The 72,089-nt window shown below is 35.1% G+C and overlaps 1 protein-coding gene across 1 annotated transcript; it reads right to left on the bottom strand.

Moving 5' to 3' along the window:
* Window positions 1-36,134: 36,134 nt before the first annotated feature.
* LOC134264757 (collagen alpha-1(IX) chain-like) lies at window positions 36,135-48,771 on the bottom strand. The gene is made up of 13 exons (XM_062747040.1): window positions 48,757-48,771; window positions 46,890-46,944; window positions 46,380-46,469; window positions 46,118-46,225; window positions 45,643-45,732; window positions 45,368-45,448; window positions 43,492-43,563; window positions 42,513-42,539; window positions 41,506-41,571; window positions 41,324-41,380; window positions 40,866-40,892; window positions 37,701-37,815; window positions 36,135-36,721 (listed from the first exon to the last, which is right to left on the bottom strand). The coding sequence occupies exons 1-12, from the start codon at window positions 48,769-48,771 to the stop codon at window positions 37,712-37,714; spliced, it is 792 nt and encodes a 263-aa protein (XP_062603024.1). The 3' UTR covers window positions 36,135-36,721; window positions 37,701-37,711.
* Window positions 48,772-72,089: the final 23,318 nt, after the last annotated feature.

Genomic DNA, 72,089 nt, shown 5'->3' with positions numbered 1-72,089 from the left:
CCCCATATTCAAGTTCTGACATTGTAAAAGCTGCAGAACTGTAGCTCTCTGCTTGAGAAAATTCGGACAGATAAAGCATCTTCTCTGCTTTATCTGTCCGAATTTTCTCAAGCGGAGAGCTACAGTTCTGCAGCTAACATTGTAATTAACCCTACAAAATAATATCATCCTTATAACATTGGCTTAGCGACAGGAATAATTAGAAATTAATTTCCCCAGTGTAAAGGTTCTCTTTCTTCGCATCACATGAAGATTCCTAAATGACCTATTTATGGGTATTTTGTCCTCTAATTCGTTATATTGGATAGGTTTAACGATTTGAACAAAGCAAGAAATTTGCGTCTTGAGTGCAGTCTAATATATTATCTACAGTGTATATATAATCTATTTTAAAAGTTTATGATTCATTATATAATTATTCATCACCATCTTATCTACAAATTTGCTTTAAAATTTAAGCATTACATGTGGACTTTCAATTTACTTTTTATGCCCCCGTAAACGAAGTTTCGGGGGTATATAGTTTTTGTCGTGTCCGTCTGTCTGTCTCTCTCTCTGTCCGTCTCTCTGTTTGTCCGCAAAAACTTTAACCTTGTCCATAACATTTGATTTAGTGGAGCTGTGACTTTCATATTTCACATGTGTATTCCTTGTGACAAGACCTTTTATTGGGTACCACCAAATTTGACCTTTTGGCCTTGACCTTGGAATTTGACCCACTTTTAAACAAAAAAATTCAAATTTTTACTTTGGCCATAACTTTTGAACAGTAGATACCAGGACATTTATACTTCACATACATATTCTTTGTGGCAAGACCTTTCACTGGATACCACCAACCTTTACCTTGGAGATTTACGTACTAATGAAAAAACTTCAACCTTGGCAATAACTTTTAAACGGTAAAGGCTAGAGCTTTCATACTTCACATATGTAATCCTTGTAAGAAGACGCTTCATTGAATACCAAGAGCTTTGACCTTGACCTTGCAGTTTGACCTTCTTTCAAAAAATAAACCTTGACCATATCTTTTAAAGGGTAAGAGCTAGTGCTTTCAGACTTTACATATTTAATACTTGTGACAAGACCTTTCATTTGATATCGAGACCCTTGACCTTTTGACCTTGACCTTAGAGTTTGACCTATTTTTAAAAAATCTTTACCTTGGCCATAACATTTGGACAGATAGGACTAGAGCTTTCATACTTCACATATGTATTTTTTGTAGCAAGAGCATTGATTGGATACAAATTAACCTTGATCTTTTGACCTTGACCTTGGAGATTTCCGGACTTATGAAAAAACATTAACCTTGACGATAACTTTTGAAGAGAAAGGGCTAGGGCTTTCGTTCTTCACATATGTAATTCTTGTGACAAGACCTTTCATTCAGTACCAATAACCTTGACCTTGTGACCTTGATCTTGGAGTTTTATGTACTATAAAAATCTTTTAAACCTTGGCCATAACTTTTGAATGGTTAGGGCTAAGGCTTCCATACTTCAAACATCTAATCTTTGTGGAAAGACCTTTCATTGGACACCAATAACCTTGACCTTCTGACTTTGATCTTCAAGATTTATGTACTTATGAAAAAACTTTAGCCTGGCCATAACTTGGGAACAGATGGTGATAGTGTTTTCATGTTTTACAATTGTATTTTCAGTTAGGAGACCCTACCTTGGGTACCAATATATTAATTTTGCATCTAAAAAAAAGTTTAATCTTTACTATGTTGCCATACAGGGGCATCAGTGTTTCACAAACACATCTTGTTGGTTATGTGTTTGTCCTCCGCTTTCGCGAAAGCGAGGGGACAATAAATCTCATTCGTCTGTCCGTCTGTCACAAAAACTTGAACCTTGCACATAACTTTTGATTTAGTGGAGCTATGACTTTCATATTTCATATGTGTATTTCTTGTGACAAGACCTTTCTTGTATGTACCACCAAATTTGATCTTTTGTTCTTGACCTTGGAGTTTGACCTACTTTTACACAAAAAATCCCAAACTTTTACTTTGGCCATAACTTTTGAGTGGTAGGTACTAGGACTTTCATATTTCACATAATTATGTATTCTTTGTTTGTAAGACCTTTTATTGGAACTTTGACCTTGGCAACAACTTTTGAACAGTAAATACCAGGACTTTCATATTTCACAGATGTATTCTTTGTGACAAGACCTTTCATTTGATACTAATAACCTTGACTTTGGAGAGTTTTTGTACTTATGAGAAAACTTTAATCTTGACGATAACTTTTGAATGGTAAGGGCTAGTACTTTCATACTTCACATATGTAATCCTTCTGAGAAGACTTTTCATTGGATACTAAGAATGTTAACCCTTTGACATTGACAATGGAGTTCAGTGATAATTTCTAAATAGATGACTTATGATAGGGCGTTCATATTAGACACAAAATATCATTAAAAAAATGACATCTCACCCAAAAAGACACCGAAAGTAGGGGACCACAATTCTTTGAATTTGCTTGTTTAAATTTTATTTTTATTTTATGCTTCATGCATTATATACTTATTATTTTAGTTTGACACTCGCTTGGATTCTCTAGGCTTACACCGGAAGTCACAGTTGCAATACATGGGCCCCCGTTACTGGGACTGAGATGACTGGAGGCGGATGAAGGTGATAAATTCATGGCTTTATCTGCTTTTCCTGAACTTCGCTTATTAATCAGGAAAGACAGAATTATCTGGCCCGACGTCTTTCGGTATGTAATCACCAATCCTAGAAACAACACAATGTATGGCTACTTTCTCGCTTATCAATCCAATTATGGCGTCTGCAAATTAATAAGATACTTTATTGTTCATGATAAATTGGAACATTTTTTTTTCAGAGTGAGAACAGGAAGTTTTTTTCCACTCATCGACAATGGTAGCAAAAATTTGATGAAGTTTCTGTTATAAACAAATAAATGAATAATAAAAAGGATAAAAGTGACAGTGCAGTAATGTCTACAAACTTTTAAAACAAAAGCCTACAGAAACAAAGGTGGAATCAACTGCCTAGGGGGATAAAGCATTCTGACCAGTCAAAACTTATATGAACTGCTGCAAGTAGGGATATTAATTTCGGTCATTAGAGCCTTTGCACTGAAATTTACACAACTCTTCATGATTAGGGAAGATTCCTATTGAAGTAAAACGGCCAAGGTCATAAATCATAAAAATATCTGTGTGTTTTAACACTTTCTTTTCCGCGCGATATCTCGAGAAGCGTTTGAGCTTTTGAAATAAAAATTTATACCACAACTTCCTATGACCTAAGGAGGATCTCTTAGGCTATTCATTTTTATGTCAAAGGTCAAGGTCGTTAATTCGTATTTTCTGCCTGCGTAAGCCTTTCATTTCCAGGCAAAATCTCAAGCTGCTACCCCTGATGTCGACCCCTCAATCTTAGCATTCTCTTTTTGACCCCTGCTGAAAGTAATTGAAATTAAATAAGGTCTGTCTGTCCGTCCGTCTGTAGTTTTGTCTGTCTGTTACGCTTTAGTTTCCACGCGACATCTCTTATAAGCCTTTAAGGTTTTGCTATGAAATTTTACACAATAAACCCCTATGGCCTAAGGAAGACCCCTTCTTATTTTGAGGTCAAAGGTCATAAAATAATGTGTTTACATTTAAACATCTTTCCATTAACAATATTCTTCTTTGGAACAGGAAATTGCAACACAACACCCGACTTTCAAAGAATGTAGCAAAGAGAATCTTTTATTGTGCTCTGACAGCGTTTAGCAATAAATGGACGCTTTCCATGTTTCGTCATCCATACTTTATTATTAAACTTTCTATCAGGCTGGAAATAATGCACCCACGTTTCATCTCCTGTTACCATATTTGAAAATAGTCAATTTTTCCTCTTTCTTCCTCGAGGAAAAATCCTTCCTCGTTTGCATAAATTAATGATTTTTTTAAAGGACATGAAATACGGTTAGCTTTTCGTTCCTCAATGGGGTATCTATTTTGCAAAGATCTTTCTGTAACCAAAGTCTTTTCTAAGAATTTTATGAACTCCTCCCATTGATATCCCTGCTATGTGACATAAGTCCTCACCAACAGTGTATCTTCCATCTCTCTCTACTAAATCTTTTCAGCAAGTTCTAACCGTTTTTTGGTTTTCCAGATCGTACATCATCTTGCTTAATGAATGAAATATTTTTTCTGCAGAACTTTTGCCTTATGACTTGTTTCTAGATCAAGAATTTGTAAATTCAACAGCATATTTGTGACCTTCAGAACTTTCATGCGTTCTAAGTGCGGCATGTCCGAGGTTTGTTGAACCTACCACAAACGGTTATTTGCATATCGCTTTATTCTGTCGGATACGCTCTTTTTAACTGCTCATGCCAAGAAATCTCGTCCGATTTCGACAGCGATGTAGTCAATAAAAGTGTAATTTATGCAAATCACCCATATTCCCAAAACGCCAGCAAGACAATTTACGACAGTAGACTTCTGGGGGTGGATCCTAGGTTTTAAGCTTTCTTAGTTAAAGAAAAAATAAACTTCCACCCCAGGAAGTAGTACAAATACCCTAAAAAGTTACTGTCAAATATCTTTATTTACAAAATACGTAAAATGCCAGAGGCACTGGTACCAAAATTTATTTTTTAAAAAAATTGGACTAAAGAAAATAAGAAAAAAACAATCAAAAGAAAATATTCATTTTAAAATGAAAATATATACATAGCTAATCGGGTAACGTCTACCCATTCAGTACTCGTCTCCATCTTGTTCAACCAGGAAATGATGTAAACTTTCGGAAATTTGGTACTCTTTTATCTATATTTCGACGCGGTACTTCCACAACTACCCGATGTCAATTTATTTGTACTGAGAAAAAATATTCTGAAATTGTATTACGTAAAAAAAATTGAAAGGCAGCTTATTTTATTGAAGATGTTTCTTTACTATAATTAATTTCATTCCCCCCCGCCCCCCCCCCACCCACCCGAAAAAGACAATGGGGGGGGGGGGGGGGGGAAGGCTTTATAAATAACTAGTATTCTACCTATGATTTTAACCGAGTAAATTTTAAGATCCCTCCCTCAAAACTGCAGACATTAATTGCTTCCGCACGTCTCCCAGGGGAAGAATCACAGATTAATGTTAATTCGGCTTTTATTGAGTTTGCTATACGTACAGAATGCTAAGGTTTTCTTGGCATGTTATGGTCCATAGCCCCCCCCCCCCCCCCCCTCGGACATTTATGACAAAAGAGCTTCATCATGGGCTTTATCACTAATAAACTACTTGAATTCTTCCTTTCTACCAGGAACTATTGTTCTACGTCTATTGTTTTGGTCATATGCTTTGTTTTTTTCCTTAGCGTCAAGCAAGGGACGCTTTTCTGGAGTTGACAGCCCCAAAAACATACGCATCGCTTCATTTGTAATATTGCCGACATAAATTGTATTGCGCACACTGGTTGGGAATAGATTACAATTTACATCTTACCTAATTCACAACGATACCGATAGTCTGCAGATGTTTGTTTGTTAATGAGGTAAACGACGTAATTATAGAAATTCTCGGTTTAAGGTTCATAAACCCTCTGCTCATTCATATGAAAATTTTCTTTCACTTTTAAGATTTTCCAAAGGATTTGTCTATGCTGAATAAAATACAAACAATTATTGTCAAAATTTGACAAAAAGGCACTTGGAACTTGAAATTTATAAAGGTATAATAGGCATTTGTGACATTAAGAGTTATTTCTCTTATCCGAGTATCAATGTACCTTAAAAATACCGTATAGCGGGTTTTCTTGGCGGGTGTAAAATTTGGCGTTTTGTCTGCTTACAGGTATGCCAATAATTTTGGCGTAATTTATTTTAGCGGACACAGAGTTTCAGCTCTTTGCAAATGAATACTTGGAAGGTTACTGAATATTTTTAGCGATTAAAATTTTAGCGGACTTCCATCAAAACGCTAAAATAAGCCAAAATTAGCACCCCGCTAAAATAACCCGCTATACGGTAGTACCTAACTATTGAAATTAGCCCGACCACAGGGCTGTCATCTAAAGTTTTGTACACGCCAACCTGAGAAACAAACCGTATCGGGCGGTCGGGCGGGCTGTAATTTTCCAACCCTGAATTTTATATTAAAGTCAAAAATAATTATTTTTAGAGTCCAGAAATGGCAGTTAACTAACAACATAGCGCACCATCGTCTTAGTATATTCCGTGGATGATTTGGTTATATTAAATGCAATCACAGCTCTAAAATTCAGATAATGTGGAAAAAGTTTTTTTTCTATCACAAATTATGAAAAATTTCAAAACAATTATAATCAAAATCTAAAAACATGAGTTTGCTACTGATTCAAATTGAGAAGAGTTTAAAGAAGGATATATTATCAAATAGTTAAAAAATAAACGGTGGCAAGCCCTTTTACGAGTTTGCTCTGCTCCAATTTTGTATTGTTTAATAGAGTTTTGAATTTAAGTGTCGTTCTCTCCACACATTTCATAGCATTTAGTATATATATGACCAGTGTCATCAGGATCTTGGTAGCCGTCATAAAATATTAAATATTTTGTCACAAACAGAACAAAATGTTGAGTCCAATTTACCAAATCAAAGAAATAATACCTATTTATCGATAACCATCCACGAAAATCGATATGCTAAAATTCAGAGCAATTTGAATTAGCTTTCACTATTCACGCCCTGGACTATCGCATGTTGAGAAGCACCTGAAATGTGTACATGTAAGTAGGAACTATATATGTCAACAGACAGGGTATCGTGTTAGCAAGAGAATTCAAGCAATAATGCTTTCTAATAACAACCGGATATAAAGTTTTAAATTTCACATAATGTTTAAGAAAATATCGTTATGCTCTCAGACAATGCTATTTTACAAATGCCTCTGAGATACAAATTAGGCTTAGGGAAGTTTATTCTGCACAAACGTCAAGTTAGTTCGTTAATTCGTTAATGAACAATGTCGCTCGTGTCAAGTTTCATTCCCCCTAATTGATTCATCAGTGCAGTTCACCGAAATAGAAAGACATTTTACCAAATCCATCAAATAACCATTCTGGGAATGGGAGGGGGACGATAACATGTATAAATGTATCAAACTATCGTACTCTTTAATTAATTAGGCGGCCACTAAGTGACCGATCCGACGATTCAGCGAACGGCCGCCTACACTGTAAATGTTGATTTTGTTATCTAGAATGCCGTTATGAAAATGTAACTCGGCTTGGTGTAAAATTCTGAGGCTGGAGTTTCCAAAATGGAGTGTCAGATAGGGCTAGGGGTGGAGCCTCCTATGTCAATTTTAATAAACTTTGTTTATTTTATTTTTCATTCAGTTTACTACTCTAAAACCTAATGAAATCTGTCAAGACTTCATGAGTAACTGCATTTCATAAAATAAAATAAGCAAAGTTTATTAAAAATGACCAAGGAGGCTCCACCGCTTGCACTGTGTTATACTGGTATTCCATTTTGGAGACTCCATCCTAAGCATTTTACACCAAGACTGTAACGTCACCAATATGAATGTGCTTTAGATCACCTGATTACTAGACCTATTGCTATCTGTTTTTGTCTGTCGTTGTAACATGTTCGTAATTTTTTTTCAGCCTCTGTTCATTAACCGCTGAACCAGTTTCAATCAATTTTAGAATTAAGCATCTGTGGGTGAAGTGGAACAAAATTTTCCCCTGCCCCCCTAAGTAATGGGGCTTACAATGTAAACAACTTCAGTTATTGCAATGTTTAAAACCCTCCTTTTTTCTTGAAAAAATCTAGAATGTGACGTTAAACATACAATCAATCAATCAATTAATTTACCTCTGGACATGAAGCAGTCAAACTGTTGACTTGATTGTATAGAGGGCATGCCCTCTACCAAAATCAAGGTATTCATTGCTCCAGGGTCAAGGATGTGCCAGGACCGGGCTAATAGTTAAAATACTTGAAAGGCATAGACACGAGAAGTTCCTCACTGAACATAGCTCTGCAACAACCAAAAAAAGTCGCCTACGTAAAGAAGTAAGGAGTTGATCCTTGCGTCGCGGGTTCTAATTTCGCAGTGGGACGTGGAGACTGGTCCTTTGGCTGAGAACCTATAAACCAAGGTCCCGTGTCGCAGTAGGTGCTTGTTTGAAAGAAAGATCCCTCACTGCTCAATGGCCCCAAAATTCAAGCATAGGACAAAATAACCAGCTCTTCATACTCTGATACGAGATATAATTCTTAATGACATAAATGTATATTATTCCTTTACAGATTTTCCAAGTTGAAGTGTCTTTTTTGTCCAATTTTGCCCCGCAAGTTATGCTTCAATTGTTTGTATTTTACTTATAAAATAAATTTCATTTGGAAAATCATTAAGGTTCAAGCAACATTTTATATGAGTGAGCAGAGGGTTTATCTTAAACCCTCTGCTCACTCATATAAAATGTTGCTTGAACCTTAAACAAATAACAATTAACCAAAAGAATTGGGGAGTTGAGAGTCACATAACGTAAAAGTAAGTAGCTCTGACTTTATTCTGATAATATCTTCTGGCTTAAATTGAATTCAAATTATGTTCAAATATTAATTAGTTGTCTTAAGGGTATCTTCTTTAACCGCAGTCTGAACCATTATTTTGTATTATTACTTGCCACATTTTGTTAATGTTCGTAATGAGCTTTGGTTCGTGTAACACTGATGCACCAGCCAACATGTTTACTTTTACTCTCAGTCCCTTCCGTGTATTTGCTCCTACTCACATTCGCTTCCGTGTTACTTCTATGTTCATTTACAATATTGACCCAAATGCACTGTACCGCTAGGAGTGTCTTCTATATTTGTTTTAAGTTGGAGAACTCTATAGCAAGGACCATTTTGATATCACATATCTGAATGGAAAGATACTATAGATTCATCGTATCAATCCAACCCCGTTAAGAGGAAAAACATAGCATTCGACTTTACTTTGTGAAAGTCAGATTGCAAGTTGAGCACAAAGCATGATTATTAACAGAAGCCATGACGAAAAAAGATTGAGCACAAAGCATGATTATTAACAGAACTTTTCATGACAAAAAAGATATCGTTTTTTTTGGGTAAAGGGGGGGTTCAAATGAAGGGCCACGCCCTTTTCCAAGGGGAACATGAGAAAAATTAATGGCATTTTAAAAAAATCTCTTCTCATATTTTAAAATCAATTTTAGAGAAATCAAATTTTTAAAATTTTGATAAAAAATAAAAAAGACATTAAGTTGACTTCAGAATGTAAGAATTGACTACTAGCATTTTTACATAGGAATATATAGTCTTTAAAAATCTTCTTCTCAGATATGGTTTTAGTGTAGATTCAGCTTTGTTCAAATCATGACTCCCGGTAGGGTGGGGCCAGAATGGCCGACCAAAGTTTTACATAGAATATATAGCTTAAAAATCTTCGATGGTAAAAGATGCTCATGTGGAATCGTCCGTCTGTAATGTCTGTCCGTCTGTAAACAATTTTTACAACGTCTCTAACAGTTTTTGGTCTGATTTCAGTATAACTTGGCACACAAGTAGACTACACTAAGATTCATAATTCTGTTTATCGGTTTTTGTTTTCGATCAACGGTGTTGTCGTTGTTACTAAAAATAGATTTTTTTGTAAAAAGTCATTCAAAATGCTACTCCTCCTACAGTTTTGGTCAGATTTCAATATAACTTGGCACACAAGTAGACTACACTAAGATACATAATTCTGTATATCGGTTTTTGATTTCGATGAATGGTGTTGCCGTTGTTACTAAAAATAGAAAACTGTGAAAATCATTCTCTCAAATGCTACTCCTCCTACAGTTTTAATCTGATTTCAATATAACTTGGCACACAAGTAGACTACACAAAGATACATAATTCTGTATATCGGTTTTTGATTTCGATGAATGATGTTACCGTTGTTACTAAAAATAGAAAAATTTGTGCAAATCATTCAAAATGCTACTCCTCCTACAGTTTTAATCTGATTTCAATATAACTTGGCACACAAGTAGACTACACAAAGATACATAATTCTATTTATCGGTTTTTGATTTCGATGAACGGTGTTGCCATTGTTACTAAAAATATAATTAAAAAAAAAATACTTTCAAAATTCTACTCCTCCTACAGTTTTGGTCTGATTTTATCATAACTTGGCACACAAGTAGACTACACTAAGATACATAATTCTGTGTATTGGTTTTTGATTTCAAAGAACGGTGTTGCCGTTGTTGAAAATATAAATTTCTGTGAAAAACATTCAAAATGCTACTCCTCCTACAGTTTTGGTCTGATTTCATTATAACTTGGCACACAAGTAAACTACACTAAGATACATAATTCTGTGTATAGGTTTTTGTTTCAATGAACGGTGTTGCTGTTGTTACTTAAAACAAGAGGCCCATGGGCCACATCGCTCACCTGAGCACTGTGGCTAGGAAAAAGAAATTGGTTTATTATTGAAAAGTTTAAATCCAAAAGTAGTCCCATGACCAATCATGGCTTTGCTATTCTTGAGAAAAAGATTTGGATGCTTCCATATAAATATGATCAATTATAGCTTTGTTATTCTTGAGAAGAAGATTTTTAAAGATTTTTCCTATATATTTCTATGTAAAACTTTGGTCGGCCATTGTGGCCCCGCCCTACCCCCGGGGTCATGATTTGAAGAAACCTAAATCTACACTACCTGAGGATGTTTACCTATAAGTTTCATCTTTCCTGGCACAGTGGTTCTGAAGAAGAAGATTTTTAAAACATACCACCAAATTTTCATTAATTCCCAATTATCTCCCCTTGAATGAGGGCGTGGCCCTTTATTTGAACAATCTTGAATCCCCTTTACCCAAGGATGCTTTGTGGCAAGTTTGGTTAAAATTGGCCCAGTGGTTCTTGAGAAGAAATAGAAAATGTGAAAAGTTTATAGACGGACAGACAGACGGACGCCGGGCAAAATGTGATCAGAAAAGCTCACTTGAGCCTTCGGCTCAGGTGAGCTAAAAAAGAAATTTCTTTGAAATACATTTAAAAAGCTACTCCTCCTACAGTTTTGGTCTGATTTCAATATTACTCGGCACAAAAGTAGACAACACTAATTAGTTACATAATTCTGTGTATTGGTTTTTGTCCTTATTCTATTTATTGCTTTTGTACAGTTTTTTATCCCAACTGCTACTTTTCTCTTTCTTTATCATAAATACAAACCAGTAGAGCTTCAGTCTCGACAGAGATTTCTAGTTTTGATATTATAATTTAAAAAATTATTAAAGTAAACGGCCAAAAAACCCCCAACAATCTTATTATTTCAATAAAACGATATTTGATTTAGTAGAATAAGGTGTAAACGTCATAGAATTCCGCCGAGTCAGTACATCGCTGCAAGCTTTGCTGTTCTGCATGCATTAGACGGGATCATCAGTGTCATTGCACTTTGTAAATTTATATTACGCAAATAAAATGCAGGTTTTTATTCCAATCAAAACCTGATTAATTTGCTGATGAAAGTGTGTGTATTTAATGTTTTGTCAAACAAGACACATTTCATACATTGTTTTAGATGAAATATTACAAATCACAGTTTTGATATGTTTTACTGCACCTTGGGGATTACAAATAGATAGAGGAACACTATTAAAACATGTCCATGAATTTAATTACAGGGTACATTTTGTACAATTATTTCCCGCGGCCTTTTTTCACGGATATAAACATATATTTTTGCATCATGTATTTGTAGTGAATAACATGTACATCGATAAATTAGAAAATCAACTTGAGTTTTAAGTCAAAATACTAATTATCGTATAATTTCAGTTTGATATGAAAGTGTCATCAGTGATTTCCAGAGGCGTGCTAATCAGCGAGAGATCTGATTTGTTTTTTTTTAAGTGTGTCTAGTTGTCGTAGATTGGCTCAATCAGAACAGACAAACAGCCCAAACTGAAAACATTACTTTCTGCCTCTTTCAGGTTGATTGACATTTCTCGAGGAATATGGGCTTATTTCTCAAGCTCAATCCATTTCCTTAAATAAATTCTTGCAAAAAGTCCTTTCTCCATTTTGTTTATCTCGAGGAGAGAGCCCCACCTTTTTTCTTCTTGCAATCCGGGGAAACATTAGTTAATGAAGAAATAGTGTATACATTTATATGCTTAATGGCCATTACAGTAAAATTCTTTCAAATGGTATGACAGGATTAAGCGATTCAGATCCGTGTGATTATGGAAGCAAAGAGTTCTTGGGATTTGTCATGTCTAGCAATAAAGTATATTGCTTATAAAACTGAGTCATGATTTATCGTTCCCATGATACTTTCTTTAATTTGCACATTCCGAATAAATTTGATCAAGGCATTTCCCTTGAAAACGATTTCGGTTATAGAATGATGAATGAAGAGACATATATCGTTACATCATGGCATAATATATTATAAATTATGATTTTAATTATTTTTTTAATCAGGAGAATACGCCACTAGCAATTTTTTTAAAGAATGAAAAAGAACACATATTCCCTGGAGTGTAATAATTTAATTGGTTCTTCTGTGTTTCGAAAAGAGGTGTGTTCTTGTGTGTGTGAGAAAAAGAGCAGTGTCGCAGATAAATGCTGAAATCGTCAGATTTATAACCTTAAAAATTTGAATGAATAAGGAAAAAGATTCTAAAAATAGGGAACCCCGATTCTCCAACTGGCGTCTGCATTTCATAAATATTATGGATTCTGTTGAAGATTAAGCCAGACGATGGGACAGATATGAAAAAGAGGACGTTGGCACTTTGTCAGAATGGATTAAATGTATCAGATCCATGTTACAATCATCGCGTATTAATAGATTGAAGGGGAATATGAAAACCATCTATCCTTCTGTACTCAATAATCCAGAAGTGAAAAAAAGGAATAAGATAGATTACATGATCAGTACGTATTGGTCCCTGCTGACAAAGCAAGTATAACAACATTGTCTTCGTTTGTAAGGCTTATTATATAAATTGTATTTTACAAGTTGTCATCCAACGTATACTCATAGTTCCCTTTCTAAGTCTCCAAAGTCATATATCAGTTTTTAATTTTTTTAATATTCCAAGAAGCAAAATGAATTTGAACTACGATATATATAATGGATTCCAAAACTGCATAAGAATCCTTACAAACAAAGATGCATAACTTTAGGGTTGAAATTAATGTTCGACCAAGCCTTGTTCTTTTTGTTCTAAGATATTAACAGTAGTGAAGGAGAAACTTCAAGAGTACTGTGCAGCAACATATTCAAGAAGTGGTGTAAATCAAATATGAATACTTTAACATTCTAGGGAACTTTTGGACAATTTGAAATCACAAGATTTCACCGAAAATTAACAGCTTAAAAACCTACGGTTTTTTTCTTCAATTTTATACACAAAAATTTCCAATGATAAATTCAAGTCCAGGCTTTTTGATATCATTGACAGCTGCTTTTTCAATGGCAATGGAACTCGTTAATTTGCAAAATTATTTTGTTCAAAACATTCTGATTGTACACACAAGTACTCTGAAGATGACGTAAAAAGATGCTCGAGTTTCTGACTGACAATATGTAGGTCGTCTTTGGAGACCAGGTCTTCCAATAATCTTGGAATTCCTATGGGTATCAATTGCGCCCCGTTATTAGCAGACCTATTCTTGTATTCAAATGAAGCAGAATTTGTGCAGTCTTATGCTTGAAAAGAAGAAAACACTTGCTGTGGCCTTCAACTCGACATTTAGATATATCGACGACGTATTGTCAATTAACAATGGTAATTTCCATTCCTATGATTATACGATATATCCTGGTGAGTTTGAGATAAAAGATACCACAGAGTCCGACACATCTGTTTCATACTTGGATCTTTTACTTGAAAAAGACACTAATGGTAATCTAACAACCAAGCTCTATAATATACGTAATGACTTTAACTTTTCTACCGTCAACTTCCCTTACCTATGCAGCAATATACCTTCATCACCTGCATACGGAGTTTATACATCTCAGTTGATTAGAAACGCAAGAGCATGCTCTACGTATGAGCAATTTCTAAAACGAGGTAAATTATTAACAAACGTGTTGATGAAACAAGACTATCAGCAGTCTCGTTTAAAGTCATCATTTCGTAAGTTCTATGGTCGAGACAATGATCTTGTCAGCAAATACAATTTATCATTGAGTCAAATGCTGGCTGACGTTTTTCATACTAATTGTTAGTCCATTATTTATACACTGAATTGACGAGATTTTTCCGTTATTTCCTATCGTGACAAGGAGCATACAGCGGGTGTGAATGGTCAGCAGGGGATGCTTACTTCGTGGCACCTGATCCCACTTCTGATGTTTTTGGAGGTCCGTGTTTGATCTGCTCCTATTATGTATTGTTTTATGGACTTCGATATAGAATACTGTACGTGATCTCCATACCATCATTCAATTGTTGGAAAGTTGTTACATGATACTCAAGTGACTTTTAAGGCCCGTGAGCCTCTTGTTCATACTTGCGAACGGAATAAAATGCCGAATTCAGAATTTATCAAAAGTACAATGCCTCTAGTGGACTTTTATGAGAAGCGCTGACTTTTACAGTTGACGGCTTACTGATGTACTTATTACAATGTATGGAAGCTCTTGTGCAATATAGATATTTTATAGCTCATCATTTAATTCAACGAAAATAACATTGAAATAATTGTTTCAATGCACATATAAGTTGCGTTCGAAGAAAACGACAACCACCCTACCCTTAACTCCCGGCCTTAAGGTGTAAGTGCCCCAACACCATACCTATGAACATTTTAAAGGCTTTCTTATTACCGACCGCCGGGTTATTAGATGTGAAAGTTTGAAGTCGTCGTGCGTTTCTGCGGAGTTAAAAAAATTAACATTCATATAATAGAAATATTTTTTAAAAAGAGTGTTTAAATGTTGAACAAAATACGCACAATAATCATAAAATTAAAATTTTGTAAATATGGGGTAAATGTTTTATCCAAACTCGGACATACTGAGGTGCGGAGACATTAGAAGCACACGTTTTGGGCATGGTCTAAAGCAAAGACCGCGTTATACAGTACACAGTAAACAATTTTACCTTCTTTATTTAAACAGGATTTGTTGAATATATTTTAAAATATATATATATACATTTCAGAAAGAAAATTTCCAAATGATTATACATGTATGACAATTTATAATCAGACAGAATATTGCGAGAATTTGCTCCAACAGACAAGGATAAAGCGTGTTTTACAATATGCCAAGCCTTTTCCCGCCGCCACATCTTGGACCAAAGATGAGAAATGTAGTGACGGATCTAGAGGGAGTTTTTTTGGGGGGGTGGGGAGGGGGATTAACATCGTGTGAGAGCGAGCGAAGAGCCCCACATATTTGTTGCGTTTATAGTAAAGTAAAACTATATAATATTATCTCTATGGTGAAGACAACTTAAAACTTTAAAAAAAAAAAGTACTTTTAAAGACATCAAACTTCCGACAGAGTTGGTTTATATCAAACTGTGCACGGAGGTCTATGAGTAGTTTGTTTATACATGTAGTAATGTACATGTATTATGTATGGAAGAAAATCATGTAAATCATGCAAATGTTCAATGTTACAGGGATATATTTATTAACAGATAAATATTTAAGATATTTTAATTATAACAGATCAAGCATTCCCGTTTACTTTAGCTTGCTTCAATGAAAGGACCAATTGGTTTGCATCAGTATATGTTTCTTGTCTATTATCAATGGTGTACCTCCGTACATGACACGGGTTTAAATGTCCAAGTAAACCGCCAACTGTAAAAGTGAAGTCTACTCGTAAAAGTCCAGCAATCATCAATATTGATGAAAAGAAAATACCTCGCCATATTTCGTCGTAGGACTTGCAAGATTTTAATATGCACCAAATGGAGACAAATCTCAACAGTGTGTTAAAATTTTTTCAACGGACGGTATATTTTACAAATGAACCATAAAAACAAATTGGCAAGTAGTAAAAGTATTGTACTATTCATAACTTGTAACTTTGAGATTTAACTCTGTTCGCAAGTATCTAAACTCAACTCGAGAATACTGCCTCCAGTTCCAGTTGGAGACGGCGATTTCCCAGTTTTCGTAAAGGCGCCGGTTCTGACGTTTTCTTGGCATATAAAAATATCAAAATCGTAAAAAAGGCATTGAAAACATCAGATATTTCGGACTAGCCGGTTGAGAGCTGCAAATGTTTTTTTAATGTTTCATAAATTCGGGCATCCTTTGATCAGAGATAAAATAGAATGTGCTACATCTTCAATTTGCTAAAAATTGTATAAAGCCAAGAGGATTTGCAATATTTGCTCACAACAATTTACATCTGTCCTAAATAAACTCTTCTAATGACTGGATAAGTCAAATCAAACAAACGAACAAGGCAGTCTTGTTTCCTATACACATAAAATCTATATCTATATATACTTATAAATTAACAAATTTTGCAAACTCTGAAACGGCTGCACAAGAGTTTTTACTCAAGCCTGTAGGAATACACTAGGTATAAGATGATGTCCGTAAACTATATTCAGAATTCACTTGCAGAGTAATTATCGTAAATTTAATTAAAAGTCTACTTTCACTTTCGGATAACAGCCTCGAAATAGCACTCAAGAGAGTAAAGTGGTGGCGGATCTAAATAACTGGCATTAAAAAAAAAACTGACTACAAGCAAGCGCTTATTTATTTCATAAAACGTCATTAATTGTCCCCCGCTTTCGCGAAAGCGAGGGGACATTTAATCTCATTCCTCTGTCCGTCAGTCTGTCATTCTGTCCGTCTGTCCGTCCGTCACAAAAACTTTAACCTTGCCCATAACTTTTGATATAGTGGAGCTATGACTTTCATATTTTTATTTCTTGTAACAAGACCTTTCTTTGGGTTCCACCAAATTTGACCTTTTGACCTTGACCTTGGAGTTTGACCCACTTTTACACAAAAATTCCAAACTTTTACTTTGGCCATAACTTTTGAATGGTATCTACTAGGACTTTCATGTTTCACGTATGTATTCTTTGTAGCAAGACCTTTTATTGGATACCAACAACTTTGACCTTTTGACCTTGACCTTGGAGATTTCCATACTTATGAAAAAACTTTAACTTTGACCATAACTTTTGAATGGTAAGGGCTAGGGCTTTCATACTTCGTATATATATTTCGTGTGAGATCTTTCATTGAATACGAAGAACTTTGCCCCTTGGACCTTGACCTTGGATTTTGACCTACTTTTCAAAAACTTTGACCTTGGCCACAACTTTTGAACATTAGATACAAGGACTTTCATATTTCACATATGTATTCTTTGTAGCAAGACCTTTTATTTGATACCAACAACCTTGACCTTTTGACCTTGACCTTGGAGATTTTTTGTACTTATGAGAAAACTTTAACCTTGACCATAACTTTTGAATGGTAAGGGCTAGGGCTTTCATACTTCACATATGTGATCCTTCTGAGAAGACTTTTCATTCGATACGAAGAACGTTAACCCTTTGACCTTGACCATGGAGTTCAGTGATAATTTCTAAATAGATGACTTACGATAGGGCGTTCATATTAGACACAAAATGTCATAAAAAATGACATCTCACCCAAAAAGACACCGAAAGCGGGGGACCACAATTCTTTGAATTTGCTTGTGAATTATTCAATCAAAACATGATTTAAGTGATATAAAAAAATAAGCTCTGATCATTGATTAAAAAACGAAATGTGCAAATCCTTTCCGTTTATGTCCGATCTCGCTATTTGTTGAAAGTTCTAGAAAGTCAGGTGGCATCGATCCCGATTTAAAAAGAAAATCGAGGCGATTGTTTATCATGAATGGACATGGAAATAATTGTTAAGAAATTGGTAACACAGTAACACAGTGAGTTTGTGAATATATCTCAGTAAGTTGTGCAAATGTTTTATAAAAAAAATGTCTATGAATAGACATGTTTATTTGTTTAGACATATAAAATGATACAGTTTTGACTTTTAAATATTTTGATGTGTTCTTTGATGAGTATTCTACATACAGTATTAAAAAAAATTATATATACCTTTTATGCCCGTATGTACATATGGGATGAAAAGAAATGAAAGCTTTTTTTAAATATTTTAAAATGCTGACAAATATATGAAAATTATAGTTAATTGTGTACATTCATTCTCTTATCCTTGACGTAAATGGAAACCGATCATCTGAAGTATAACATGCAATAATATTAAAATAAAGTTTCTAACATATAAAGAGAAAATGCCAATGAGCACCTGAAGCACTTAATGTATAATATAGTGCAACCAAGCGCGGGTCCAGATTTTTTTTGTCCGAAAGGGGGTGGGGGGGGGGGGTCCATTACCAGTCAAAAAAATCAATTCCAGAAATTTCTTGACAAGCAAAAAAAAAAAAAAAAAAAAAATTAAACTTTCTTGATATATGTATTAAAATCGTGGGGTCGGGTAGCGTATAGTGGATGACTGTTAATGATTTTAATGACTTTCATACCAATACGACATAGATCTGTTTTTTCGAGGAAGATTTTTTTTCTGGGAGGGGTGTCCAAGGTCACTTTTATTTGGATTAGTATACATGTGTATACATAAAAAAACTCAGCAAATTCCGGGGGGGGGGGGGGGTTGGGTTCCGGAGGACACCCTCTAGATCCGTGCATGTACAACAATAAAGTTGCTTTATAACATGTAAGAAGAAACGGCCTTTCATGAAAATGATATTTGTAGAAGTAAAAAAAAAACAACAAGGGAGTGTATTTCTAATAATCATTTATTTCTCCTCCTAAACTAATTGTGGAACTTTGAAGTATTTCGTCATGCTGTAGGCCTATTCCTGTGTAATAAATCTCAGATAGTTTTTTTGGAAAATAGTTCTAGCTGTTAGCAGTAAAAAAAAATTCCCCGCGCTTGCGCGGATTTCAGCTAGTGCTTAATATAAATTATTACATGTACATAAAACACAAGAAAGACTTTCATGTAAATCGAACCCATCAACTTCAAAGTAGGGGTGCTATGTTTTCACGAAATAATTCATGTCGTGTGACTTTACACATCAATTTATTTTGGCATTTAATGGACATTACTTTGAATTCATTGATTTGGGTATGTGAAATAGATTCCATGCATATGATCTTCATATTTTGATATGTTTTATAGCTAGTCATCAAATAAACTGGGATGGTTTTGTATTTGTTAGCCAATTGTGTATGTACATCTATTAAATTTGTTCGCCTATACTATCATGCGTCTTTTCGACATTCACCCGTGAATAAATGAGGAATAGAAATTCTAAATTTGATCTAAACAATAATCATTATATTTTACCAACGAGCTAAAAATGGTGTCTTCTACCTGTTCCCACTTTTTAAATCTCAATTCCACCTATTCCCACTTGCAAATAACAATAGATGTTTAGATAGTTAATTCGTTTTATACTAATTACATCCCCTCTTAGATTCACATGTATTTTTTTTTTCTTGTTTACATTTTAAGACAGAAATTTGTGAGAAATATTTATTTTCTTAAAAAATATGGATTTGAGAAAGTAACAGAAAATGTCTTACAAGAAAATGCATTTGAATAACTTGATTTTAGAACATACAATAAAAAGATTTATCGAGGAAAAGCATTTAAAAAGGTGGATTTTAGAATTAATATATAAATGGGGAAAATCTAATTCCCTTAAAATCCATTTTTTCTAACGAATAAAAGGTAAAAATTCTGATTTTTATCTTAAAAAACAAATATACCGGTCCTGTCCTTTATAGATGTTCATTAATTATTGTTTATACAGTAATTGTATGTTTTCATAGTTAATTATTTGTTTGCACAAAAATTCTACCTATTCCCACTTGAAATCTTACCTTTTCTTACCTGATTTTCAAAAAGTGGGAATAGGTAGAATGAACCCTAAAAATAACGCCGAATTGCCCCATGTGTACATTCTGACACAACCACTAATAAAGAGCTGATGTGACCGATAGTAAAAGATGAGTTAATAAATACAAGAGTGAGCTATATCTAAAAGCATATTGTAGAATGACCATTTAAAAAAAAAATCCATCGAATGAAATTTTGGTTTATTATTCCTGAAATACCTAATATATGTCCAAAAATAAAATTCAATAAATAACAAAGACAGAAAATATATAAATGGCTAACTTAATCAATATCTAAAGTATTACGGAAATATTGCCAACTCGGCTTCAACTTCTTGTACAAACTTTAAATGTCAACACGTGATCTAACCTACAAAATAAAGAATGGAAGAATCTACATGACCAAAATAATTTTCATTTTAGATTTATTTGTTAAGAATAATTATATCAAATTACTTCAAAGATTAAGAATTATAAAGTAAAATCGTTTTCATTTTAATAATTTAATAACAGAGAAAATAATACTAGTCATCACGACCTTGAAATTTAAACACAGTCTTCAGCCTGTCCTTAGGCATCTCAAATATTAGAAATTTAATAATACATTCCACCGGATAAATAATAATCAATTTTACATGTTCTGATTCATCAAAAAAAAAATCCCTTCAAAAATTGAAGAAACATGTCCATTTATTTCATTTCGTTCATATGATAATAAATTTTCATGTCTCAAGGTCGACATGCAACAAACTTGCTTTTGATTGACAGAACAATAAAATCTCGATTTTTAAATCTCAGAATGTCCATACAGATGAAATAATCAGTTCGTCAATTTATTCAAACACACAGAGGTGAGAACTAGAGCTTTAGACAAGAATGATGGCATTTTCAGAATTATCGAATGCAGAAGAATAATTGTATTTTCCAGACTGACGAAGCCATCTGGGGTTCATTTTGTAAACATATGTGTATTTTGAGTACATATTTCTGACTCTAAATGATTTCCCCTTAATTATGCCACTCTTCGAAGAAGGGAGGGCATATTGCTTTGCTGCTGTTCATTGGTCGGTCTGTTGGTGACAGGTCCATTTAGTTTCCGTTCATTTTCTTCACAACCGTTGCTGAAATGAAATTTGTTATACAGATATATCAGATGAATATCTAGGTTTCTGTTTTGGGTACGGTCGCGCCATTTTTGACAGAGTAATGCCCCTTGGACTCAGAGAAATTCCAATTATTTGCAGTTTCCGTTCATTTTCTTCGCAGAGGTTGCACACACTAAAATGAAATTTAGTATACAGATTTATAAGATGACTATCTAGGTCAAGTTCTGTTTTGGGTACGATCGCGCCATTTTTGACAGAGTTGTGCCTTTTTGGACTCCAAATTCCAATTGTGGGGGGGTGGGGGGAGGGACATAAGTGTTTTACAAACATCTCTTGTTTGTAATAAGAGCTTTTCTGGTCACCGGAGTAAAATACAACGCTATAATTAAAGTATCTTCTGAAGCATGAAACAAAAAAAAAAAACAAAAAACAAAAAACTACGAGATGAAGATACTGCCCCGAATAGAGAAAAATGGGATAATCTGCATGTCCCACAGTGGGGTTCGAAACAGCGACGTAAGAAGTAATCACCTCCTTGCTCTTGAGCAAATGCTCTCCATTCGCCACACACTACACCATAACTTAAACATAAGAGCTGTCATTTCGACATCCCCCTACTTTGTTGGAAAAGCTACGATTAAAATTGAAAGAAAAATTTTTAACGTGCGAAAAGCTAACTTTAATGTCAGTTGGAGAAGCCAACTTTAATTTTGGAATTATCCCCTATGTAAAGAAAATAAATAAGCTGACGTTGTAGAGCTTTATCTGTCTGAATTTTCTTAAACAGAAAGCTACAGTTCTGCAGCTAAATTTGTCCTTGATATACTCTACAACATCGCAAAAACTGGTTTAAATTCTTTTCAGGGAAGACAGAAAAATATTTTGGCAAACCATGTAATTTTCAAATGGCCGTCCCGTAAATGAATTTCAAATCAAGATATCGATAAAATATATGGACCGTTTCATTTTGTCTTTAACCCGTTTATTCTAAAACGTTAGACATTTTTACCCAAAAATCAAAGATGTATGAATGGAGTCTAGTGAAGATATTTCATTTTAATGATGGAATTTTCAAACGAACCTGGTGCTCTGTGTGGATCAAGTGAGAAAAAGTGAAATAAATCCCCAGACATTCATTGGCTTAAAGCTATCAAGTGTGGTATCTTGGATTATGTCATCCTCTTCTACAAATGTTTTGCTGCACTCAAAACCTACGTAAAAGACGAACTTGATAATTTTGTATCTCTGAAGCTTTGGGAAACAAGAGGCCCACGGGCCTTATAGGTCACCTGAGGGTCATGTAACAACTTTTAACAATTGAATTTATTTCGTGTTTTAAACCAGAGGCCATGAAATTCATAATTTTGAAAGAGGCACTATTGCTCATCATAATTATACACTTACCATGCTTACTCTAGTTACTTAATACCCAGACGTAGATCAGAGTAACAAAGAGAAAATGCACTTCCACTTTATAACCATTTATGCACCTCACCCCAAAGGAACCACTAACCCTGGGGCCATTTATTTCAAAATTTTGGAAATTTTATCATAAATTTTATTTCATCATAAATGGTTGATTAATACCAAAAAGCAGATTTCAAAGCATTAATTTATTTTCAGACTATGTAACCCCCCCCCCCCCCCAATACCCCTGACCCAGGGGGCATGAAATTAACCGTTTTGCTAGATACACCTTTTTTCATCAAAAAAATATATATATACTTAGATCATTGGCATAATTTAATACCCTGGAGCAAAGGAAAAGATTTTCAAAGAATTAATGCATTTTCACTATATAATCAAAAGTCCCCCCCCTAAAGCAAATGGCAAAACCCTGACACAGGGGACATAAAAATTCACAAAATTGGTTGAGGTGCTATTCTTGCTCATCATAACTATGTACTTATGTTGTTTATTTAATACCTTGAAGCAGAGAAGAAGATTTTTAAAGAATAAATGCATTTTCACAATATAACCAATAGAGTCCCACCCTAACACCAGAACCCCTGACCCTGGGGCCTTAAAATTCACAATTTTGAAAGAGGCACTCTTACTCATCATAACAATGTACTTAGTTAGTTTATTTAATACACAGGAATAGAGAAGAAGATTTTCAAAGAATAAATGCCTTTTCACTATATAATCAATAGAGCCCCGCCCTAGCACCAGAACCCCTGACCCTGGGGCCATGAAATTCACAATTTTGGAAGAGGTACTCTTGGTCATCATAACAATGTACTTAGTTAGTTTATTTAATACCCAGGATCAGAGAAAAAGATTTTCAAAGAATTAATGCATTTTCACTATCTAATCAATAGAGCCCCACCCTAACACCAGAACCCCTGACCCTGGGGCCATGAAATTCACAATTTAGGAAGAGGCACTCTTGGTCATCATAACAATGTACTTAGTTAGTTTATTCAATACCCAGGAGCAGAGAAGAATATTTTCAAAGAATTAATGCATTTTCACTATATAATTAATAGAGCCCTACCCTAATACCAGAACCCCTGACCCTGGGGTAATAAAATTCACAAATCTGAAAAAGGCACTCTTGCTCATCATAACTATGTACATAGATTGTTAATTTGATACCAAGGAGCAGAGAAGAAGATTTTCAAAGAAATAATGCATTTTCACTATATTATCAATAGAGCCCCGCCCTAGCACTAGAACCCCTGACCCTGGGGCCATGAATTTCACAATTTTGGTAGAGGACTCAATGCTGATTACAATCATACCAACAGTTTGTCTGCTTGATGTCCAGGAGTAAAGAAGAAGATTTTTAAAGATTGCACTATTTTTAGTGGTTTTGGCCCCACCTCCAAGGCCCCAGGGGGACAGGGACCATGAAATTCACAATTTTTGTTCCCCTTCACCCATAGATGCTGTATGCAAAAATTGGTTGAAATTGGTTCAGTGGTTTCAGAGAAGAAGCTGAAAATGTTCAAATGTTAACACACGACGCACGACGACGGACGAAAACGGATAGCAATAGGTCACCTGAGTTTACTCAGGTGACCTAAAAAATTATCACAGATTTTAGCTTTCAAATTTGAGCTTCTTCGAGAATTAAGTTTAATAATTTATGTAATATGATGACAAATTTTTCAATCGTCAACTTCCCTTACTTATGCAATAATATACATGTACCTTCATGACTTTCATACGGGGTTCATATCTCTCAGTTGTTTCGATAGACGAGAGCATGCTCTACGTATGGACAATTTCTAAAACGAGGTAATTATTGACAAACAATTTGATAAAACAAGAATTTCAGCAGTCTCGTTTTAAGTCATCATTTCGTAAGTTCTTTGTCAGCAATTACGATTTATCATTTTAAGTCAAATGTTGACTAACGTTTTTTATAATTATTGTTACACCAATTATATTTGCACACTTTCCCCCCTTTATTTCCGATTATGACAAGGAGCACAAGTCTGGTGTGACCAGTTGCCAATGGATACGCACTCCTTCATTGCACGTGATCCCACCTCTTATGTTTTGGAGGTCCGTATTGCTCTGCTTCAATTTATTATTGTTTAATGTACCTTTGAGCTTGAATACTTTTTGTCTTTTTCATATATTGAACTGCAACACTTGAGTTTTTGGGATGACATGCCTGGCTTCAGAGTAAAATATTCATGCATTTCCTTATTTGAATGTATTCTGACATGAGCCTGTCGCTTGAGATATTTTAATATCGTCTGCTTCAGTTATCTATATCTTTGGAGGATTGGATTATATTAAATTACAACATTTTCTTTTGAGTTTAATCAATGATCCCAGAAGTAAGCTGATCTGTCATTTTCCCGAAGAAGGAGTAAGGTTATGGAACTCCGGGACTCTGCCAACGTTTCATGTTAATTATTAGGCATTAGATATGCGTTGTTTGAATAAATCGCTCTTTTCTGCTTCAACAGATGGAGATTCTATGTACATTACAACATATATGGCCCCATGTTAGGAAAATCTTCAATAAAACCCACTACCAGTTTTTATTTAATTATATATGAGTGACTTTTTCTTTCAGCATTATAAGTTATCCTTTCTGCTTTTACGTTTTAACATTTTCAGCTTTTTTCCTAGAACATCTGAATTAATTTTAACCAACATGGCTGCTATTGGCAGAGGAAATTTAAAAAAAGTTAATGTAAATCTTTATGGTCTCTGTCTTCTGGGAGATACCGATAGGTAATCAAACAATAATATACAAAAACAATACAAACTGTGAGCAAAACAAACATACCAGGTACGTAGACCTTTTAAAACATCATGGATGGGATCATGTGCCATGGAGGAGTAAGCATCCTCTGTCGTTTAAATGGTAAGGCCTTTCGTAAATTTCCGTTTTTTTTTTAAATTTTGTTAATAAGTTCCTTAAAGTTTTTAAGTATCTGATTTTAATAACACGATTTTTCACATATCTTTTGTAAAGTACTCTTATGGGTTCTTCACTTTCTTTTAAATTTCAGTGACAAGTTAAGAAAGAGGCTTGGTAGAAAATTTACAGGAACCTGTTTGGCATACAAAAATAGGGGTTGAAGAAAAAGAAGGTCGATATTAGACCTACATATTTAAAATAATTATATTCTGTTCATGTTACCACAGTATGTACATAAATTATCTCGCAAATCCCACTTTAATTTCTACATTCAGAGTTAGTGGAACCAGATATAAAAGACCATACAAACATTTCATGAAAAATCAGGAGAAAACTAAATTCTACAAAACGTGGACCTCTCAAACTCGAATCATATTGCTAAATATGCTAAAATGTCTTTTAGCATATAAAACATTCAACTGTTTCAAATCCTCCACACCTGATCACCTGAATTAACCCTCTTGACATTTATCATTGGGCTATTCTATAGCTAAAGTCATAGTTTTAGATTTAAAACACACACCAAAAACAACAAATGAATTAAAAATGGTTAAAAAAATGAGACCTGAATCATTACCAAGAGAATCCTTGCACCGCCAATATGGAAAACACCAAAAGCCTTAAAAACAAATCAAAACCTTTATCTTAGTGGTTACAACGTGTGAATGAATTCAATACACAAAGCAAAAACAGTTCGTACAGGACCAATTCCATTTTTAGATAAATCGTTTCTGAATGATTCGCGATACAACACAACATAACATAATGGCGCAAATTCCATTTGCTTCCTTTAAGAATAAAAACTGCACATAAATTAACACTATTACTATAAATATTTGATATGAACTTATAAGTGATATAAATAGCAATTCATTCATAAAAGGACGTAGTATTGTAGGTACTTAGGTGGACGACTGTCACGAACGGGTCGTTGAGATGGTGATTCCGAGTGTTGAGGTGTGACATCATCAGTGCGGTCTTCTGGAGCAGAAATTATATCCGTAGAGTGACATTCAGTTGGCGCATTAACATTGCTGGGTGGTACAGATAAAAGCGGCGATATTTCAATGGAATCTTTTGACGGTTCCTGCAATACCGTCGTTATGTCATGGTTTTCGTGGGCGCTGTCCTGGGGATCTTCAGCTTCTTCGGAATCATGAAACTCGGATTGAATAGGTGATTTGGGCTGAGATATCTCACAAGGGACACCATAACACTCCACTAGATTAACTTTGTAAGAACAAGCACGTACTGTAGATCACTAAATTTTCATAACACTCTTTATTAGCACTAATTTTCACGATTGTTGTTTTTCCTCTGTAACTTTGTAAGAACAAGCACGTACTTGTCGTCCAGAGAATTTTTTAATATAACACCATTCTCCGTCAATTGCTGTAATTATGTAGCAGCTTCGAGCTTTAGACTTGTCATGATCGCAATAAAGGTAGACTAGATCTCCAACTTTGTGGGACAGGTGATGTTGGGTCTTGTTGCTTTTCCATTTGGATAGAGCGCTGGAAGGGTGGATGGTTTCTGGAAGGGTTTGTTTGGATGTAATGGTATGGAGATCGCAAACAGGAATTTGTTCGTTAGTGTACTGACTTCGCTGAGTCCACAATTCACGTGCTGACAGTCCGGTGAATCTGACCCGTGAATTTAGTCTGGCGACTGCTATTGTCAGCTTAACTTCTGTCACTGGGCCTCCTCCTGGCTCCTGTCGTAGTGTTTCTTCCTCCAACTCTTCTGTGGCTTTTTCAACTACAGGGTTTTTGTTCTGATTTTTAACCCGACCTATTTCTATAGAGATGCGGTATTTTATTAAAGTATCATCATCCCGAAGGCCATGAATCAAGGAGAAGGATCTACACGAATAACAGCCGGAGGACCATCTAAAGGGCGTAATTCAAGGGCAAGACGGAGAATACCTTCCCGTAATGTATCTCGTTTCTCATCATTGATTAGGCATGCAACAGTGTATGATGTCACACATTCTCTCAATAGAAGGATGAGTTGACAGTTACGCTTAAGAACATCAGCAGCGAACTTTATGCCAAGTGCTTCAGTTGGTTCTTCAGAGGACTGAGGAACAAGTTGATCAGGAAACTTTTTCAGGGAGGCACAAACATGGCATGAGGCATGACTCGCAGACGTTTTCAATGGCCTTTGCCAGGTCAAGGGCATGAAAATGTCGTTTCATGACGAGATTCATCTGATTACGGGTAGGGTGATCAAGTGTGGCATGTAGTGCAGTCAGTAGTCCCTCGAACACAGTTCTTGGCACGAAGATTAATTCTGTAGTAGGTTGAAATGGGTTAGGACGACGTACAACTAAAAGAGCATCTCTAGCGATGCTTGCAACACTAAGGTAGCGTTTGACATCTCTAATGTTGGTTAGTTTCCTAGATGGTCGGGTTCCATGTTTAAGGTGCGCATGAGTTCTTCGCAGATCAGCACACTCTGACTGAATAGAGACCCAAGCTGAGCGTGTTGTGAAAGGTAGGTTGACTTTGCTGTCAAGTATATCTTGTAAGCAAACATACTGTACAATGAAGTCTTCTGTTTGAGCAATGAAACTGCAGATCTGCCACCTAGGTTCAGAACACTCTTGGGCATTGCAACTTGCAAAATCAGAGGGGACATTTGCTGACCCAGCAAGGTGTTGGATCGAAGTGCGATAACAACTAGCTACAGACAGAAAAGACGTGACTCTTGGGCTTGACGAGAACTCGCCTCGGCGAAGTTTTTCAAAGGCTTCTACGCACGGTTTGCTACACATGAGGCTGTTTTGTTGATTGGATTATAAAGGGACTGAAGTGTTTAATAGTCGCAGCTATACACAGTGCTTCAATCTCACACGGAAGCCATGTTACCTGATGCTTTCTCAATTTGGCACTAAAGAATCCAGCAAAATTCAATTTTCCATTGCGAATAGCATACATAGTAGCGCCTAGTCCTCTCTTACTCACTAAGCCATCAGTCTTCAGATGGTATAGGTAAGATAATGGTCTTGTTTGGGGCTAGTTTCTCCAGAGCATTGGTAAAATGTTCCCGCAATTCATCTGTCCACGCCACGTTGTCTTTTGACTGCATTCCTCCTATTGAGTTCTCCAGTGGAGTAAGAATCGCTGAACAATTTGGAATCACCCGACAAGAACTTTGTACGCTCCGAGAAATGATCTAATGGCTTTTACAGTTTCAGGATCACTACATGAAGATAAGGTGGACACCTTGTGTTTGCTGGCAGATATCTTTCTGTCCAGTTCCATCCAAGTATTGTGGTTGAGCGAGGGCATACGATGGTTTTGTTGGGGACAAATGAAGTCCACTTTGTGCAAGGGACTTGAGTACACATTCCCAATTATGAAATAATTCTTCCACTGTTCGTTTGGTATACACACATATTCCTCGATAGGGTGTTACAATTCCACAGTACTTTAAGGATGGCCTTGAAAGGGGAATCTGGTGGAATGCACTTGTCAAGTCAGAGACAATAATATATTTCCATCGACCAATGGACTTTTACGAGAAGCGCTGACTTTACAGTTGACGAAATTTTACACTAGGTTACGGAAGCCTATCGATATAAATAATTAGGTCAAATATTTTCAACGAAAATAGCGGGCTATTTCAAAGCACAGATCTCAACTTTTTCTATTAAAAACAGTTCCATAAAAGCTTAATCCTTCACATGTACGAACAATATTACTATGACCACTAGAAAGATTTTCTTGTCTATTATCAATTCTGTACTTCCGTACATGACACAGGTTTAAATGTCCAAGTAAACCGTCAACTGTAAAAGTTGGTTTACAGTAATATATTTCCATCGACCAATAGTGCGAAGTGTTGAATCGAGATCTGGCATGAGCGACGGCTGTGGCTTACTGTAGTGTCCCACATCTTCAAAGGCTGTGACAAGTCTGTAGCCTCCGTTAGGTTTTTTTACAAGGAAGGAGGGGTTAAGGTATTCAACAGATATATTTACTTCTTCAGGTTTTCTAAGTACACCCAAGGATTCGAGTTCATCGCACTTTTGTTGCAATTCTTGTAATTTGTCTCTGGAATGTTGTGGCAGCCTTCCTTTTCGTTGTGGGGGTTGGACAGGTCCCATGTTGATATGACACTCAAACTTGCCAGCCGCTCCATTGTACCCTTTAAAATTAGGATCAAATATATATCATAATTCTGAAGTAGCTTGTTAAATTTATGGCTATCAGTTGTTGTCAGAAGATTGTCCGGATCTACACTGAAAGTATCCGAATTGAAATTTGATGATCTGGAGGTGATGGGGATGGGATCTGTTGCAGACATGTAGTTTGTAAACTCATTCAAATCTGTGAACTCTGTAGCAGTATGGTGAAGTTGGCACAAGTGGTCGTTTTTGAGGATTAAGTGTGGTTCATTAGTGTCATTCAAGAGTCGAATTCTACCCCTTACGGCTTCAACTAAAGTTGGTTTAGGCCAGTTCAAGGGTATGTTACGATGTACTTGTGGTTCCATTGAAAGAGTTAATTCAGGGTGTAGAGCATCAGAGTTTTAGGTATGTTCCAGGTCAAACAACTGTTGTTTTTGGTTCTGCCCTAAGATTGAAGGCTTGAGCACGGCGTACATGACGGGGAGTTGTAGGACCGTCATCAGGTAGTAAATGAATAACAGTAGAATCTTAATGGTTACTTGGTTTTCGCAGGGGCGTATGCCAGTGTCATTGCGTTTCTGCCAAAATGTCTAATTCGTTGACAACCAGGGCATCAAGGTGAAGTATTTCATTGTCGCGTGATAGGGTTAAGTGTACTTCCCCGACACTGTCGAGTGGTGTCAAACCATCGGCTTGGAGAGCATTTTGTGATTTTTTTTAATAGGGGCTCCAATCAATTCTGCAAATGCTGTCTTTATCATGCTTATTTCTGCACCACAGTCAATAGTCAAATACACAGGATGATGATCATAAAATACCTTGATTTGAGCTGATTTCGTAGTGCTGACACGGCGGGTTGAGGATGTAAATGATTGATCACCATCGTCGAATATGATATGCTCATGAATGTCATCTGGGTGCTCTTCATTGTCCGAGTCATCTGCTTCCACTAGTCGTCTTGACTTGGTCATAAACCGTTTATCTCCCTCTGGCAGAAATTTACATGTACTGAGAAAGTGGTCAAATCTGACCCGTTCTGCCTGTTTACATAATGGACACTCTCGTTTTACTGTTGTAGTGAAGGATATGGAAATAACGGTTATCTCAACGTCCATTAAACAAATATACAAATTAAGAGCAGAGACACAGACCTTCAGAGGTTATGCCATGGAGGAGTGAGCATCCCCTGCCGATTTTTATTTGAAGTTTTTGTCTGTTTGATAAAGGCAGTACGTAGGACTTTGGAGTCATGAGATGCATGAATTTCATCGAGTAAGCTATCAAGAGCTTGTGAAATTTCTGGTTTATTGGAAGCCAAAGTTTTGGAACGTCGCTTCGTCATATCGTTGCTTGACTAATGAAGGAAGATCCTGTGTATAAGTCTCAACCAGGTGAGTATTACAAGATTCTCAAGTGTTGGAGAAAGTTCCTCATCTGCTTCAGGTATGTCACCATGGTGGCTGATGTTTCCATTAAGAGTAAGTAGATTGTCTTCTATAAAATTCTTAAGGCGTTGATATAGATCCTCTGGTCTCTCCCCTGCCTCCAAATGAATGTTGCTGAAGTCCAAAAAGTGACTTCCGGTTTATTGGAATCCATAATGTTGTCTGATGGATTGCCATATTGCATTGATAGAAGTGGAGTTTTTCTGTGCTGTCTGTGCGTCTGGCATTCTCAGCTACCTTTTCACCGTCATCTTCAAATCCTCGTAAAGGAGTTCCGGGTGTCTTTTTAAGCCAAGTGAACCAACTGACGAGGAACGGTGCAAAATTCGTATCTAGTGAAAGTGTATATTGGAGATTTTGGCGCCAAGCTTCGAACGAAGTAATAGTTTCATTCTTTGTAAATGGCCATTGTTTTGGTGCACGTGTTGTAGCCATGTCACTAGTTTCAGATGAGTTATATTACGTTTGAGGTTTCTGATATGCACAGTTCGGGAATAATTGAGTTGTTTGTATGCACTTCGCTTCGGCAATTGTGTATACTTACATTCGCATGAATTTAAATTGTTGTCCGCTCTTCGGGATTTGGAATAACGTATACCGCTGCCACCACGCCAATATGGAAAACATCAAAAGCCTTACAAATAAATCAAACCCTTCATCTTGGTGGTTACAACAAAAACAGTTCGTACACAAATTCCACATTTAGGTAAATCGTTCCTAAATGATTCGCGATACAACACAACATAACATAATGGCGCACTAGTAATGATAATATTTTTGTATCGGAATATTCATTCAGCAAAAATAACGCCATCTAGACCATATTTTGTAACGCAAATTTATGACAGAAGATATTGAACAACTAGCCCTTGTTTGTCAGAAAATAACAGGTGAGCTGAATAATCCACATATTTATGTCTCCTTTGTGTGACTGCATCCATAGAACATGCAAAGTATCAATATTAATGGTGACATAAATCCTGAAACATGATGTTCAGCCTATTATAGAAAAAAACTCATTTTGTAAACACTGAATGACATTAGTTCCTTATTTCCATTATCGAAGATAAAATCTTATGTTTCGGACCAGACAAATAAAATACAGGTCTTTATTTTGCAAGATCTGAATGACATTTATCATGCATTAAAATACTCATCATGCATTAACACATAGTATATCATATACTTGGGGGATTGAATTCATAGAGGGAAAACTATAGTGTTGCTGATGATTAGTGCTGCCTCGGGTATTTTGTCTTTTAAGTTACTGGGACAATCACTATTTGGGTTTTGTTTTAGCTTCTAGTAGAATTTTGCGAGAAGCACTGACTTCTACATTTGACGGCTTACTTTGACATTTAAACCTGCGGAATTGACAAAAGATTCATAGAGGTTATGGCATCTTTGTAAGCCAAGGGTTTCTGATGCGCTACTCTCCTCATAAACCCTTGGTCTAGAATGTTAAAAAAAAAAGTGGGATCAACCAATCAGCAATTGGCTTTTTTGTTGTCTTTTTGCAAATCATTTGCATTCGGGATATATTTTGACTCTTTATTACTCTCAGGAATGAACAGCGCATGTAAACAACGGTCACATGCCATAAATAACAAATGAACATTAATCAATACCTTCTTTTTAACAATTCTTTTAAAAATTCAATGATTATTTCTGTTGCTTACGCAATCTGTGCGAACCTTGTAAGCCAAGCGGTCGCCTGCGTGGCGCAGTGGTTAGAGCGTCTGGTCTCGAGTCGCAAAGTAAGGAGTTGAGCGGCCTTACGTCGCGGGTTCGAATCTCACTGTGGGACGTGGAGACCGGTCCTTCGAATGAGACTGCACGTATAACCGATGTCCCCTGTCGCTGTAAGTGCTGGCACGGAAAAGTACCCTCCCTGCTCAATGTCCCTGAATGTCGAGTATAGGATAAAATTTGCAGCTCTCCACCGGCCAGTGGTGGCGTCTTCATATGAGTGAAATAACATTAAATAATATACAATCAATCAATACAATTAACGTGGTCTAATTTGTAAAGCTAAGTAGAAACTTATTCGACAAACTTTCAAGGTCTCGTTAGAATATCAACATGCTGATACTGCTGTTGTTGAGGGTTTGTTATATGTGATAAATACGTAGCAAATTGATTCGGTGGTCCTGGGGCCCATAAGGGGTGATCTGGTTACCATGAAAATTGCTTCCCTGTCAACTGCTTTTCTTGCCTTTCACTGCTTTTGAGGATAAATGATAATTTAATATATCCCACTTGAATCGTAATAAAAGACATCTCTGACACATTTGTTTCATATGCAGATATTTCGCTTGTGTGTTGTTTGTCCGTCCCATTGCAATTTTTTGTATAGAGACATCATCACAAACCGGCAAAGGTTTAAAATTTTAGCTCGCCTGATCTGAATACTCAAGTGAGTTTTTTTTTATCACCCGGCGTCCCTTCCACTGTCTGCTCGTCTTTCTGTAAACTTTTTACATTTTTCAACTTCTTCTCGAGACCCTATGGACCAATTTTTAACAAAACGGTACAAATCATTCTTATGTAAGGGTGGAGATGTCAAAATGAAGGACCAAGTCCCCCCAAGGGGAGGTAATCAATTAAACATTCATACGATGTTGTCATTAAACAAGAGGCCCATGGGCCTTATAGGTCACCTGAGCATTATTCAACAACTTTCCAGTGATTGAATTTGATCCATGTTTTAAGCCAGATGCTATAGCTTTACAATTTGGTAATCATAACTATACACTTAGCAGTTCCTTAAAATACCCATAGGCAGGGTACAAAAAATGCATTTCAACAGATTAATATTCAGCAATAATCACTAGTGCCAACCACACATGAATCCTTGACAAACACATTGCACAATTTTTGGAAAGGCATCCTTGCTTTTCAAAAAAAAAATTTGATTAATACCAAGGAGCTTTCAAACAATTCATTCATTTTCAGTATGTAATCACCCCCCCCCCCTGGTACAACTGACCCTGGGGCCTTGAAATTTACAATTCTTGAAGATTAACCCTTGCTATAACTATATAGGTAGTTCATCTGCTTAAAACCTAGGAGCAAAGAACAAAATATTCAAAGATTTAATGTTTTTTCACTATACATGTAATAATCAATACAGCCCCCCCCCCCAACACCAGAATCCCTGACCCTGGGGCCATAAAATTCACAATTTTGGTAGAGGCACTCTTGCTTATCATAACTATGTACTTAGTTAGTTTATTTAATACCCAGAAGCAGAGAAATAGATTTTCAAAGAAATAATGTATTTTCACTATATAATCATCCCCGCCCTAACACCAGAACCCCTGATGGGGCCATAAAATTCACAATTTTGGTAGAATTTGCATAAATTTACTTAGTTAGTTTATTTAATATTTTTAAAGAAATAATGCATTTTCACTATATCTTTATATGCCCCGCCCTAGCACAAGTACCCCTGACCCCAGGGCCATGAATTTCACAATTTTGGAAAGGATCAAATTACAATCATGAACAGTTTGATGCTTGATGTCCAGGTGTAAAGAAGAAGATTTTTAAAGATTGCATTAATTTTAGTGGTTTTGGCCCCACCCCCCAGGCCCCTTGAAGTCAACTTCACAATTTTTTTTCTCTCTCATAGATGCTTTGTGCCAAATTTGGTTGAAATTGGTTCAATTTTTCATAGAAGAAGCTGAAAATGTTCAAAAGTTTACGATTGACGACGAACGACGTGGGAATCGGACGAACATCGCTATATGAGTGAATATAATTGTTCTGAAGGACCACTTCAGAAAAGCTAAAATCTACATGTATGTGGAAGCATCCTTGGGTAGTGTAGATTCTAAATTATTCAACTCATGACCCCTGGGGTAGGACGAGACCACAACAGCTCAACTAGGACATATTAAGGAAAAATCTCAAGAACTACTGGCCTAATAAAGCTAAATCATTTGTGGCAGCATCCTTCAGTAGTGTAGGTTCTAAATTATCCAAATTAAGATCCCGAGTAATTTACAAGGTTCTTCGGATGAGACGGTCAGCACTTTTGATATACCGTATAAGTAGAATTTTTAGCGAGGATTTAATTTTGGCATTATTAGCGAAGGTGCCGAGACGTTTTATTTCTAATAGCTACTTTAATGTGCTTTTTAAAATCGCTAAATTGACATCTCGCTAAAAATAAATTACCAGATTTTAAGGACAAATCGCTAAATTTGCTTCTCGCTAAAATTTCCACTTATACGGTATATACATGTGCGTGTGTGTGAGAGGATGTATGTTTGTGTGTTGTTTGTCCAATCAATTGCATTTTTTGATGACTTTAACAAACCTTAAAATAACATTGCAGATATAGACAGGCTTTACTGTGTTTTCCCCATATCTAATTTTGTTGCGCGTCTTTTTCATAAACATTTCTGAAATAAATCGACTGCATGAAAAATAACAGAAATAAAGTCGACCAGAATTTTCTTCTTGGCAAGCAAGTTATCATAAGTAACAATTAGCCAGAACGTTTATGCAAGGTGAACTGTTCCTTTATTTCATAATTCTATTAACGCACAATAATGGCACATACAAACTGTTTTATTTATCATTATTCACTTATTGCCAACTTAAATGAGACAAGAATTCTTAGCTGTCTGCTGAACAAAGTTCAATTGCTTTCATGTCATTTAAACCTAAATCACGCTGTCAGGTGCCCAGATTTACTCATTGGATAAACCCTGGTTATCAATTGTATCCCAATTTGGGATTCCCAAAACAGTTACATGTATGCACATTCACCTTGTGCTTCATTTAAGGAGGCTTAGGGGGTCAGCAAATTTTTTATTAACCACCAAATATAACTTCAAATTTGGGATATGATATCTTAAGCTCTCAACTATCATTTCGCAAAGGAAATTTCATAAATTTTAGTTTTAAAATTTGTTCATTTTGTTATATCTTTATATGGAGCTCTTCCTCTAAAGGAGATCAAATAGTCTGAAAATGGCCTCAACCACCCAGCCCCTTGAAGTCAACTTGTTTTTTTTTTCTCTCGTAAAGTTAAGTTTTACAATTTTTCATATATACAGTTGATTCTGGAATCTCGAACATCGCTATATTGAATATAATTGTAAAAAACAAAGAAAGTCTGAAATTCCACTTTTACTATTTATATTTTTGTCAAATCAATTCCCTGGAAAATAAATTAAAAATTCACCATCTCTTGTAGTGTATTTCATTTTTCTTTGTAAATCATGTGTCTTTTTAAATATATACTCATTATATACTCAGATTTATTTCTCTAGAATACATGCACTCAATGGAATCACGGATAGTAATAGATTGAAAGTTTCACACGACACGCACGTTTCAAAATTTTCCGCATCCATAAAACGTCCATCTGAGATCAAAACACAGCATGGAAATGTCTGATTGTAGGTAAAAAGCCTTACACACTGACAATACAAGCGTCCGACGGGTGTTCACAATACTTAACATTTTACAAGTGTTATGTGAAAGCAGAAGGGAAATACGCATTTAACGTGTATATTTTGGCAAAAATGACGTCTGATCATGAACCAATAAAAAAAATACGCTTAGGTTTTTTAAATTATTCGTAGTGTTTGTTTTTATGTCAGCAGACGGAGCACAAAGGAATCATCATCAATACTGGTAACATTGAAGGATCCCACGCCACCGTTCCTGTTTTACAAATCTTCCATAGGTAAGGTTATCTGTAAAAAAGATAAATATGTAAATATAAATGCTGATTTTCTATTTACTACTAAAAGAGATTCGTGAGCCTTAACTGTCACCTGAGTGAAGGGGAGACCAACCTTCCGAGTATTGCTGCAATTCTGCTACCCGGCTAGTATTATAAGTCTTTGTTCATTGTTGGATTGATTGATTATTATAGGATACACCTTACATTTGCTACTAGGCTTCCGCGACCGGACTTTTTTTTCAAATATTGTCAACCGTAGGCTCGAGTTTGTTTATTTAATTATGTAGATACGTATCTTAACTAAGTGTATAAACAGGTCTGTCCTTCATAAATTCTTTTGTTTACTTGTAGGTTTTTCTGCTATTTAACCAAGTTGTACGTCTCTAGTCTCATCTACCCTGTACGACGAAGAGAAGTTAGTACAATATTCAACGTAATAATTACTATACAGCGTGTCTTCATTTTATTTGTAAATAGATTTTCCATTTAGTTTAGATCATAAAAAATGTCAACTCTTTTTTGTTATTGTATAAACTTCGGACTACGCATTTCCTCTTTTGTGATTGGTAGAAATTTCATGATCAGAATATTTTCAACTATTTCATTGGTTGAAATGCTGTTCAAGGCAAGGGAGATGATTTTCTAATGATCTAATTTTCGTACGACTTAACAATTTCCCAAGACTTTCAATCGTAAAAAAATGACAAAATAAACGGTGGAAATTAGCAGTAATGAATTCTAAATAACATGACTGTTCTTTTACAACAATACCTAAAAAGTGTTTCTTTATAGAAATATTTAAATATTTAAAGTATATAAAAGTCGATTTACCCCCCCCCCCAAAAAAAAAAGAAAACAAGAACAACTAAGAAACAACTTACATAAATTAACATCAATACTACGCCGTATCTCTATGAGATTGAAATGCTACGGCACAATTGAATATGAAACAACATACACATTTAATTAATGACGGTGTATGCACTTACCGAGATTAATGTCAGCACACTGCATAGGAGAAAAGCAATGAATACACCATTATATAAATATTTATCACGTATGGCTTTGTTCTGGCACTCAGTCCTCTAGCATCTGACATTTCCTCTGAAAGAAGAAAATTAAATGAATTTTGTTTGTAAACCTCCGGGCTACAATTTAAATTTGGTGCATAAATACAAATTATGATCACAAACGTCTCTTTCGCTTCCTCGTTTCTCCGACACTCGTGCCATTTTTAAAAAAGTGTCCTTTTTCCTTTTCCCGACTGATTGGATAAATATATTCAAATAAAATCTTTTTAAATTTCCAGGAAACTATTTTTCAAAATTTATTCCGGAATTTTCTTATCCTGTCAAGAACTATTTCTATTGTTAAAAAAAAAAAATAATACCACACATTTTCAAGAACCAGCATTGACTAAAAAAAAAATCCACCAGTTTATTTTTTAATCCTGAAAAGGGAGAATTCTAATTTTTTTTTTAAAAAAGGTTGCTTCAGTGTCAGACACTAAACAAAATCGATTCAACTATTTTATAGTACAGTTTGTATGTATCTACCAAATACTAAATGTAACAATATTATTATAACCAATTAAAAAAAAATTAAAATAAGATGGTCTCGGTTAACTAAAAGTGACCATTTTAAAAAGAATACACTGCATTTTTAACAACAGTTGAATGAATTCATAGCTCTTTCCACTACAATTACCAATTTTAAAAAAATGAAAATAAGATGGTCTCGGTTAATTAAAAATGGTCATTAAAAAAATAATGATAAATTGTATTTTTAACAACAGTTGAATCAGTTCATATCTCTTTGCACTACAAGGTAGTGCTTACATATTATTTTGAGAAAAACAAAAAAGAAAGTATGATGATTGAACGATTTACTGTAAAGAGCGATGATTCTTGGGAAGGAAAAAATAACAAAAGAGCTCCCAATAAAATTATCAGGCGACTTTATTAAATAACTTTGGACAGACAAATTTCTCAAGTCAGCTTGATGTTCAGTTGAATTGTACACTTTTTATTTATTTATAAGCACTCTTTTAGCGGTTGACCAATTTTTAAAAAACTTCCTTGATATACTTGCAACAAAGAAACAATTTTATATGAGAGCTTCATTCCTTTGTGACGATTTGATGAGGGCCATGCCCGATCATCGAACTCGTAATATTCCAATTCCACTGGGTTTTAATTTTCAGGATGCAAATTGTTCACGATATGCAATATAAAATACAACGTGCACTTCTTTACACACATTTTACAATATTAGCAACAGAGCTACAGCTACAGTGCCACCCGGTGTACAGTGAATTTTTATTGCGCACAAAATGGACTGTTTCTCGATTTGTTTCTAAGTATATAATCATAATAATTATGTGTTATCATATCATATTCTTTTACTACTTATACAACAATACATTGACGAAGCGTGTTGAACCCAATTGTCTTGCCACCTAAGATCGATGGCAGTAAAAATAAGCGAAATTTTCCATGGTCTCAATTTCAGGCCAAGAAGGACTATTTAAAATGGTTTTGGGAAAAGTTTTATTGTTTAAGTAATGAAAAAGTATGTAATATTTTGAGATGGCACCTTAAATATACTTAGAAATCGAAAAAGCGCATTTTTGGTGCGCAATACATACATGTATATACTTATTCCTATGGGAGGCACTGTACATGTATCTCTCTGGTAGTTCATCAAACGTTTATCAGACCATTCAAAATATTTACATCTACTGAATATTTTCTTTGTTTCTTAACAATACTATTGCCGTTGATCAGTTAATGAAGAACACCGGCATATCACACTGTACAGATTTCTTGATCAGTGTTGTTCCATCAATGAAATGTACGGTGGCGTACATAATTAGCTTTTTTATCCTACTTTAAAACATTATTTATACAGATATAAATGTAAAGAATAAAAATGCCATTGTTTGGTTATCAGTACAGAAATCAACGTCGCAGTTATTGCAGAAAAAAATTTACATATCGACAATAACTTCCGAACTAGCAAACGAAGAAAGCATTTTCTTTTCAAATGTAGTCCAATATATTTTTTAAAATACACCAGGAATCCTTCCCGTACAATGACGTCAGAGAGACACCCGCATGATATTGACATGCATATTAAGCTTCCTTTTTGCTCCTGACCTTTCATTTGGCGAAGACAAAGAAGTTTTCAAAGAGAAAAAATGTTAAGTGATGACAAAAACAACACGGTATGCATTTTTTCCTTAAAACACAGCTATCTTGGTCGTTTTCTTTTCTAGATGCTCTCAAGGCAATTGAATCTTTGCAAGTGACAATTTTCAGTTACTGTGATAAACTAACTAGAAGGAACTTTGAAATGGAAAAAGCGTTGAAAGATTGTAAGACTAGCACTGTATAAAAATCCATTTTCTCCTCTGTATAAATGTACTTGATGTCTGCATTAAGTTAATTTTAAAGTAGAAATAATTAAGTTGTGAACAGAAGCGTTAGGCCAGTGTATGGTGAAAACTCTAGAACAATGCTATACCCAATGGGCCATGTATACTTTTCAAGATTTATTAGCGGAGAACACCATTAATTTATGACATTTTTATACTTTGAGTTTCATACGAAATTACCAAGGTTACTTGTGACCGTTAACCACTCTAAAATTAGGTCGACTCTCACTTTTTCGCATAAATAAATAATCCATTTAGGTGTTTCTTAATTACTTTTACCTCAAACGATTTCACCCACATAGGAATAAAGTACAGTTAGAGGAGATTGTGTGATATCTATTGTCCATTTCAACATCATTTGTTAAAAAATTGACCACTTTAAAGGATTGTCGAAAGCCCAAATGGGCTAATGCGATAGTATTTGGTGTCCGTCTAGCTGTCCGTCTGTCCGTCCGTTTGTGAACAATTTTCCAAAACGCTACTCCTACAGTTTTCACCAGAGTAGACCGGACAGACCGGACGTATCTACGAAATTATGTAATATTTTTATACCGATCTTTTGAAACAATTTCTGTCTTTTCGGAGAGAATACCAAAACAAACAAAATAAGAAATGTGCAAATCTTTATGGGTCGTTTAAATTTATTAAGCCAGAATCCCGTGAGCTATTTCCTTAACATGCTCTCAAATAATCTGTGTATGTCGTAACATGGACTCACCGTATGTATTCCTTTGTGGAGTGCGCACTAAAAAAATAATATAATCTTCATTAAGCATTGTCCGAAAATCATAAGAACTACATTAAGACAAACCATTCGTTCTTTTTCCAATATCCATTAAACAAACGGACTTTGAAAAACAACAGAATCGTTATTTGTTTGCAGGGGGGGGGGGGGGGTTAATACTTTTACTTGTTCAGAACGCTATAATATTTCCTGAATGTCTTTACATTGGGTTGTGTTAAAATAAAGTTGTAACACAAGGGTTTGAATAATTTATATATTCATCGACACAAGTCCTCTGCTTCTTTAGACCTTGGAGTTAGACTTGCATTTGAGAAATTTCAACCCGCGCCAAGATAAGGGGCATCAATGTTTCACAAAGATATTGTTTCTCATTATTTTATGTATGGGAACTTCACAAAAAATGAAATGACTTATTATTTCTATCAAATTACCTGGACGATTGGTAGCGTCTCTCTCCATTTTTAAATTTTCCAAGTTTGAAGTGAATACTGGAATAGACAAAAAAAAAAGTATATGAGTCATTAAAAATAACAAATTAATTGGAAACAATGATTCACGTTTAAACAAAGTATATTTTACTGCAATGAAATGAAAATGTATTTTTATCTTTGACCTTGACATTGGCCCTTTTCCCCCTTGGGTCCTCGTCGTCCAATTGGTCCTGGGTACCCAGGGTATCCTGAAAAAAATTTATAATTAGTTTTCAAGTATATGGTTTTCTATGGCGGCTTTTCACTCAGCACTGTAAATAATGTTCCATATTCAAATGAACTGACCAAAACCTCAAAGTTATATCTTCAATACTACGTTGATCCGTAATCACAAATTGATCACAAAGCGATTACCTAACAACAAAGCTTTATGATACAGGTGATGGACCTTCCCTTACTTATGCAGCATTTATTCATACCCTTCGTACCTGCATACGGGGTTGATTCAATACGCATCCTCTACGTATGAACAATTACTAAAACGATGTAAATTATTGTTTGAAAATCAACATTTCATAAGTTCTATGGTCCATACAATGACCTTGTCAGCTGAAATGGTCAATCATAATGTCAAATGCTAACAAATTTTTAGGTTGTTTAAAATTCCTCACTTCATTGTCGACGGATTTTCCTGTTATTTTCTAATCCTGACAAGGAGCACACGACAGGTCGGCAGAGGTTTCTCTCCTTCATGACACCTAATCCCACCCCTGATGTTTGAGGTACTTAGTTGCTCTGCTCCTGACGTGCTTGAATGGTTTTGAGCGTGAGTACTGTTCGTTATCTCAGTATAATTCATTTCAAAGCCTCCTTTTTCAGACCCATCCTAAGAACATTTGGCATTCCAAAAATAAAGAAATCCCGAAAGGACATTTCAATTATCAGGTCAGATATAAAATTATTTTTCTAATTGCGGGGAGTTAAACTTTGAAAGAATTGTGTTGTATCTATTGTATACAAATGGATGAAACATTTCAAACGAGGTACATGTAGTCTTGGGGTTGTTGGTCTTGTTTTGTCAAATATTACTTCAGAAAGATTCTTATCTCTTGGGAAGTGTTGGTATTCTGTTTATTGATCAGAATTATCTTGTAGGCATTTAGGATTCCATTAATGATTAAATGATTACCTCTTTCCCCTTTCTCCCCGACATCTCCTACAAAAAAGAAGACGGTAAAGTCACTTTTATATTGTATTTTAATGCAGGAATACAGTTATTATGAATTTACTAGACACAAATAGACAGATATGACATTAAGCTCTATCGCTGAAATCTAACCCAAATCCAAATTTTTCATGATATTGAGGCTTGTAGGTCAGACTGAAAAATTTAACGCTTTTCTATGGTTATATTTCTTTAGTTAGATATAAAGTAAGGATATTCATTGGGCCCCATTTTTCATTTAGAGCAATATACCTTTGTTAATATATAATTAAAGACTTTTTGTGGAGGGTTTATATTGTGCCTTGTACAATGATCTTAAAGTGTCCGGTCCATATTAGGACATAATTTTTTAACCTTAAATATCAATCCTGTATTAAATACTCTGAAACTAATTCAAAACAGTTTAGAGTAGAAAAGGATTTAGTAGCTCAGACGCTTCTCGAGATATTGAGCAGTTACGAAAATGTTAAAACAGACAGAAATTTTGAATTTATGACCTTGAATTTTGACCTCAAAATCATCAGGGGTCTTCCTTTGGCCTTAGGGAGTTGTGGGTATAAAATGTCATTGCAAACGCTTCACGAGATACCCCGGTATCGCGCGGAAACGAAAGTGTTAAAATAAACAGAATTTTTTAATTTATGGTCCTGACCTTTGATTTTTTTTGACCTCAAAATCAGTATTGATCTTCGCTAGGCCAAAGGGAGTCATTAAGGAAAATTTCATTGAAAAAGCTCAAAGGCTTCTCAAATTACAGAACTACAGGCAGACGGACTGACAGACAAACCAAAATATATATCCCCCACTTTCAGCGGGGGACAAAAATTCTACGGTAAAGCTGATAGTGTAAAGCTGTTAAATATATTTATAATTATTTTCTTTAGGTAATCAATCAGAATTGAAATGATACTATACGGTGCAGGTTAATTATTAAGATTTTTACCTTTATCACCTGGCCAGCCATTGGAGCCGCTCAGTCCCCGGTCACCCTTGTTTCCCTTAGGTCCATAGGGACCTAAATAAAAACACAGAAATCATTAAGGTACTACAAAACTGAAACAGTTTGGCAAAATACATGCGAGATCATGTTAAATCACGTTTTCCTTCCATCTGTCTATAACCTGCACAGATTGCATAAGATCATGTGCTTGATCAACAGTAACTTGTGGCCTGCACGTGTTTTATAACTTTAAACTTAAAAGTATATTAGAGCAAGCTAAATGAAAGGGGAGGGGGGTCACAACTGCTTACAGGTAAATATGTGTCCATTTCATGAAAAGCAAAAATGAATGGACCTCGACAAGCAATAACCCTAAGATACACAGCTGTTTACACTTTATGCTTGTGTCGCCTCAATAATAACACGATTATTAAAAAATTATTGCTCGATATTGCTTCCCTACAAAAAATCTGAAAATATAAAGTTGTGCCTCCTCAGTAAAAAAAATAGAGCAAAGCTCATTGCAAAGCAACGAGTAGGTCTTCCGTCCTGTTTGACCGGAAGTAACTTGCATTAAAAAAAAAGAGTAATGACGTCCAAAATGGTTTAAATCCTCCAAATCTCTCTTAATTAATGCAAAAATAAGCCATTTTTTGCTGCTTTCGGTTCTACCGGAAGTGACGACGACGGACGGAAATTTAAGTTTTATGCTTCCAGTGACAGATGTTACCCAAAAACATGTCAAGTACGGCAAAAATACGAATTTTCTGAGTACTTCCGGTTTGGACAGGAAGTGACGTCATCGGACGTTTTGTGACGACCCCAATAGATTCAGCTTGACATTTCGAACAACTTTGCTTCTTTAATGTATTACAAATTCTCAATACTTTTAAAGATATAAGGAAAAAACTTCTGGCCCCTCTATATCCCTAATTTTAGGGGCTAGCCCTTTTATTCAAGGTATCATTTGAAAGATCGTGTAATTCTACACTTCTTTCGTTCTACCAAAATATTTGTAGGTAAGAAGTTATCGTAGAAATAATGTTAGAAATTTTGAAATTTGCGATAGGACTATTTTCGGGCCATAGCGAGCGTCCGCGCTTCGTACTTCCGGTGGTTGTGATATTCCAAATACACTTCTCCAAAGGTTGCTCTAGCATCACTGAAAATTTCACACTTCTATCTTCAATGGTTTTTGAGAACATTGCCAGACAAAGTGACCCTCTAAAAATGACAAAATCGCGGAAATCTCCGAACCGGAAGTGACGTCATCAAAATAAAAAAAATTATATATCTAGATTTTTTATGCTCTATCAGACCTGCAAGTTTCATGAAAATCCATCAAGCCGTTCCCGAGAACTCGCGTGCACAAAATATGTAAGAAAGAAAATAATAAAAACTGTGGAAAAGAAACCTAAGAATAACAGTAAGGTCTTCCGCTGAAGACGGAAGACCTTAATAATAGCTTAATTAAGGCGTAACTTATTGGGTTAAATATTGTAAAGTTTTCTCTCATTAAATTTGATATTGACTGTTAGTCGTAAACAAATTGTCGTTTGTTCATGACCAAGATATATAATTTGGGTTTGGGACATCACATGTATTACCGGTCGACAATACAAAGGTCAACATATCAGGGTTTTGTTTTTTCATTCATGTAGAAATACGGCCGGAGCAAGTACGGATATGGAGGTTAAAGTCAAGTTCCATAAAACTAGATGTGTTATGTGGATGTAATGCTACCTTCGCTGATGTCTTTAAAAGTTGTGGAAGTGAGTTTCGTTGAAAGTTCTTTCAAAAGGTTTAAATATTAATGAAATATGATTGCAATGTCGCATTTATCAATAAAACACAATGGCAATAATTTTTAAATAGATACCCGGTGGTCCGTGACGTCCAACAGGACCCTCTAAGCCCCGAGGTCCTTCATCACCTTTAGTACCCTTTTCTCCTCGAGGACCTACAAAATTTCATAAACGATGCCGTTAATTTGTAATACTACATTAAGTATTCATTTACTATTTAAAAAAATGACCATCAGCATTTCGGGGCATGTGTTAATGAAGTTTATTTTAAATTTTAAGTCTTATACTTGTTTTTAAATTGATATTTAATTTTTTTTTCTCATTGGATCTCAGATATTTTTTCACATACCTTTGCCTCCAGTTTCGCCAGGAAATCCCAGAAGTCCCTGTAACCCTTGATCTCCTTTAGCACCTCTCAATCCAGGCAGACCAGGTCTTCCTTAAAGAAAAATCGGAAGCTTAACTAACAACTTAACATCAAGGTATTAATGCATTCATCTACAGGAGAATGCTGCTGATACATTATACAATTTTACATATAATAGGTCGCGGGAAAAGGAGATGATCCTTTCGTCGTAAGTTCGAATCCCATTTGCGGTTCGTAGAATTCGGTCATATTTACTGAGGTCCCATGCCGCATTAGGTGCTGACATGGAAAAGATCCCTCACTACTCAAAAGCTAAAAAAAAAAAAACTATAAAAGAATAAAAGTCTATATTTGCAGCCCTCCATCGGCAAGTGGTGGCGCTCATTTAAAGTAAAATATTACCGAAAGGACATTAAAAACAAACATACAATTGTATTTACAAAGTCTTAATTGATACCTTGCCCTCCTTGTGGTCCTCGCTCTCCAGGTAAACCTCTAAGACCCGGAAGTCCTTCGTCTCCTTTTGGTCCTCTGGGCCCAGTCGGTCCACGATTGCCTGGAGCTCCTTATGGATTAAAAAAAATACCAGTAAAGTTCGATTTTGAAAAAAATAGGAATATGCCTGATGGGATTTCATTAAGAAGAAAACAATAAATACTGTTTACTCCTTATAAATCTTGTTCCAAGCTTCATACGAACACGAAGTTTTTGAGACTTACCCTGCGGTCCAACTTGTCCCGGATTACCCGTTGTTCCGTCGTAACCAGTGTTGCCTTTCTCGCCTTTTTCTCCCTTTATTAAATATAATTCTGTGAAATAAAAGAAAAAAATCAGTAAAACTTTATCAAAAATTAAATAATGCAATTTCACCGTTTTTCTGTCTTTTATTTCGGGTTTAGTGGGATATATTGAATAAACCTAGGAATGATATTCATTTGGCCTATTGCTGATTGATAAAACGATATCAAAAACCTTTGATCCCAGCTGCAGGAGGAAAGGGACCCCGAAATTCACAATTTTCGTTCCCCTTCACCCATAGATGCAACATGCCAAAATTGGTTGAGGGGTTTCACAGAAACTGAAAATGTTCAAATGTTAACGCACGGCGACGGACGGAGATAGATAACAGTTTACTCAGGTGATGTAAAAATATATAGGAGAAAATCAATGACGGGGTTTAATTTACAAAAATTAACGCATTTGAGTAATGTATATGTCTTGAAACTCACCACCTAGAGAATTCCGACAAACTCGAAGAAACGTTTCACAATCATCATTCTGAAACTAGAGACATTTACAACTCTATAAAAATATAAATCATATAACTCATTCATTTATTTTAAACGGAATTCATGAAGAATCAAAGGGGAAAACAACAACAGCATTTATGAATCGAAGGGATGAAAATATTTGAAAGCTCCCTTTTAAAAATTAAATTTGGTGATCAAAGGTTCTCACGCTGATAAGAGAAATAATTTTCACCACTTAATAAGATTCCACAATTTTCAAGTTAAACTACATTAGATTTACCGATTGTCTTTCTTTTTAACATCAGATTCCATGCAATCTGAAACTTCAATAAAGAGGGAGACAAAAACGGAAATGATTTGCTTATTTTGTTTTTTAATTAGGTATCACTGCTTATTTCTTTTATATCGCTTAAAATAATTCACTAATGACGTTTTAAGAAACAATTGAACTCTTGCTTGTTGTCCCTTTCATTTAAAAAAGCCAGTATCTTAGATCCGCCAACAGGAACCACCACCGAACTCCTTTTATGACTAATTCGAGGCTGTTAACCGAAAAGTAGACTTTTAATTAAATTTGGGATAATTACTTTGCGAGTGAAATCTGAATATAGTTTACGGACATCATCTTATCCCTAGTGTATTCCTTAAGGAGTTAATAAAAACTCTGGTGCAGCCGTTTCGGAGTTTATTTGCAAAATTTATTAATTTACAAGTATAGAAGTATAGTTTCTGTAGATTTTGCCGACATTAATAAGATATTAAGATTTCTTTTTGATAATTCTTATCGTTATAGTTAAATTATTTCTCGGTCAACAGAGGGACTATAAACCTTCACGGAATTAGCGAAAAATATACATGAACACATTAAGAATTTTTCCAATGTATTTTTAAATAATTTCAAGTTTAAAAATAGCTATAGCTTTGGCTAAAAGCCATTATGTATTCACCATTTTTTATAATATCGATTGTTCAAACAAGTCCATTTGTACACTAAATGATCGCAAATAATCTAAACAGATTGTATGAAAAATCGGAAACATTTTCAAATTCCAGAAGCAAACTTGGCTAAAAGCCATGCGATTCATTACTTATGTTTGCTCTGTTATTTCTTTTGTTTTCGTAAAGCGCAATACATTTTTGTATATCCAACAAATGTTCACAATCGCGGACTTTTTTTCGTCATTTTAAATAACCTCATTGGAGGCTAATTTAGCTGAAGTGTAAGGAACAGAATTAACCGTTTACGCTTGCATTTTTGAGAATGAAACATTTTAGAGAATGAACATATGGAGATAACGAACAGTGTTTAAGACCAAGTCCATAAAACAATTCGAAATAGGAGCAGAGCAAACACTGACCTCCAGATCATCGGAGGTGGGATCAGGTGCCATGGAAGAGTGAGGATCCCCTACCGACCGGTCACACCCGCCGTGTGCTCCTTGTCATCATCGGGAAATAACGGAAAATCCGTAGTCAGTTCAGTGTAACAAATAGTATAAAAACGTCAGTCAGCATTCGACTCAATGATAAATTGCATTTGCTGACAAGGTCATTGTATCGACCATAGAACTAACGAAATGATGACGTCAAACGAGACTGCTGAAATTCTTGTTTCATCAACTTGTTTGTCAATAACTTACCTCGTTTTAGAAATTGTTCAAACGTAGAGCATGCTCCTGCGTAACGAATCAACTGAGATAGAAAAACTCCGTATGCAGGCGATGAAGGTATATTGCTGCATAAGTAAGGAAAGTTGACGATAGAAAAGTTAAAGTCATCACCTTTATCATAGAATTTGTTTGTTAGATTACCATTAACTTTTTTTTTCAAGTAAACTAGCATGTACTTTTTTGATTCCCATACTATGCTGACATCCGAATTGTTAAAAAAAAAATTCCATACACGAATAAAAAATGTTTTAGATTTCGAGAAGACTACCTAGAAAAAATGAGAATATTTTGTTGAATATATTCTACATGCTTTTCTGCCCCCTGAAATTTTCAGAGACAACGAACTTGGCAAAACGGTAAAATCTATGTCAAGAAAAACAATTTTAAAAAGTAATTATCAAGAATATCAACGATATAGATAACCTGGTGAGCCCAGACAATTTGGCAGGTGAATAGATGGAGGAGGGTGAGCGCTCATATTCGACGGTGGTCAAGGCCAGTCCGGTTGACTCATCGACCTCTAAACCTACCGGAGATCAAGGTATGACAGGTGATAAAGGTATGACCGATGATAAAGGTGTGACCGGAGATTAAAGTACAACCCTCAGTGATGAATTAAATGGCTGAACATATATATGTTAGAGTTTAACATGCTTACATCACTTGTAATCTGCCTATTTATTACCATCCCACCTTTTTATTGTTACATATAGAAAATTGCGGATATAGCGGACTGTGTTTGCCTTTACATGTAACATGTCTAGGACTATTTTTGTTTAGTACTTTAGTATTGTTTGCATCCAATCCTATATTATTAGGGTTCAAGTATGATCCCTTCTTTTTTTCATTGTACATATGTTATTTGCCCTTTACTGCTACCCAAACAATTCGTTTTTCTGTTTTTCTCGTGACTGTATTATTTGTTTCTTTTTTGTTACATTGTTTCTTTTTTATGCTACAAAAACAAAATGTGATTGTCAACCTTCTTTCCGAAAAATTCTTTTATTTTTTGAAATATTTTGTATTTATCATGTATGTGTATAACTTTACACCTTCAATTGTTATTTTGGCAATCACTAATTTAATTATTGTATATATTACAGGGAGAGGTTTTTTTAAGTTGCAAGAACTTGTAACCAATCCCTTTGTATAAGTTATACAATAAAATATGTTCAAAACAAATCAAAACTTGGCAAAAGTACTGATGAAAATAAATCATGCTTTCTTAAATGGGCAAGAACATGCAAATATTTCATCTTAAGTTTTGTAAAAAATACTTCATTTGATTGCAAAATTGCCCCTTAAATTTCCTCTCTTTTTTTTTTATAACCCTGCTTGAACGTCTGTACGTCCATCCGTCTGTCTGTTACGATTTGGGGTACTTATCTCTTTTCCGCAACTACCACTGAATGAAATTAATGAAACTTTAACAGAATCTTTGTTATTTAGTGTCATTGTGCACCTTCTACTTTTTTATCCGACACATAGAATGCATAGTTTGGGTTTCCAATAGCAAAACATGCCTATTTTTACTATAATATTGAAGGGAACCCATCTCTTATCCGCAACTCCATACATACGACTTATAAAGTCCTCAACAAAAAAAAAATACCGTATAAGTGGAAATTTTAGCGAGACGGAATTTTAGCGATTTCTACCTTAAATCTGGTATTTTATTTTTAGCGAGAAGTAATTTTAGCGATTTTAAAATGTTAACTAAAGAAGCTATTACAAATAATACACAATTAATTTTTAGCGATATTCAATTTTAGAGATGTCAGCACCCTCGCTAATAATGCCAAAATTAAATCCTCGCTAAAATTTCTACTTATACGGTATTACAAATGTCGACCATTTTATGGTACAATGTATTTGCAAGAAGCAAACTGATCTGTCACTCTTTTCCTGGTGTGACTAATCACCAGTTTCTCTATTGACTAGATATTCTTGTTGATTAAACAAAGCACACAAGGGAATTTTTCAGCTGAAATAATTTCGGCAGACATCGTTGTTCGTAGAGGACAAGAAAATAATTTCTTTTCGGGCGTATATCTGCTGACATGTGAAGAATCAATATTAGTTTGTAAGAACACTGCCCGACAGTGCCTGCAACTCATTTGAGCCCACCAAATTAATTCAATGTTACACGCGATAGATTGTGAATGTCCAAAGGTCCTGGTAGAAAATCATACTAATTGGTCTGTGGAAACGTTTTATTTAAAAAAATTGTCATTGCATTCTAATTTGACAAACTGCTATTCCAAGGGTGCCGTTATGTTTGTATAAATATGATGATCAGGCTACATTGAATATAAGCTTTGATGTGTGAAAATAGGCTCCTTCCATAATGAGAGCAAGAGATGCCTAACTTCGTTTTTTATCGGCTTCCAATCATGAAATATTCGCCCAATATCCGAGGATAGGAAATAAACAAACTGTCATTGGTCCAATATCTACAGATAACATCAACGATAAAAACTGTTCTTTTGAATTTTGTCATTACCTGCAATTAGATAAAACTGAATATATTTTGAGGTTGTTTGTGTATTAATCTAATGAATCTTTGTTAAAGGTGAATTCAACGAACAGTGATCGATGTGGAAAAATCTTCAACAATACAGATATATGCAGAGGGCATAAAACACGGGCTCCTGGAAAAGCCAGAGGTTGGAATGTGGTGCCATGAAGGAGGAAGCATTCCCTGTTGACCCTTCACACCTTTAGTTAAAAAGCAATGGCCCAACAATTGGTTTGAACTATGAAAGCATATATATTTCTATAGGACCACACATGAGAGAAAAGGTGTGTCTAATAAAATGTTTGCTCAAAATGTTTACGGAAGAGGTATTAAGCATTACAGCTTCAAAAAAAAAATTAAAGTATAGTTTGAATTTATTCTATCATTTTCATTTGGGAAAAGCTCTAGTCATTGTAGGAAGAACTTCAACCCAGAATGTTCTTAAAGGAGTGATTCTTGGAAGTGATAGTAACATTTCTCGAAACGTATATCTAAAAACTAAAGAAAACGATGTTAATTAATTGGCCTCAGCGACCTGGAGAAGATCTTACATGTACATGCATATGATCGGTTAATGTTGCTGCATGGTAAACGGTTTGTGAATTAAAATCTATCGACCTAGGACTGCGTAAAGCTAACATAGCACTGCAAAGAGGTAGGAATGCTTTACTCTCGATTCATATAGTAAGAAGAGGCCCATAGGCCACATCGTTTACTTAGGCACATCAGCTTGCAAAAAGCACAAATCAGTTCAGTATTGAAAAACTTACGGAGAGGGGACTTAATTTTAATACTACTTGAGAATGCCTCCATATCAATAAAGCATAGAACTTTGCTCTTCTTGAGAATATTTATAAAGATACCTTCCTTTATAATACTTTGTAAAAATTCCCATTGTGCTTTCTCACTACCCCCTGGGGTCATGATTTAAAAGCATGGAATCTTCACTATACATAAGTATATGTTTACATGTCAATAAGACTAACCTAAGCTTTTCTGTTCCTGAGATTTTTTCCTTAATTTTTAAGGTAAAAATTTGATCCCCCATTGTGGCCTCCTCCCAATTCCAGGGGTTCTGATTTAAAAAAACAAACCTTGAATTTCCACTACCTGAGGATGCTTCCAAATCATGGCTTTGGTGTTATTGATAAGATTTTAATATTTTTTTTCTATATATTTCTATGTAAAACTTGTTAATATTGAGGACTAAAATCAACAATATTAAACAGTCCTAAATATAGGGAACCCGATCCTTCAATTGGCGTCGGAATTTCATAACTCTGGTAGTGAAGTTCTAGAAGGAACGTAAAACAATCAATCAATAAACCTTGCAATAGTAATACAACACATTCTTTTTCAGACTGTACATTTTTTGTACATTTATATACTTGTCAAAATTTCTAACGCCCCACTTTTATTTTTTGAAAATCGAAGAAACCGTTATGTTAATATTAAAGTCCTTAAAAACATCGTCTGCTGTATGTACCCTTTCATGTCTGCGATTGAAAAAAATCGAATTCACTTAGAAATTATTCAGCCGTGACCGCTTTTGTTGAAAAGCGTGAAGTACGAGTTCGAAATGGTTTTCGGGTGTGTTTTTCAAAACGGTTTTTTCCACGTGTTCTCTGTCTCAAAATCATCTTAAAAAGCAGTTAAAGTTTGGGAGAAAATGGGACGCATGTCTGCACAAGAACGCGCAAGAGCAGTTGGCATGGTCTAAGCCGGGCGCAGTTCATGGCAGATGTGTTTCTTTTCGCTTTGTACAATTTTTTTTTCTTCCAACATTTAAAAACTAATTTTAAAAAAGCTAAATAAATTGATTAAAACTTTTTCAGGTTGCTAGAACTTTCAACCGAGACCATAAAACCATACTAAGGCTCATCCGGAAATTCAATCAAACCGGAAGTACAGATGATCTACCCCGGAGACCGAAACGTCGAGTGACGACAAGCCAACAGGACAATTACATTAGGGTTGCGCATCTGAGGAACAGACACCGTACAGCACGCACAACGGCGCGTCAAACAATGGGAACGCATGGCAGACCTCTGAGTGACCAAACTGTGCGCAACAGACTAAGGGAGGGTGGACTGCGTGCCAGGAGACCATATGTAGGCTTAGTTTTGTCGGACAGGCACAGGCAGCTCCGTTTGGCTTGGGCAAGGCGCCACCTCAGATTTACAAGGGCAGACTGGGGCCGTGTACTCTTTACGGACGAGTCCAGGTTCAACTTGCGACGATCTGACGGACGAAGCCGAGTGTATCGAAGAAGGGGTGAGAGGTACACTGACGCCTGTGTGAGGGAAAAAGGGCAGTTTGGTGATGGATCGATAATGGTATGGGCGGGTGTGTCGTTACACACGAAAACCAGAATACTTCCAATCTGAGGAAACCTGAATGCTGCTCGGTATCAGACCGACATCCTTCAGCCGGAAGCAATTCCTCACATCAGAGCCAATAGAGGAATGATGCTGATGCAGGACAACGCCACCCCCCACACTGCCAGAACTACACAACAGATGATGCAGGGGCACAACATCCGTTTACTCGACTGGCCCCCATGTAGTCCGGATCTCAATCCTATTGAACATGTGTGGGACGAGCTAGACAGAAGGATAAGACAGATTCCCCAGCAGCAGAATTTGGCGGTACTGGAAAGGGATCTCGTTAACACATGGAATAACCTCCCTCAAAGATTTCTGCACAATTATGTGAACTCTATGAGAATGTCTTGCTGTCATTCGTGCAAATGGGGGACATACTTGGTACGAATGTTGAGAATTTGCAATTGTAGGGTACCTATACCGGAACTTAATTTTCATCAAGCATAGCAATAAATTTTGATGGAATAAAATGAAATTTATTTGTTTATTTTTCCTTCATCTTACATAAAGGTTTAGTCAACAAAATTGCGTTTAAAGGTAATGCTTTTAAAAATATCATCTGGGGCGTTAGAAATTTTGACAAGTATATTTTGAATGATGCATTTAATGTTACTAGACAAGAGTGTTATGAGTGGTTCCTATCATTAAGCCTGTAGTTTAATTAAACATATCCAATTAAGGTCCAGTTAAGAAGGTTTTATTCACCCTTAAAGCAATTCATTGGGGATCAGATTTAGAGGTTTGTTGTGAAATAATGCCATTGGTGAGGACTGTGAAGCATGAAACCGATTACCGTGACATTGGGCCAAGGTACTGAAACCAGGGATATCCATATACATTACAAAGCACTTGAAACTAGTTTATTAAAACACTCCTTTGGCTAATAAAACCAGGACTAAAGGAAAATACTTTTCTATTGAATCAACGCGGCTGAAGCTTTACTAGACAAATTAGATTTGCAATGGATGATATCTCGAAAGTCTATATAGGCGGTCTATCTTATGTATGTTCTTTAATGTACATGTAAGGCACGTAGGTCTGACCACCCCGTCCCCCTCTTTTTTAAGAATTTTAACTGTTCGAGATTTGTGGCGCAATGTTTGGAGCGTCGGCCCTAGAGTTCGAAGTAAATAATTATCCGAACATGGCGGAAAACCTCTGAGGAACGTACTAAGGATAAGACCGTATAAACTGAGGTCCCATGTCACGACAGACGTTGGAACAAAAAAACCCTCATTGCTAAACGACTGTGAGTGCTGAGAAGAAATACATTCTCGAGAGGGACGTAAATGTAAGAGATGTTCATTTGAAAGGCCGGTTGCTCCCTAACCCTAACACTATTTGTTGCAGTTGTCAAATAGGGGATCCGTAGAAGCGAATAATTAATTGGAATCTCCTCGAACCTTCCCCGAAATGGGATTTTCGAGTCGAGATATTTTTTCTTTTTTACATGATTGTGAGGTTTTTATTTAGGCAAGTTAAAATTCTTTGTCTGACTTCCCTACCCATTACAAGAATGATGCAATGTCCCTGCTTGTGTGCTTTCTAAACAAGAGGCCTAGGGGCCACATCGCTCACCAGAGGAACGGCTAGGAAAAAAGCAAATATCAATTCAGTATTGAAAAGTTTAAATATAAAAGTGGGTTCGGTGGAGGGGCGGGGGTTATTTGAACAAACTTAAATCTACACTTTCTAAGGATGCTTTTGAATTAATAAGACACCTAATGGCTTTGCTTATAAGATGAAAATTTTTGTTGATATTGCCTTTGTTTCCTTTGTTATGATCCACTTTAATTTCTCCTCTATTCTCCTCATTGGTCATGTTTTGAACAAATTTAAATCTACATTACCTTTTATGATGCTTTTATTCATGATCAATCATGGCTATGTTGTTCTTGTGAAGAATTTAAACGATTTTCTGCATGTATTCCTATGTAAAACCATGATTACCCATTGTGGTCCACCTCTACCCCTAGGGGTCATGATTTGAACAAACTTGAATCTACACTACAAGGAAATAATGCATTTTCACTATATAATCTATAGAGCCCCGCCTTAGCACTAGAACCCCTGACCCTGGGGCAATGAATTTCATGATTTTGGTAGAGGAGTCAATGCTCATTACATTCATGTCAACAGTTTGACTGCTTGATGTCCAGGAGTAAAGAAGATTTTTAAAGATTTCATTAATTTTTGTGGTTTTTTCCCCACCCCTTAGACCCCAGGGGGGCGGGAACCATAAAATTCACAATTTTTGTTCCCAATTTACCCATAGGAGCTGTATACCAAATTTGGTTGAAATTGGTTCAGTGGTTTCAGAGAAGAAGCTGAAAATGTTCAAATGTTAACACAAGACGCACGACGACGGACGAAAACGGATAGCAATAGGCCACCTGAGTGACTCAGGTGACCTAAAAATTAAAAAGTTACGGCTATATCAAGTATATTGGTCATTTCCTGTGTTAAACATGCGCGCACATGCAAGTACGTGCGCGCAAAATGACCTTCGTTCCGCAAATCTACATAACATGACACGTGACCCTAAAAAGGTTTCACCTAGATCGGATGAGTAGTTTACGGATCAGATGATACTTTTCGAGATCACTCGCGGACAAAAAAGTACCCAGGAATAAGAAAAATAAGAAGAAAGTAAAAACAATATGTTCCCAAACTTCGTTTGGGGAACATCAAAAACTTGATTACTCCTTTCCACCCCTTTAATTGTCCCCCGCTTGAAAAGTGGGGGATATTAATTAGGGTTTGTCCGTCCGTCCGTCTGTCCATCCGTCCGTCCGTCCTTCTGTCTGTCTGTAACGCTTTCGTTTCCACACGATATTTCGAGAACCCTTTGAGCTTTTGCAATGAAATTTAGCATAACAACTCCCTATGGACTAAAGAAGACCCCTATTGATTTTGAGGTCAAAAGGTCAAAGGTCAAGGTCATAAATAAGCAAATTCTGTCTGTTAAAACACTTTCGTTTCCACACGATATCTCTAGAACCATTTGAGCTATCGCAATGAAATTTTACATAACAACTCCCTGTGGCCTAAAGAAGACCCCTATTGATTTTGAGGTCAAAAGGTCAAAGTTCAAGGTCGTAAATTTATACATTCTGTCTGTGTGTAACACTATCATTTCCGGGCGATATTTCAAGAAGATTTTGAGCTTATGCAATGTAATTTTATACCAAAACTCCCTAGGACGTCTCTCGCCCCTCTCAAAGTGCCCCGCCCCTTTTGTTTTATTAGTATTTATAGTATTACATGTCGCTATTTTTAGCACAGGGGCATGAGGAGGGTTATTGCGTATAAAACAGGTTCTCGGCGGACTTTATGTTCTTATTACATCTATTAGAACTGTTTAATAAAGGCTAAATAAATCAAACACCATGGATTGTGTAAAATTTTGAGAATACCGAACATGAAAACATGAATATATACATGTATGTGACTTCAGTTCTGCATATACTTCACTCCGGTTAAAGCGCCTCCTTGGTCTAGTGGTTATGTCTCTCGCTTCAAGTGTGAGAAGTCCCGGGATCGAATCTCGGTCGAACCTTTCTTTTTTTTTTTTAAATACTTTTTTTTTTACTAAATGATAGTATTCAGCATGTGAAATGAAAAATTTATGAGGTTATAAAATCATCATTACAGTGTGATAAATATTCCATATAAAAAAATCTTCTATACACATAATAAAGAATAAGCAATCAAATCTTTATATGCATATTGACATACATGTATTTTATTTCCTTCAGTATACATGTATACATTTAATAATTCTACAAATTCAGTCAGGGGGAGCCGACTTTTTCCCTAAGCGGGGGACACGAATTCTCTGAATTAGCTTGTTCATTTTCACCTAAGCTTCAGACTAATGTAAAATACAAATTTGATTAAGATTGACGATTTACAACTTCTACTATCGATCTTTTGTTATCCTTCTCTAGCTTGGTTCGATTTGTCTGTTTAAAATCGGTAGAGGTGTAAATTCGTGCAACTGTACGTGTTATCACGTGCAATATGGGTCCAGACAAAACTAACCCAACTCAAGATTAATGACAATACAATTAACACGAGAGTGCGTGAATAACTGTTATTAAAAGAATCCCTCGCTTGTGCCAGTAGCCAACGGCAGAACTATATCATTCAAGGAGAAATAAACACAAAAGCTGGATCCATTTCAATACAATTTGGGTTTTTCCATTACATTGGTCTGTCTCAGACTACCATTGCGATTTTTTTTCTTCACTCTGAGTGGTTGCTTTTTTCAGGCTGATCATTTTATTCATCAAGAACTGGCAAATGTTAATATGTACCATTAATCTTTGTAACTCTAGTCTAGTAAATTTAAACTAGAGGTACTGTGAGCAATGAGCTCACTAAATGATACCCCCCGCCTCCCATATGAATATAATGGCAGTTTCCATGTTTTGCTCTGGAAAATCAAAAATATATGTCAGATCAAAAAGTAAAATAGGAGGTGCACAATGGCAATATGTAATTAAGAATCTGTGAAAGTTTCATTAAATTTCCTTCAGTGGTATGAGAGGAGTTGCGGATAAGAGATGGGTACCCCAAAGCGTAACAGACGGACGGTCGGAAATACCGATTACTATGTACCCTCCCACTTTTCAAGCGGGGGGTTTAACAAGTGACGACATACGATTCTTTGTTTCTGTGGAATGATAAATCAATTCCTTGATAAAAGGGTAGAAATGGTATATCACTAACCGCATCAAAGTTTCCAAGACTACATTCGACATGATCATCTAACCTCTTTCAAAATTATCAATTTATAGTTTTATGAGCTGTAAAAAAACTAGAGGTACTGTGAGCAATGAGCTCACTAAATGATACCCCCCGCCTCCATGTTTTGCTCTGGAAAATCCAAAATATATGTCAGATCAAAAAGTAAAATAGGAAATGCACAATGGCAAAATGTAATAAAGATTCTGTGAAAGTTTCATTAAATTTCCTTCAGTGGTATGAGAGGAGTTGCAGATAAGAGATGGGTACCCCAAAGCGTAACAGACGGACGGACGGACAGACGGAAGGACGGACGGGCTAAAACTTGTGGTCTATGAGCTCAATCATATGCCTGTCCGATGATTGGGAGTTTATCAAATTAAGAGGTTAAGCTCCTTATCTGAATTTTAAAAATCTGTTCAGATGCAGGTAAAGAGGTCATAGGCTGATTCACACAGTTTCATAAAATAACACGTAATTCATAGGCACGAAGTTTGTCCATAAAATGGACACTTTAAATTGAATTACCTCGCTTTTACCATGTTTTGTATGCATTAACATTGCGCATGTGCGACGATTGTGAAATACCGCCATAGGTGGGTTCGCCCCGGTTACATGTTCGCTCTGAGTGTTTCGCGGCGAGTGATTTCGCCCCAATTATATCTGTTACCTGTAATTAAAAGGTGAAGTTTTCCACGTGTGTATTTTGCAGCCATCTATGACAAATCTTCCAGTGGCGTAGCTTGGGGTCGATCAATAAAAGGCAAGGGGGGGGGCATAAGCCCCCTGTGGGACCAAGGCGAAGTCCTGGGGCACTCTGGGTGCGAAGTGCCTGGAAGCTGATGCATTTTAGACAAGTGACGATAGACTTAAGGTTAATAACATTTTAAAATGTTAAATGTGAATATTGTTTTTTAATACTTTTTGTAGTTAATATTCACAATATATATTGTCATAAATGCGTTTTCAGCGAGGAAAAAATCACAGCAGCAGTTCTCCCAGATGTCTTATTATTAACCTGTTAAAGGTCTACAAGCAATTTACATATATTCAATGTTATACAATTAACACTAAGTATGTCTTATCCTTTGTAAAATGCTTTTGAAATTGCAATCATACATGCATGTTTTCATGAACTTGAGTCTTATAAATTATATATAGAAATGATATTCATACAATATTTCAATTAAAACATTTTACAAATAATGCAATTTTTTCTACAGTTCCATTTTTTCTTCTGAGAGTGTTTTAATTTCATTTTTGAAAAGCATTTTAACTTTTTATGAATTCATTTTCACCACCGAACAACGTGGAAGCACGTGCTTCCGTGATTCAATGGAAGCTACGTCAATGTTTATGTTTGTGGTTTTTGCGTATGTGCTATGGAAACTCTACGCGGCACACCTATTTGATTACTTTTTTAATAAATCTACTTAGATCAAATTTTGGAGAAAAAAAAGATGGAGATTGTTGGAATAAAATTGAAACGCTTAAACTAAACATATATTTTACATATTTTAACACAGATGAATTAAGTTTTTTTTCCGTGTTCGTGAATTTTTAAAGAAAAGTTCGTATTTTAGATCTGTCGTGAAATCAGACGAATTTTTTTTATTAGTATTGATTGGCAACTCATAACTGAATTTAATTAAAGTGCTCAATAATTATCCTAATTTAAACACTTATTAATCAAACGACTTTTGTTTAAGAAACATCAAACACACTGTATGATTGAAGAAAACCAATGGGGCGAATCCACTTAGGGCGAACAGGGAAATGGCGCGAAACTACCGCATTCCCGCCATATTGCAAAAGCTCGCAAGGCCGAAGGAGACGGACGACCTCGTGTCGAAGGTAAGATTTTTTTAAAGAGCCAGTCCGCAAGAAAACCATGCAGAACTGTTCAAATCGAAGGTTGTCATATCTCAATGAAATTTGGTGGGTAGTTAGACTTTACAATATGTTATTCAAAAATGACCCCAAAAAAATCCCCGTAGGGAGCGCCACCTCCTTTTCGCACATTTAAGTGCAAATGCACTTTAAAAATTCAAGAAAAATGGTAAAATTCACATTTGATTTATTTTACTCAAAATTAAACTTGCATTTCCATTAAGTTTTTTTTAGTAACATAAGACTATGGTCTTTCAAAATTGACATTTATCAAAATCAAATATGCAATATATCAAAGGGCAGATAACTCTTGAAAATTGGCATGATGCATTATGTTATGAAAATAATTTTTTTTATAAATTTGATATTTGATAGCCCCCCCCCCCCCCCCATTTGAATGAACATGAATCCAGTCTTTTATAATGTTTTTAGATCTTTAGAACTGGCATAAATTTTGGCTGCAGTAACAACTCATGTTTTCTTCTTTTTTTTGGTGAGGGGGGGGGGGGTCCCTCCCCTGAATAATTTTGCCAATACATATATATCATGGAGGGCCCTATATCGCTGGGGTACCTAAATCGGTGGCATATCCTTTTGAGCTGATGATTTTAATGGAAGATCTGACTTTATCAATATATGAATGTTACGTAACACAGTAGTTTAAAGTACGTAATGTACGAGTATAATTAAAAATATTCCTAGGAATGACTTTGTTTGGTAAACTCAAAAATACACTAAATTTATGAAACGTGAACAATTTACATGTAGATTGCAATTACCAATTATTTTTTTAATTTGTTGAGAATATGCAATCAAATATCTGTTATGTTCTTATCTTCTTATATTTTCCCTACTGAATTCGAAGACAAAACAAATTGCTAAAACACTAAGAAAACAGCGTACATTTATATTGAAAATATATGATTTTAGTTAGTCAGTCCTCCATGGTTTTTCCCCTCGCTCATTTCATTATTACATGTTTCATATGTGTTTTTCTCTTTTCTCTTCCTTTTCATATTCTGATAATGTATATCATGTAATACTTGAACCTCTGACCTGAATTTATATTGTAAATATTCTTTATTTTCCTCATGTTCCCGAAATGGATTGAGTGAATTAAATGATCTTGAACTTGAACGGGGCCAGGTGCCTTAAACAAAATATCAAATGTATATTTTGATAAAAAAAAATATATGATATCATTTGATTTAATTTTCTATTCAATTGTACTTGTTAGAAAAAAATTTGTTACTGTATCTGTTAATTACCACGAAATACATGTAGATTCCTGGAGGATAGTACCCTATAGAAAATATAGTTACTACATGTATATATGCTTGTTCCCCAAATAAAAAATACCCATCTGATTACCTTTTATTTTTTTTACTTTCTATGGAATTCTTGGTTGTTGATAATGTAGATTGTCCCCCCTCCCCCACACTGAAATAGCTTCCTATGGGCCTGCTATTTGTTTATTCAAGCTAAGTTGTTTCTTTCTTACATTCAAATATCTTAAAATAAGTTTTCCCTCTTTCATACTGCAATAATGCTCCACAACAACTCCTTAGGTGAAGAAAAATGATCATACATCGCATGACTTTCTTCTTTCCATATTGACACATCTGTTACTTTTTACCCATTAATACTAAAGAGTTCCAACAAGGGGAGATAACAATTTAACTCCAGCAAATTGGTAACAAGGGGCTAAAATAAGCAAAAGAAAGTTATATGAAGTATCCAAATCAGTTATTCCTATTCTAAAAAATATATATTAGATCAAGATTTTTTTTCATTTAGATATCATAGAAATAATCCATAAGTATGGTAATAGACTGTTATTTAAAATACATGTATGTGATATTGTAGCAAAGTATGGTATTTCAAAGTTAATTTACGACATGTAGATATTATTTCCCAAACTCAATATTCTAATACAAAGTAGACCTTAGGTCATTCTTAAAGTAACAATTAATTTAATTTAATTTCAACCTTAAAAGTTTCCTAATTCGAAAATCCTATTTCGTGGGGGTGGAGGGTGGGTGAAGAGGTAAACTTTTTCTGTCGACTACTTTTAGTACCAATTCCTATATTACATTTTCGGTACATCACTAAAAGTCTAGAAGTGGGGGGGGGGGCAACCAGGCTTTCAATTAACATTTCTTATAGTATAACTAAGGTTGGGAAAAAAAGTGGGGGGGCCAGCCCCCCCCCCCCCCCGGTTGCTACGCCACTGTTGAGAGAAACAACTCAAACAAGCATCTAAAAACGGCTGAAAAAATCATACTCATTGATTTAGGATCTATACATATGTCAAAATTTCAACATATTTGTTGACGGAATAAGAGGAATAAAAAGAAAAAATATTGTGTCCTGGTAGGTAAAAAAAAATTCTTGAGCCGGGCCATCTTTAGACAGTCGATCGGGAGAGAACAACAAATTTTAAACAGATTGTCTTAGCTATTTAATTATTAACTCAACATACATTTTTTTAAATAGAGTTATGGTTTCTTTTCAGGGTTTGGCAGTCTTCAACGTTTAACACTTCTCCCGAACGCCATGTAATATTTATATGACATCTCCGATATCAATGAGTTATACCTCGTTATGCTCTCCAATGGCCTCTCCACTTCTTGACTCTTTATAAATCCAGAAGTTTGGTTTCCGAAAGATGATAAATCTTTTTATTTTAAATTTCTCAACATGAAACTGCAATGCGTAAAGCTGCAAATACACATGGGTTAGATTCAATTATTTAATCCATACGATTTCTTTGAAATACAGAACTTTTATGTACAGTTCATACTGATAACTGCAACGGCCAAAACAAGATTTTTATTAATGAAATACTTGTATATGTTTTATGTGGCAAATTATGACGGAGCAGCAGGACAAATCAGTTTATGACACAAGTTCAATGTCAAAAGCTTGCTGCATTGATTTAAACTTAGGAGACTAATTCATTGATCAGACTGAAACAATCGTGGAACAGTTTTCACTCGGCTCTCGGGTACCCCGCATGACAGTGGCTGGAATGAAAGACTTTCCTACAGTGGCTGGAATGAAAGACTTTCCTACATCTCTTAGGGGAATTCAAATGTACTCAACTGATTACAAAATACAAAGCCTGGTAGAGGTTTAAGGTTCAAAAGCAGAGGTAAAGATCAGCGTATAAGAAGACTAGAAGTTTTAACAAGGATTGACCACTTAGTTTACTGACCAATGATCTTATTAACGCCCGCAAACATTTATCTGGTCACAATTTCCCATCGGGCCTGTTAACCGCTTGACGTATATGTAATGATACTAAGCTTTGTTTTGTTTAGTAGTTTTCTCTATTTTGTTAGTCCTTTATAAACATTTATTAATAAAAAAACAATTGCAGTCAACCTTTATGAAATCATTTGGATATACATTAACACAATGTCATTCGATGTGCAACATGTACGGATACACTCAATTTATAATTTAACAAATTTGCTTCATGATATTTTTATTAAAAATGTGTTTGGAAAAAATGATTTATATCAAAATATAAATTATGTTATTCTATCTTATAATCAAATTGATATTAGACTTTGTTTCAAAAACGTCATTTCTTTTTACAAAGATAACGTTATTGAAAGTCTTTGTATCTAAGACGTCATTTAAGGTAGATCGCGGGTTTGCTGACGTCACAATAGGATTTGACGTTAAAAGATTACCGCGTTCTGATTAGCAAGCAAAAAAATATCTTCAGCAGTATTGTATGCAGTAAAAAGTGAAATATATATTAAAGGTTGTTTGGTGTTTTGAAATATTTTTTATGTAATTTAGAATAACTGATGTTCTGATCAAGGTTGTATTTTACATTATAAGTAGTATATAACGCTGAAATCTGTTGTGTGTACACACACCGTATACCTTTCTAAAATACTATTGCCTAATTGTTAATTTAATAAAAAGACAGATCCACCGCCGTAGTGTTTGGCGCCCGCCCTGCATTTTAATTTTTTGTTTACTTTAATTAATTTTTTTTGCTTGTTTAATTTTATAATACACACTATCTTTGTTTATTTTTATTTGTTCAACAATTCTCTAACTCCATTTTCTTCGCGATGATGTACGCTTAGATTAGTAATATTTTTATGCGCAACAATCTTGTCCGAGTCAAGTACTGGTACCATGTATTTCTTAAAAAGAGAAAGAAATGGACATTATATGGTACGCAAGTATGCCTATCATTTGTACACGAGTTTCTCTTATTGGTGATTTCTTCTTTTGGGGCGGGGGGGGGGGGGGTAAATTAGATAATTATCCAACAGGAAAAACCTTAATGATTTACGCCGACGATTTTTGTCGATTTTTTGTCAATTTATACTTTCCAAAGCTATGAAAATAGGTTTAAATGGTATTTAATAATTAATCATACAATCAACTTCAATTCCTGATCATCTACTTACCTCTCAACGCTAACAAATGGCTGTTTGTGGTTACGTGTCGGAATGGAACTCTTTTGAACCGACATAACAAAACTATATACAGGACTGTTTCGGACCGTTTAAATGTAAACAAAGTGTCAAATATAAGAGTTAAATATATGAATTATCATAGGATACCATTCTACAAGCCAGAGAAAGCTTATACTACACGAAATGAATACCTAAAGTAGCGACAAAAAATCGTCGGCGTAAATCGAAGGTTTTTACAACGCTTGGATATGTAGCTCTCTGCTTTATCTGTCTGAATTTCTCTCAAGCAGAGAGCTACAGATCTGCAGCTACAGGAAAGACGTCGACGTTAATGATTTAGGTAACATCACCAAATATAATATCACCAACTAAAATATGTATGTCCTATAAATTGTCAACTATAATTAACTCGGGCCCTTTTATTGACAATCAATAGCAATTCGGCGTACAACTGCGATTGGTGTTTATGTAGAAGTTGGGATGTCAAGGCAGGAGTTTCAGGCCCATAGGAAGCAATTTCAGTTATTGGCACAGCTTCTCGTATATATTTTCAGTTTGGGTACTATCCAGGCACGTAGCATCGTTTTTGAAAGTGGGGTGGGGGGGGGGGCATCCAAAGAAAAATTTTCTTTACTTCCCTTTAAAAGTTGACAAGCAAAAAAAAAAAAAAACAGGAAAGGGGGGGGGGAGGGGCAGTGGCCAACTTTTTCCAATGCAAACTTTTTTACTTCCATTTTTTTTGCAAACAATACTACATTTCCTTCATATCACTATACGATGGTTAGAAGTGGGGGGGGCCAACCAACCTTTCAGTATACATTTTCAATAGTAATGGTAATGTTGGAAAAAGAAAGTGGGTGGGGGGGGGGCAGACCCCCCTGTTGCTACGTACCTGCTATCAACAACCAAAATTCCTCGACAAGCATAAAAAAGGAGGGGGGAGGTATCAGGCATTTTAATCGAGGGGATACGAGTATGTGGTAGTAACTTTTTTCTAAAGTACTAATACCTGTTTTCTATAGTATACTGTATGCTTTCTATAGCATTCTAAATATTGGCAAAGTAACGACAAGAAATTGCATTTACGTCATTTTGAAGGGAAAACTGCAATCGGCAATCCTCGGCTGACTCCGCTACGCTCCATTCAAAGTTATGTGCGAGGTACGAGTCATCCGAGGAACTCCGAGTGGGAAAACTGAAGTCTGTTAATTCAGGGATAGACAAAAAGTAATTCATTCTATGAAGTATAAATGTATTCAACGTAGGTTATAAAGCTATTTTCATTCAACTGCAATATTTTTGATTTAAAATTGGGGGTATTTTATTAATAGATAAAAATGATGCAAAACTATAGCGTATGTTTGAAAATGTTCTCAAATCCGGTAAGATATTACTTTCTTTCTTACACCCATGTACATTTGTTACAATTTTTCTGCACCCCTAGACTTCCTTTAATTACGGTTAACTATGACTATGATTATATCGGGAAATTGAATTCACAGACTGCATGTTTTATTTTGAGTGAATTGTTGATTAATTCAATTTTTTCGAGTGACATGTAGGCATACGAAAATAATGACGTCGCACCAACGTAATATAACGTCGTGATGAAAATATAATACTTTTGCTGAAAAATTGTAAAACTTTGAAGTTTTTTTGCAAGAAATTGAGCGAGAACACATATTAATTTTTTTTAATAAATCGATTCTAAATTTACACCACATTCATTGTATCGAGTAATATAAAATTCGTCTGCTTCGTTTTAATTTTATGATTATGGTTTTGAAATGCGTATACCGGCAGAAAAGGGACATTTTACTATATATTTCAATGAAAAAGCGTCAACTGTTCTCATCAACAATAGCGCATTTGATGTACGATTACAATCTAACCACGCAGACGAATCTCATAAAAATTTCAGAAAGAAAAATTTAAAACGAGATGAGTTAGCTGATAAATTTTTAGGCTATGTTTAGGCAGACAGTAAACCCGCGATCTACCTTAAAAAAAAAAAGATGACGTTATTCAATAACGTCATTGACGTTATTTTTTAATTGCAACATGTGTTTAAAAACGTATAACTTTAAAACTAAAGCAAATTTAATGCTCAAATTTTGACTGTGTGTCTCAAATTTTCTGTAGATTTGAAATATTTGAAAAAGTCAATTTCGAAAATTTTGTCATTAAGACCCCTTTTCCCAGAGAGCGGTCCAGATGTGTTTAAAAATGAAATATTCATTTGAGTAAAGTTTTTCCTCATTAATTGTGTAAATTGGACTATTACTTTGAAAATAAAACAAAATTTGAAAATAAACTGATGACAAAAGGTTATTTTTTGACTTGATCAATTTGTATAGATTTTCCATTAAATTTTGTGTGATTTTTGACAAATATGCAAATGAGCTGTTACTAAAAATAGATGCAGGGTTCGACATTTTTATGTAGATATTCTGACTTCTACCTTTATGTAGAAAATTTGAAGCCACTAAAAACTCCCAAGTTGCAATCTTCCATTTGGACAATTTTTTGAATTTTGCATGGTTTTCTCGTGGACTGCCTCTTAAGTCTTATTGTGTTCAATTCTACTACGATTATTGGCTACTTCAAAGGAAAGCCGCGGACATTATTCTCCAATAAATCACGAACGTCATCAAAAATTTATCAGATCAGAAACACGTATAAAACCTGTTCAGTTGAAATGTACATTTGAGTTAAGAATGAAATACGTATTTAAACCACATTGATGTGTCGTCTTTTGCAATTTAAACACTGTATATTGCAGAAATATATATGAATGTAGGTTTTTAAGGCCAAGCGGGGCTATTTCCCGAAAAAAGCTTCGCCATATTTAAACTCTGTGATCTTGGTAATAAAGTGGTATAATAGGAAATTGATTTTGTAATTGCATATTCAGAAAGATTAATCTTTTTAAGCTACAAACAATAAAAGGCTAGTTTTAATGCAACGAAAGCTCAAATTGTCTGCACTCTATTCACAGGTAAACACTCTGGTGTTAAATAGAACAGCGTTAAAGCAGCATGATGACCTAATTCGATTCTCTATAGAGAGACGATCAGTCGTATTTTAAGCCTGGTTACTACATGTAGCAGAATAGAAATAAAGTCCTTGTTTTCGTGAATGATGCAGAATAACCTCCTCGGTCTCGAAATGTTATTTGAAATATAAAAGCCTCGGCTAACGCCTCGGCTTTTATCTTTCAAACAACATTTCTCGACCTCGGAGGTTATTATGCAACATTAACGAAAACGCGGACTTTATTTCTTAAGTACACAAATGTGCTATTGGAATTTATTGCGGGAAATATATTAAACTTCCCTTTTTAACTTGCAAGTAAAAGGGAGCCGAGAATTATGAGGACGGAAGTTGTTCATGAATCACTTGCAGTTCATAGATTATGTGGTTAAAGATCTCGAATTAAAATTATTTATTATCCTACTAGGAAAGTAATGCCTATATTTAAATTCATGCATCATGTGACACCGTCGCTACTTATAGATTGATAAACAAAAATGGCGTCAAGAAAACGAGGTAGGCCGTTTGGTATACAAAACAAGTAGAGCTTTTTCAAAAAGCTAACCGTCTTTAGCAACAATCTTAAACAGTAAACTGTGAAAAGTTAAAAGATGCTCGACTGTCTCCGTAAACTTCGACTCTGCTGCCGAGCTCATTTGGAAGGGTGTTGCTAAAACGCGGAACGGAAAACGGAACGGAAAGCGGAACGGAACGGAAAAGAAATGTTAAGCAAAGAAGTTTGATTCCATATGAATAAGACATAAAAAGCAATATTCCTGATATTAAAGTCATATTTAATGAAAAATTAAAGTAAAATATGATATATTCGTTAATCATGCACCTCATAACATGTAAATGCGATGGTCAATGAAATAATCCTGTGTTATGTATGTACTAACTAGTATCCATCTGTCATGTTGTAACTTTTGAATTTACCGGGTTGCAGTAAATACAAAATTTACAACATGACAACTGTGGTCATGTTTTAAATTTTGTTTTTACTACCACCCAATAAATTCAAAATTTACAACATGACACATCTGTCAAACGTTTCGTTTTTTTCAAACAAGGACGTGGCAACACGTCTCACATTATCTAAAAGGAATAAATTATGTATCCTTTGTTTTGCCAACATTACCTTTACTATTGAAAATGTCCACTTAAAGGTTGGTTGCCCTCAAAGCCACTGAATAACAACCGTATAGAGATATGAAGGAAATGTTGTATTGTATGCCAAAAAATTGGAAGTAAAAGGAATTTTAGCCTTGCAAACAGTTGTCCACTACCCCCTAATTTTACCCCCCTAAGAAATAGGATTTTCGAGTTTGGGTTTCCTTTTTTTTTTTTTTTGATTGTTAACTTTTACAGAAAAGTGAATTTTTTTCTGGTTGGCCCCCCACTTTCAAAAACGATGTTACGTGCCTGTCAAATAATTTCTTAAGAATGTTCATTTATTAAAAAAATCTTAATTGTTTTGAAATAGGCGGAAGAAAAAAAAAACTACAAGTATGTATACATACGTGTATCGGTATAGACAAAAACTTGAACTAGTTTGACACTAGTTTTAGTTTGAACTAGTATGCATTATGAATGCATTTAAATTGCGAATCAGGGAATCTTGTTAAGGGAGGGGCAGTTTGGGTACAGAGTAGGTGCCCTCAGTCACACAATTACAAATGTATACCAGGCCAACAATATAAATATATTTATATAAATTTTGTAATAATATGATTAATAATAACAATTCATTTGATTACATGTACTTGTTTCCTATTATCCGCCTGGTCATTGTAGTATAAAGGAGCTTGGTATTTTTTTTTTCATATTGTATTATTATTGTTATCATATTATATGTAATGCTTATATTTCATTGTGAACTACCCTGTATATCAGTATTTCAAATCTGAGAACTTTTACAAGTGAGGATGAAGTCAATTTCTCATTGTTATAATCAGTATTATATTGTTTGTTTCTTAATTGTATATGCCCCCAGAGGGCCCTTGATTGGTCAACAAAAATAAATAAAAAGATATTGGTCACAAAAAGGACGGGGTTGTCTTGCTCCCTTCTAAATCCATGAGTGGCATATGATATGCATATTGAGAAATTCAAATATGAATAGCTGCACCATAAGAAAACATTTCATGCAAAGGAATTAATAGCATGTTTAATTTCTTTTTCTTAAATTGCAACTTATCAGACCAGAGCGGAAAAAAAACAAACTCTAAATGTTTCACAAAGTCATTCCCCCCCCCCCCCCCAAAAAAAAAAAAAATAATACATTAACTTCATTCAATGTAAGGACGATATATTAGTTGAACAACAATTTAGATTTACAACTTCATCTATTCAGGATTTTAATTACTGGTAACAGGAGGCGACTCTATTTTGTGTAAAAATTTAACCTCTAGTTTTACAATCGAAGTGTTTCATCGGGGTGTTCTAATAGCAGAAGGTTTTTTCTTACATTTTATTTTTCTTACCAATTACCATGATTCATTAAGATAACAAATATTGCCCCCCCCCCACCTGTTTTTCAGACATAACCTTTATACATGTACTATAGAAATAATCATTGAAACCTCCGTCTGTTAACCGTCTGTTAACAAAATGATTAAATAACCTTGTATTCATTAAGGAGGGATTACACAGGAATAAAATATATCGTTTCTGAGAAATTTATATATTCTAAATGATTTCATATAAAATAAATATTTTCCGTTCCGCTTTCCGTTCCGTTTTCCGTTCCGCGTTTTAGCAACACCCCATTTGAAAAACCTCGGCTGATTCCTCACCTTTGTGATATGTAGATGAGGTACATGTACGAATCAGCCGAGGTGTTGCCGAATGCTGCCGAGATTAGAAAGACAGTGCAAAACAAAGGGGAAAAGAATAAATACAAGCTGTAAAGCTAGCATGCCAAAAAGATCAATTCTATTGACAATGAAAATATAGATGAAACTTTTTTTTTATTTTGGTAGTTGCTATAAAAAAAATTACTGCCAATTTCCACTGTTCGTTTTGTCGTATTTTTATTTACGATTGAAAATCTTGAAAAATTGTTAAGTCGTACGAAAATTAGAGCATCAGAAAATTATCTTCCTTGCCTTGAACAACATTTCAACCAATGAAATAATTGAAAATTTTCTCATCATGCAATTTCTACCAATCACAAAAGAGAGGAAGTGCATAGTCTGAAGACTGTAAAATATTTCAACGCTGTATACCGTCTTCCTTGGAAGACAGTAATTACTTTTGATATGGATGGCATACGTTTTATGCTTAAAGATACTTATCTTTGAAAACAACCAGTATTAAGCATCTACTCTGTAATGACAGATGTTAACTTTTATTCAAAATCGTAGTCAAAATGCAACGTACCTCGTTGTCTTATATTTCCCGCGGACATGCGTGTCTATATACTGTTTACGCACTTCCTTCATCAATATTCATGAATAAGCTGAATTCTTAATTGCAGATCTTGCGTAATTGTTTTGTAATTACAACGACTTATTTAGTAAAACTTTGTGGAAAGTGATTATTTTTTATTACACATCATGTTTCTCAAATCATTTAATAATTTTGTTTCACATAATAAATCGTGTTTGTATAGCGTGTATATCTTTAACAGGAAGTGAACTCAAATTCAAAAAAGAAAATGGATCATGAAATTCCATTTGAATTTGTACTGTTTTATTCTGATAAATTATGATTACGCAGAAGCGTGTGCATTTTGCTCCGATTTTAATATAGATGTATTGGACATCTTTATAAATGGATTTTCCTGCTTAATTTTTTTTCTGCCCCTGAATTTTTTGCATGCCGTGCTTTTTGTGCTACTTCTGAATTTCATGTGGAAAAGTTTTTGAGAGTTTTATTTCCATAAGGTAATGTTATCCCGAGATATGTTTATTTCTGAAAATGGAAAGATTTAGTGCTAGGAATTAATGTTATTTTGTACCAAGGTTTGACTATAAATGATACTTGGGAGTCCATGCATGGTTATGTCCAAAAATTAATTAAGTAGAAACGAAGTGTGTGTAAACTTTGCAGTGTGCATCTATGCAAAACGTGGATCATTTCGCATCAGGGGCTGACATATCCCATTGACCGACGCCCGGGACTAGTGAATTTTTGAGGCGGGCAAGTGAATTTTTTAGAAGCACTTGTGCGTGGGCGAGTGACTTTAAAAAATCAATCAATAAATATTTTTAAAAACGATATAGTTTTACACGAAATCGAAATTATTTTGTTGTAAGAGTTATCTTCCCTTGCTTTCACACTTCGTATGCAAACCAATTTAAGGTCATATTCAACATAGTTTGAATTTTGTTGGCCTTTTCCATGGAGTTTGAAGAGTTCCAAATCTTGAAGGAACTGTGTGTTATGTTTTAACTTCTATATATGGTGTTGTACACTTCTTCTATAACAATTTTGGATAAAAGAAACATCTAGAATATATGTTTAGTATTTTTTATATATTTTTC

The sequence above is a fragment of the Saccostrea cucullata genome, unplaced genomic scaffold, assembly GCF_032062105.1.
Source record: "Saccostrea cucullata isolate Sc308-1 unplaced genomic scaffold, CSIRO_AGI_Scuc_v1 ctg2155, whole genome shotgun sequence".
Lineage (NCBI taxonomy): Eukaryota > Metazoa > Mollusca > Bivalvia > Ostreida > Ostreidae > Saccostrea > Saccostrea cuccullata.
Note: the sequence above shows the minus strand (reverse complement) of the source record. Positions and strands in the feature narration are given on the sequence as shown.

What these genes read in the sequence shown, in the direction of transcription:
- LOC134264757 (XM_062747040.1), bottom strand. An exon ending in TTGTCGGAATTCTCTAGGTG is followed by an intron (nt 46,470 to 46,889) that starts GTGAGTTTCAAG and finishes TTTATTTCACAG; the next exon opens with AATTATATTTAATAAAGGGA. An exon ending in AGACGCTACCAATCGTCCAG is followed by an intron (nt 40,893 to 41,323) that starts GTAATTTGATAG and finishes TTATTTTTTTAG; the next exon opens with TGCGCACTCCACAAAGGAAT.